Source organism: Lates calcarifer, linkage group LG8, assembly GCF_001640805.2.
Source record: "Lates calcarifer isolate ASB-BC8 linkage group LG8, TLL_Latcal_v3, whole genome shotgun sequence".
Lineage (NCBI taxonomy): Eukaryota > Metazoa > Chordata > Actinopteri > Centropomidae > Lates > Lates calcarifer.
In genome coordinates this window covers 2948064-3020152 of record NC_066840.1, presented here as the reverse complement: position 1 = coordinate 3020152, position 72089 = coordinate 2948064, and the positions used below count along the sequence as shown (strand labels likewise).

The 72089-nt window shown below is 39.1% G+C and overlaps 1 long non-coding RNA gene and 3 other non-coding genes across 4 annotated transcripts; 1 reads left to right on the top strand and 3 right to left on the bottom strand.

Annotated features, from left to right (window-relative positions):
• Nucleotides 1–14548: 14548 nt before the first annotated feature.
• LOC108901428 (uncharacterized) lies at nucleotides 14549–25313 on the bottom strand. Its single transcript, XR_001963903.2, has 2 exons — nucleotides 25160–25313; nucleotides 14549–14718 (listed from the first exon to the last, which is right to left on the bottom strand). It is a non-coding gene; the product is annotated as an uncharacterized LOC108901428 (long non-coding RNA).
• A 7999-nt stretch (nucleotides 25314–33312) lies between these two features.
• On the bottom strand, nucleotides 33313–33395 carry trnal-uag (transfer RNA leucine (anticodon UAG)). Its single transcript has one exon. It is a non-coding gene; the product is annotated as a tRNA-Leu (tRNA).
• A 942-nt stretch (nucleotides 33396–34337) lies between these two features.
• trnal-uag (transfer RNA leucine (anticodon UAG)) lies at nucleotides 34338–34419 on the bottom strand. The gene has a single exon. It is a non-coding gene; the product is annotated as a tRNA-Leu (tRNA).
• An 18972-nt stretch (nucleotides 34420–53391) lies between these two features.
• On the top strand, nucleotides 53392–53473 carry trnal-uag (transfer RNA leucine (anticodon UAG)). Its single transcript has one exon. It is a non-coding gene; the product is annotated as a tRNA-Leu (tRNA).
• The last annotated feature ends 18616 nt before the right edge of the window (nucleotides 53474–72089 follow it).

Sequence of the window (72089 nt, the reverse complement as noted above, 5' to 3'; positions counted from 1 at the left end):
TTGTTTCTGTCTGACTTCTGAATTGGTGCTTTAATATTAAGTCAATTAGAACAAGTTTAATCCTGAAGCTTGGTTGTCTCAGCAAATCTGCTGGAATGAGTGAGGCCAGGCAGAAACTCTGCATAATTTACAGAAGCTTCAACCCAGGAAACCTGACCTTATTTTCATGATGCCTTCAAATGCAGTGATAAATCACTAAAGCAGCTGTAGTAGAGTTTAAGGTCTCTGCTTTACACTAATTGACGGTAGGAGACTGATGAACACTCTGTGTATGGAGTCCTCATTTGACAAAATGCAGTACAAGGTTATCAGACATATCAAAAATACACTCTATTTACTTTATTAGGAACATCTGTACACCTGCTAATGCATGCAATTATCCAATCAGCCAATCAAATGGCAGCAGAGCAATGCATAAAACCATGCAGATACAGGTCAGGAGCTTCAGGTAATGTTCAAACATCAGAATCGAGATAAAATGTGATCTCAGTGACTTTGACCATGGCATGATTGTTGCCAGACGGGCTGATCTCCTGTGATTTACACACACAACAGTCTTTTATTACAATGGTGTGAAAACAAAAAAAACATTCAACGAGCAGCAGTTCAACACCTTGTTGATGAGAGAGGCCAAGGGTTGGATCAGACAGAAGGGCCACAGTAACCTAGATATATTCCTCACAACTGAAGTGGACAGAAAACCAATCTCAGAATACACAACACGTCCAACCTTGAGGCAGGTGGGCTACATAAGTAGAGCACCGTGCTGGGTTCCACTCCTGTCAGTTCAGTGGCCTCCCCAGTCACCAGATCTGAATCCAGTAACACACCTTTGGGATGTGGTAAAACAGGAGAGTCACAGCATGAAACTGACAACTGCAACTGACAAATCTGCAAAAATGATGTGATGCAGTCGTGTCAACATGGACCAGAATCTCAAAGGAATTTTTCCAACGTCTTGTGGAATCAATGCCACGAAGTACTGAGGCTGTTTTGAGAGGCCCTACTCAGTATTACTATGTTGTTCCTAATGAGGAGTGCATAACTGAATACATTCAAAAAAATCTATATCACAGGATCTTTTCATGTTTCAACTCCTTGGTTTTCCTTTTTTTGATTTGTTTTTTGGACTTAGCACAAACATAGTCATTTATCTATTCCCTGTTTACCCCCATGCAACCACATTTCTATTTTTTTTAATGCTAAAATAATGTGAAAGGCGTGACCATGTATACCCAGAGCAGGGACTGGTCCAGGGTCTGATTTAGACATAGTTGAACATAGTGTTAATTTCTCCAACTTTGTTTGTCATTATGCCAAGTTGTCACACTGACTTTGACAACAATATAATCATTTTAAATTCAACATTCAGTATAGCATGCTGTAAGTCTGTAATGACTTGAACAACGTACATATTACAGTGAGAGCCTCGTGACACTTGTGCAAGACTTGAACAATTTCATGCTGCATATTTTGAAAAATGTAAAGCAACTAGTAACTTGTTTCCGCTGTGATGGAATGCACAAGCATGCCTATTAGCACTGCATGCTAATCCATCCCATAATTAAGGCTCAACCTTGCCGTAAACGTGGCAGCGATACAGTGTTTACTTGACACCCCCCCCGATAAGGCTGATTAGAGCCCATTTTCCAATCTGAATATATTGACTGGGTCAATGTTTAAAAGGCACAAGTGATTAAACACGGCTTCCTGATCTTTAAACACACACACACACACTCATCAAAATGCACACAATAGTTATGCAGCTGGAACTAGGATAGATAGATAGATAGATAGATAGATAGATAGATAGATAGATAGATAGACTCAAGATGAAATCACCACATTAACACATGCACACACACAAATCATTACACTCTGGATTAATGAAGCTACTTGCACTGCTCAGGATGTTTTCATATGCAAATCCTGCTGAGTAGTAAGAGCCCCAATAAAGTTCCCAGCTGTTCCCACCTAGATCTGGATGGGTTTGTTTACTACAGACTGTGTGTCTGTGTCTGTGTGTGTGTGTGTGTTTGTGTGACTGTGTGCTGAAAGGCTTTATACCTCTGTCTCCGTTAACAGGTGTTTTGTTAACAACCTACACTACCATGGGCTGTTAGCGGTGTCGATAATGACATGCACACACACCGAAAATCACACACAGAGTTAGTCTTAAACAGCTTGATAATTACTGTTCAAGCTTATACATGTACACAGGAATAAATGCCTGCACACGCACACAAACACACACACACACACACACACACACTGCAGAGGCTGCAGAGGAATTAAATGGTTGAATGATTGAAGTTCAGGTGTTTGGGGATGTACTTTGTATGTTTGAGCACTGCATGTACTTACCTCACCAGGCCAGACTGATGTCCATTGAGTCACACTAACATGCACACACACACACACACACACACACACATATACACACGCACATGCACACTGGTGATTTATACAACGATCAGAAGTAACTGCAGAGTAAAATCCATCTTCTACATAATGAGTTAGGGAGATTATCATTACATCATTACAACACTCAACTCACTTTCTGCTCACTCAAACAGTTTGAACACCCCTTAATGAGACGGGACTAAAAAGAAAGCGAAAAGAACAACTTAACAAAAAGAAAAGAGAAAGACACTGAGAGGGGTAATTAGCCACCTGCAGATACAGAAACTCACACACACTTATACATACACACACACACACACAGAGGCACCTGTGCAATCACTGAAGTCACGAGTCATTCCTGAATACGTTTTCATTCTAATTACTAAGCTACTTAATGAGGAGCTGAATCAGTCATACTTTACATTTTCTGCACACTGGCGGCCCCAAATGGCCACGAGAGACAAGTCTGAATTTTGAAGATTAAATTCATGATAAACCCTTTACGGCCATTTCAGGAAACTGAACAGGCCTTTTTGTTTTAAACTTTTTGTCCCTTCTTCTATAAAGTAACCTGACGTCAAAATGACAATAATTCTCCAGAGAGACAGGCTGGTACAGCCTCACATCCTGGTTTAGTCATCAGAGGTTTTAAAGTTTGATGTGAGTATCGACAAGATAAATTGGCTTCACTCTATGATCACTGTCACTACAGCCTGCCATTCACTAACAGTAAATAAAGGCTATTGCAGAAACCCTTTGTAGCAATATTTCTGTTCGTGAGGTGTCCTTGATCAAGACAGCGATTTTGTTTAAATCCAGTATGGTGCTCTGCAGCCTGACCTCTGACCTCCCTGTGAGGGGATCCAGGGAAAAGATGAGGCCCCTCAGAGGGATCAGTGGCTGAATCCAAATGTATCCCCTTCTAGGCTTGTGGACTGGGCCCTCAGCCACAGTAAAAGGTGTTCAAGTGCTTGAAATGAACTACCAAATATACATATTAATAGCTGTTCTGAACAGCTGCACTCAAAGACAAGGGGAGAGGCTGGTTGACATAGAGAGGGACAGCACACCATAATCATTCATATGGGGAGCAGCTCATACTTCCAGGCAGTCTTTCCTTGAAGGCTGAAGCGTTGCACTCAGCTGTACAAACAGTGAGTGAAGTGGCTGTGCTCGTTTTAGAAAGTTACAAAAATTATTGTATGCGGCCCAACCAATCTGACACGCAGTTAGGTTGAAGCACAATGAAACACCTTAACCACAGCGTGTAAGAAGTGCTCATTGTCATCATGTCAAATCAAAGTGAGGAGATAATATGTACAGATGGGACTTCCAGTTTTAGTTGTTGTCATCAATACAACCAAGGCAGAGATCTTGACACTGTAATCCATCTCAGGGTATTATTCTGAATGGGTCTGAATGGTACCATCCCAACACAGCAGCAGCAAAATCCATGTTTGAACCCTAAGGTTCAAGCTATTTATGTGCGCAGACTCAGATATAGCACTAATTCAGATGTAAGTCATATACAAACAAATGGAAACACTCAGAACCATGCACGCAGATAATCACATTGCCATGAAATTGTTCCATCATTGCCCACTATTATATATGCACTTTGTATCACTGCATGCACACACACTAAAGGAACTGATGACAGCCACTGGTATAACATAGCAGAACAGATGACTTGCACCATGAGTTCAATCTTACTAAATGAACTCATTTCTTAAATTATCCTACACAGATACAGATGAGACCACCACATACCAGGGGAATGGTGTTAAATACAGTGCATGGGAATCCTCTGTTGTGATTGCTGTCTAAAGCAATCATAACCCATTTCTTTTTTCCATTTTCCAGGTCCCAATGGTGTTAGCACACATGCATTTTCGAATGGATTTTTAATTGCCTGGTTTACACAAATGTGCTTCTGTAGCAAGTTGCGCTATAATGCACATCACGTGGTCTAATTTTCACCCGTCTCTCCTTCTTTCTCAGTATCTTTTTAGTGTATAGATATGCCTGATGCAGTATTTGATTGGATTGATTTTGGAGAGTGCTACACAGTATTCTTCTGTGGGACAGTACAGAAAAAACTACAGTGGGGTCCAAAAGTCTGAGACCACTTCCCCATTCACTTGAAAGGGAAAGAGGTCTCAGACTTCTGATGTTATACCTTTTGGGTGCTACAAAATAATATCAATAATAATAATAATATCATCTTATATTATGCTACACCTACAGCACATCATACTGTGTTTTACTTACACCAAACAAACTTGAATTATTGGCGAAATTACAAAATTGCATGGAGGGAAATAAGAAAAATCAAGGTGTTCATTCAAAGGTCAAATTATATTTGGTGGTAAATGCTAACCAGCTCTCTACTAATGTCAATAATGTAATGTAAAGCCAAAGATATCAGATATCATATAAAGAGAATCTGTCAGCAGCTCAGGTGGCACGGTGGTGCAGTGGTTATACTGTTGCTTCGAATGAATGAATGTGGGACTTACTTTCTCCAGACAGAGAGAGACATGACACAATTAAATGATGATTTTGCTTAGTAACAACTGCAAGTACAAGTAAGCATTTGCTAATTGTAAAATGAAAAGGTGATGATATGTTAATGTTGTGTTCAGAAAATCATTTGTTGCAGGATTAAATGTGTAACTGACCAGATCAGATGGGTCATGTGATCTTATGGAATTGTGTATAAATAGCACATCACTTTAAAGGACATTTCCCATGTCATTTAATGCTGTTTTGATGTTAAGGTCAGGGGTCAGACAAGGAGAGAAATGACATGGCATGAAATGACAAAAAGCAAAAAACGTGCTGTGATAACTTATGGAAATTGGCGTGTTAGTCATACTCCATTTTGTGATACCAGGCTGCCTGGCCAGCACTCTGCTGCTGCCTAGGTGCAACACTGAGGGAATTTTGAACAGTAAAAGATGGTAACTTTTTAAATATTAAAATGGTGCAGTTGCTAACCAACCATGTTTTGCTGCAGATAGACTTGGGTTTGTGTGCACATTTACTGGGTGACAGCTGCCAGCTTTACACTATGGAGTGGGATATGCATTAAATAAATGCTGATACAGCTTTGTAAAAGAGAAGCCTGTTGACAGAATTGATCTGGTCCTTGATTCTATAAAGGAACAATTAGGTTGGAGGAAGGTCGGAGTGACATTTAATGCTTCAGAGAAATCATTGTTGCAGCACCACCACAAAATACAGCTTCAAAATGAGTAAATATGAATCAATACAGTTTGAACAGAAGCAAAAAATAAAGTATTTCCATATCTAAGAATATTTGATCTATTTGAATTTATTTTTTAATCCTTTGCATCCCCATCATTAGCCACTCAAGTTGTATTTAAAGTTTTACTTTCATGCTAAGAAGTACAAAATAGAGCAGGGGAGTTATGGAAGTTTTGTTCTGTTCTAATTGTGCTATGTTTAAAATTGTCACCAGACCACAGTGGTGAGCCCCTTGCAACCTAAACAACGTTCTTGTTATCTCTTCAGAGAAGTATTCTGTAAATAGATGTGATATAAATGAAAGTATAAAAGCCACTGTGTGAGAGGAAAAACAAACGTAGCACATGGGGGGCAACAACCTCACCATGGGAGACTGATCAAGTATTCTGACTCAAGTTAAGACTCTTTCCCATTCAGTAAAAGATAAGAGAGGGAGGTTTATGAAATGTTAAAGAGTTTTTTTTTCTTTTCTTTTCTTTTTTAAACAATATCAGGTATCTGCACTGAATTTAGCCAGTGCTGGTCCTTTCAGATGAAACGGTCATACATTTAAAAAAAAAATGTGAACAACAAGTTCACAAGTGTCAATTTCTGACTAAAATCACTTAAAATAAATAAATAAATAAAAGTCCTACATGGACCGGGAATTAAGAGGTTTCCACACAAGACAAGCAGGTCTGTTGTCACCAGTCCCACCAGATCTGCTCTGTAAATACACAAAATCCTGAAAATAAAACAAAAAGAAAAGAGTTGTACTGCGGGATGACGAAGAGACATGCAGATGGAAAAGGAGAAATAATTGTGGCTCTCATAAATTAAAGATGACAGAGAACAAAGGCTGTGTACTACCATGAGAGTTTCCAGAGCAGCACTAAAAAGAGCAAATGATGAAAGAAAATAAAATTACACTATCATTGATAATGACTGCCCTGTTTCTTTTAACTCACAGCTAAAGTCAGATAAGTGCAGGTCATTTTAGTCTTAGACCTGTATGAGTTTGGACTGATACAAATCCTCCAAAGGGTAAATATATTAACCGAGAATGGCTCACGTCAATGTACAATTTTCTAGTTCAATGAAAAGTTTGGGAATATGTGATTTAAGATGATTTATGACCATTATCTCTGAGGGAAACTGTAATTTCTCTTCTACAGGCATTAGATACCAGTATATTTAACAATGTTTTATTTGAAGCACTGCAGACTATTGTGAATGTGAGCATGTATCATTTTCTTTTGTCTTCTTAAATTCACCTGAAAATACATACAAACATTTTCTCCTGACGTGTTTGATGTGTCCTGATCAGATTCAGTGATTTTTTTTATATCACAAGTCAAAATATGCCTACTCTCCTACCCATGTAATAAAGAAAAAGAAAATCAACATGCCCACAAAATAAACTCTTGTGAATTTGTGTGATTCAGTGCAGACAATGGTTGGATAAAACCTGACCTCAGATGGATTAAATACTTTTCAAATCCAGAACATGTTTTGCTACACTTGATGTTTTTCTTCACCAGCTACTTTTACAAGATTTTAGATTGCAGAAATCAAACAGGGTCAACAGCCCTCTAAATACATTTTGACCCCCCTGCCCTGGCCTCTTATTAAATGCTGACCCTGTGGTTGTACCATCAGAGCATCCCAAAAGCCATTCTAATGAGGAGGTTGACACGTCCTGTTCTCAGGTTAGAGGGCATGGAGGAAGGGTCAGGCAGGGCTAAAGATCACATGACATTAGTATGCAAGTCATCTCTGCTTCAGCCCCTGTCTTTTCACTTTGTTTACTCTTTCCTTTGTATACCTCTGAACTGCTCTGTCTCTCCTTCTCCCTACTTTCCCTCCTTTTCATCTCCCTCCCGACCCAAACCCCCACCCCGTCTGACAGTCAGTGAGGTGTGCAAAGTAATTTTCGGAGGCCATTTCCACGTCCCCAGAGATGCTCTGAATTGTAGAATTTGCATTCATCGCCGCACAATAGAGAGCAACGGCTGGGAAAATCTAACTTTCTTGAAAAGATGATGAGAACAGAAGAAGATAGCCAAGTGTATTGTGGGAGATGGTGAAGTGCACTGAGAGCAGGAGATGCAAACATGTCTTTACACAGTTCAATAGAAAAGAGTTTTTCTTCCCAATTTGATAAACACGGATTTAATGACAAATTTGATCATCTCCAGACTGGCCTCACCCCTATTTCTCCATAAATCTGAAAGGAAAAACATGATGGTCCCAGGTGGATGGTTTTAAAGGCAAAGGCTGTGTAACTGGGTAATGTATTTTTTCACTTCTCTAAACTTCCCACAGTTTGCAACTCATTCCAAATCCCTTAAGAGGTGTAGAGGATGCTGTAGTCAGGGATCATAACTACTTTGACAAAGCGAACATGTACATTGTGTTTTTTGTTCAATTGTTTTTTTGTTTTTTTTCTTATATACATATATTTTTACTGGACTACACAATCCAGCCTTGGTCTCTCTAAGGCCACAGCAGGCATACAGTAAGTACCACAAGGGTGTGGAAGAACTTGAACTGTTCAGAGTGAATGACCAGGGGCTCTTGAGTCTTGTTGGATCACAAGGACTTTGGTGACGTCATCAGTACAGGTTGCAAGGGCTATGCCACTAACCAACGGCCAGGGTCCTACCCTTGCAGCAAGGCATCTCTTTCCTTAGTTAACACTGAACTATAAATATTCTGTTCTTCATACTGTATCATATCAGATGGGGAGGCAGTCAAGCACATTAGTCAATTCAAACTTAACACACAATAGGGGTGTAACAGCTGAGTGAGACCGAAACCGTGATACAACCATCCACAGTGCAAATGCTGCCACCACTGTTGAGCTCGCTTCACATTATTAATGTAAAAAAACTCATATTTTATTTCACAATTAACCCTATAACATATAGTAAATGGACTGCACTTATATAGCGCTTTTCTAGTCATAATGACCACTCAAAGTGCTTTACACTACAGATCACATTCACCCACTCACCGACACATTCATACAGCACTTGTTCTATGTATGAAGCACTCTAACACACTCACATACATTCACACACCAATGATACATCAGGGGTGATTTTGGGTTCAGTATCTTGCCCAAGGATACTTTGGCACACAGACTGGAGGAACTGGGGATCGAACCACTGACCTTCTCTTTAGTGGGGGACCCATTCTACCCCCTGAGCCACAGCAGCCACTAACACATGTAAATCACAATACTATTATTCTATATAAAGTCATGGCAGATACACATTACACCTATTTCACTGTCTTCCAACTGCGTGTGTCATGTGACTGTATCGGTCCAATGATAAAATGATCACACCTGCAGTAAAAGCTAGGATAGTTTAATCAGCACAAAATGAAAAATAGGTTTAGGCATAAAATCTACTTAGTTAGGTTTAGGAAGAGATTGTGGTTTGGGCTAAAACTGTTATAACAATAACTAATGGGTTCAAACAGGAACTAAACACAACCCTACTGTGTGGAAGTCCTGTGCTTTCTTAACCCAACCATCTATCCCAACCTCCTCTTGCACTGACCTTTTTGCTCTTTACAGTATGTCATCTACTTCATAGATGCCACTAGATGTCGCACAACATAACGTAACTGTGTGTTGTAATAAGCAGCTGCACAAACAAAGTATGAATTCGTTTTTTACTGGAGGGTAGCCTCTAGTAGGTAAAGATGACAACAAGACACTGAGTTGTGTGTTCACTGAAACTACAAACTGATGGCTTATATCAGCCATATTAGCTAGCATACTAGCTCTGCTCCAGTGTCTTTTGACAATATCTGTTTTTTTCTGCTAAGGTTAGTTGAGATGTTTGGGCTCTCACTTGTAAATGTACAATGTGTACTAATAAGCCCACTTTCTAACTGTTCACTTTAAAAACTGTTTAAACCTATGCTAGTAGAGGTGTTGTGAATAGGCCTAGTTATTTAGCAATCACCATACTGATGCAAGGGATAATCTGATGTGAATGGAAGCATGATTTATGACATGCATGGCAAGGAAAAGGGCCTTGAAGATCTGTCAGGGACAAGTATCAAAAGAGTTAGAATGGGAGGAAAGCTGAAAGGCAACTCCTCATCTGTGCAGCAAAACAGGAGAAATATACCTATCAAAGTCATCATTTGACAGATGTGAAAGGAGGTATTGAGTATATTTAGAAAAGTAGAAAGAGAGGGAGGAAGTGGGAACACCTTCAGAGACAGGTGGTATATCTTCAGTGTCCAGTGTGCTGCTTTTGAGGCCTAACTATCCCACCTTGGATGATCAGAGAGCTTGGCAAGGAGATAATGTATCATAGTTGAAGGCAGGAAATATGTTTCTGGAGGATCTCTAATAAATTTATCAAATAAGAACAGGTGGATAGGCAGATGGAAGGGGAAGTAGAAGGTAATAATAACAAGGCAAGGAGAATTCAGGATGAAAATGAGTTGGATCATTAAGCAACACTGCCCACAGCACTGTTCACACCTTGATTGGAGTAGATTAAGTTACAATGAATCCCTAGTAATAAATTAATTATGCAAAGGGATTATTCTCAAAAAGAACCACATGAGTTTATACAGTATATATTCAAATAATCAAAAGATCAGTAGTCATATGTTAAGAGATATGTATTAGCTATTAAAGAACAGTGGACTACAAATAAATGGACCAAACCAAAACTTAAGACGTTTAAGGTAATCAAATATGAATCCTGTACTGATGACACTGTATACATGTCATCTAAGAGACAAAGGGTTCGTGTGCCTATTTGAGATCTTTTATTTTGCCACTCAGTGCCGAACTGTACAAGATGTCAGTCAGGGAGAAGAAAAACTGGAGTTGTTCAGTGTGTCATCTCAGTGATACAGAGAATGAGTTCCATTTTGTTTCCTCTTGTCCTTTTTACTGGGGACTGCACAACACAGTCAACATAGTTGTGCTTTTGTAAAAATGGACTGAGACTGAGTTGGCTCTTCACATATCAATACTTTTCTTTCATCTACTCTTCATCTGACCTTTCTCACTTTCTTTTGGTTTTGTTTATGTGTTACATGAAAAAGTACATTAAACAGTATATTTTTTTTCTAAATAAGCTAACTTATGTGGATGCAATTACACAGCAACATTAACATAATTTATGAAATATACCTGTATATTTTCCCGTACACACCATAGTTTTACTCCCCAGTGGCTGTAATGCTTGTACAGAGTTTTAATACACACACACACACACACATACTGTCAATATAAGGGTGATTTATCACAGGTGAAGACAGGAAATAGACCCTCACAGATCAATCACAGACTTCTCAAAAAGAGTCAGGCTTAAAGATTGGCCTTGTCACAAAGTGATACATAGACTGTGTCAGTGTGTGTGTGTGTGTGTGTGTGTGTTTGTGTGCAAGCGTACATCTTTGAGCAAGTGTGCGTTTGAAAATGTGTGAGCATGTTTATGTCTATGCCATGCTTTTGTGTGTTTGTCACTGTGAGTGTTTCACACCTTATACAGTAGGGAGACTGCCCTCCTGTAAAAATGAGCTCATAGGTCATCTGTGGAAGCAGCATGTTATGACCCATAGGTGCGTTCTGTTGTTAGATGACCTCTGTAGCAATTTAATGGGAGAAAAGGAGGAAGGTGATGTAGTATAAAAAGTGACTAAGTGTGTGATAGGAGGAGGGAGGATTGGGGTGGATGAATGGACCAGGATGCTGCCACTGTAGGGGTGTCATTTCAGGAGACACTCCTATAGGTTGGATCAGAGGGTATGGACAAATAAACCATATATTAATTCAGGTTGGAGGACTTATTGTAGTATGGGAGGAGCAATTCAGTCTTTGTGTGTGTGTGTGGGTGGTGTGAGTTTGCCTGGAACAGGAAATGTATAAATCTTTATGATCACACTAATATCAACCTATAGAAATAATTTCCCTCGAAAAAAGACCCTAATAGTTCTAAATGTCATGTACACACACACACACACACACACACGCACACACACACACACAGGCATTCTGAAACATGAAAACCTATTCTGTGTTGATTTCACCTCTTTATATGCAAATGTCGAGGGCCTCGTGTGTGATAATAAATGAAACTGTTTGAGTGGTAAAGCTTTTCTTATAAAGAATCTCATTTAATCATATTCTTATCTTTCTCTCTCTCTGTTACCCAAGCATAAATCCTATTCTTTGCTAAACCTGTATAAAGGAGACTGCTTTCATTTATAACTGCTTTGAAAAACCACTGAATGTTTTCTGTATTGTATGCTAAAGCTTTATTGAAGCTTGATTTTTTTGTGTGTGTGTGTGTGTCTGTGTCCGGGGGGTGGACTGTGCAATTTAGAACTAATTAAAGGGAAAATAGAGACAAAGTTCTCTGACAAGTGGGTTTAAGCGGTTGTTGACATCCGGAGGCATTTCTTTAATAAGAACATCCTAATTTAAACCAAGTAAGTATTGTATTAATACATTATCTCTGACTTTATTCTGCATATGTTGGATCGTATGCATGCCTGTGAACAAATCTTTCTGCACGTTGAGCTGACCTGCTGTGTACTGACTGTCAGTTAAACCTGTAATTTCTTGGAATTAATTAAGGATACGTTAACACAGTTATGTTCACATTCAGAGTTTCTCACCAAAATTTTATTGTGTGTGTACAGTATTTGAGGGCTGACAAATTGTATTTCCAGCCCCATAATATATTAGCAAAGCCAATATTTTAGAATATGTTGAACTCTGCATGGTTAATGCCTGTGCTTGCTAGACTTTTTCCATGCCATTGCTTTTTCTTAGTGTACTACCACCACCAGCTGCTGACCAGCGGAAAAGTATGAGATCATTGGCAAGACTTAAGTGCTAAATGCTCCACTAGTCTCACCATCTTGTCTCTTGCCCCGTTTACAAACAGATCATGCTATAGTGCTATAAAGAACATCTTGATCATGCTGCCTTTTCTTCATTACACTGAACCAAACAAAGCCGGTGTACAGTGTGTAATTTCAGAGCATGCCAGTACAGTGGAATCAGACTTATGATGTGTAACTTACAGTCAATGTGTAAAATTGGCATCGGACAGTGTCTGTCCTGCCATGGTTACTCTCCCTTTTGCTCAGATGGTGATTTAGCCATGTGACTACTTCTAATGCTGGTTTAAAGGTGGGACAACAATGACCCCGCTCCTTTCTGCCTTTGTACCATTTATACAGATTAGCGAGGCAGATTAACGGCACAACATTCACACCTTGAACAGGCTGTGTAAAAGGGACTTCTAATATCCATTTTCAACCAGTATGGAATGGGTCCCATTCTGGTTTGCACACCTAATTTTGAACCATTTCAGCATTTCCACTAAAATTAAATTGGTTTGGAAACCAAAAAGTTGATTCCCAGCTGGAACCAAAAACATCTGGTTTCAAGTTTGAACCATGATAACATTGGTGGGATGCTCATATTCTACAGGTTGGAAAGCAAGTACGAAGAAAACAACAATGGGGATGGCATGAGAGAAACTGGAAGAAAAGCATGCAGGGGTCTGTCAACAAATATCTGTAATAACAGTATAAATGCTTGTGGGTAATCAGTGGGATCCACCACCTTGCTACTACTGTTTAGTACTGTTGTGCATTATGCAACACTCTCCGTCAGTAATACATCCTTGATTACAGTGGATGTGAGTGCCAAATGGTTGTCTCTATGTTAGCCCAGTGGTAGACTGACAGACTGGCAATTTGTCCAGGGTGTATGCTGCCTCTCGACAAGCGTCCGCTGGCATTGGCTCCAGCCCCCCATGACCATCAAAGGATAAGTGGATGAAAAGATGGATGGATGATAACAGTGTGTCTACTCAAAATTGGTTGAAAAACAAGTTGTTTCACTGGATAGTGTTAAGGTTCCAAGAAGAAAAGGGTTATAATATATTCCTAGCCAGAATCAAACTGTTAACTTAAGATGCCATGTACCTTAGACTGCTGTGTTATCAAGGCACCATGGAAAATAAAAGTCCTCAAAAGACCTTCCATCCATTCTTATCCTCCTTGTTGCCATTTAAGAGACAGCCACTTAATCAAAGTTCAACCTTCAGTCTTTAGATTCTTGAATACTTACATACATACATACTAAATTCACTTCACACTGGATTTTCCTTGTAAAGTTCAAGTTAAGTCTCCCTTCTTTCAGAGTGTCACAGTTTTTTAATCTCAGAGAGTGATTAAAGGTCTTGGCCTTAGCTTGCATCATCAGTTATAGGATTCGGGGCAGTGAACAGACCCTTTCCAGGAGATGCAGAGTGAACTGACAAGTGAAATATATAATGTATAATACAAATGTATCATATGTCAAATGCTTAGAATTAAAGGTGATAAACTGGCAAGGTGTTCAACTGAAGAAAGAGTTCACCTCAGAGTGAAAATTCTGTAATTATCTGTAACTCACACCAAAGTTGAAACTCCTGGTCAAGTTTGCACCAAAAACACAGCGAGACAGATACTACAGCTCTAACCCAGCTTTCTTTTAAAGAGTGTAGAGACTTCCTGTTTATATTTCCAAAATAGACATAAAAACTACTGCAGCTGTCCTGTTTGTTGCCTTGCCATGTTTGTTTCTAGAAGTTACAATGCATCAACACCAGAATAACACTTTCCTCTTCCTAAAATAATAACACATAGTACTGAATAGTAAACACCTTTTTGGACTTTCCACAAATAATTGGATATTATTAGATAAATGTGATTAAAAGTTCATGTCCTTTTTGTCTTGTTAACCACCGGACTCATTAAAGGGATAAGATCACAGTAAAGTTAAACTTGAGATGAAATGCAGTATTAGTCTCATTATTTACAAAAATCATGACCATCATTTTTCACACATACACAGTTTTTATTTTATTTATTTATCTTAATACAGAGCATCCAATGTGAGTGAGAGAAATCAGACCAGACATTTTTTAGCAGTCTACACAGGGATCTGTATATCAATGTATGACATGTTAAACTTCTCGTCTCCTCTTCTCCAGGGTTGTAACTATGTGCAGAAGATGCATTCTGAACAGATATGAAAACCATTCAGAATTAGATTAGTAGAATTCTTTTTCTTCAGTGTCACTGTAATCCAGGTGATTGTTAACTTTACATTGTGAACAGGAGCAGCTAGTGGCCAAAGCACCAGGTGCTTATGGTGAAATTCAATCCTCAAACATTTAGTGTCATTCATATCCTATAACTTCACATCAGTTTTCAAAAGACTACTCAATCAGCACAGTCTCTTATACCTCATGTTCTGATACTGAAGTGTGGAACACAACATTACAGAAGAAGGTAAGTGAGGAGCTTAAGTGAGATGCATGGTGATGGGCCAAGGGAGCTTTTCAAGGATTTGTCAATAGCTTTCCAATTTTTTTAAACATGACATTTAAGACATAATGTTTTCTTTTTTTTTTTAATTTGGACCTCCTCTCACTGCATGCACATTCCTTTTTATGAAAACATATAGAATACAGCCCCATGAGCCTATAGCTTTCTCATTTTTCATTATAGACATTTCAGTTCAACTTTACAGTCATCTGGGCCTCCTACCATTACACACACAACTTCCACTTTTATAGAAAATCAATATGAAACAATGATATTCTGGCTTTATTTATTTGGACTCAGTTTATGCATACTTTATTTCTTTTAAAGTGAGGTTCAAATGTATTTTATTATTACCTTAATTTACGCAGGTATGTGGTTAAAATATTATATTATTTTCATGGCAGCTAAACATACAGATGTATGTATAGTATACATAATATAACCTTTCCAATTCATCACCTAAAAATTCAGTCCTGCCACACATACACACACACAGATGATTCTGTAATGACCCCTACCATGTGCATACACAAACAGATGCATAATCAGACTCAGACACTCTCACTCTCACTCACACTCACACACACACACACACACACACACAGTTTTCAAAGAGAAAAAAGGCAATACAATGTTATGTCTTTTCCCTAAACCCTGAGCTCCAATCTGATTAGAGGGAGGATCAAAGAGAAGCAGTCAGGTTTCTCTGCACAGGGTCTGGCTCTAATTCGCCTGAGGAGGCTCTGAGCTGAAGAAACAATCATATTTATTCTACTCACTCAGGTTCCATCTCTCTCTCTCTCTCCTTCACCTTCGTTGATACCTCACTTTAACCATTTCTGTATTCCTGTACAGGTGTTCCTTTATATATTTTCTTTCCCCTCATCAACATCTCCCTCCCATTTTTCTTCTGCCTGTTTGTCACGATTTCTTTTAAAAAGTCCCTGTCTATCCTTCTGTTTTATACCTGAAAGTCCTTGCCTCTCTCTCCCTCATTTTCCTCTCTCTGCAACCCCTGCGTGTGTCTCTCTCAAACTCAGCCTCTCAGATCTTCTTAAGCTTCAACAATGGTAAACAATTCTTTTGTTGCCTGAGCCAATTAAACAGCTTAAAGTTCCATTCTCCTCTGTGGCGCACTGACAGCTTTCCCTTTGTGTATTCTACAAATCTCAGACAGCTATCTGCTTCAATGGGAGATAGGTATCTCTCTATAAGCTGGCCTCATTTATTAAAACATATCAGGAATTAAATATCTGTTTGTTCTCATTTTACTAAGGTTGATTTTGCAATAGACATTAACACATTACATCTCAATAAAGGTACACTGATGGCTTTGTTATACCAATTATATTCACCTGCTTCCTATGCGTCTCTGCACTGAATCTCAAAAAATGTTTTGACTGCAGCTTTAAGCCTCTGTCAGCACTATGATTACCTGATTTAAAGAGTTTGAGTTCCATTTTTGGCTGGACTGCAACAGTGAGGCCAGGCCTGAAAACGCGAATGTTGCCAATTGAGTGAGTGATTGTGTTACACCACTGGTCAGCCGAATGCCACATGACTGAGTGATTAAGTTACGGGTGCTGAAGTGATGAAGTTAACACTGATAAAGGCTGGCCAGTGGTGGAGTTTCCCCACTGGTCATTGCTCTTTCACAAAATGAATTGGCCCAAAGGTGGGTGTTTTGCAGTGTTGGCTGCTTACTATCTTTTTTGTAACTTTTCAGACCCCTTTAGTGATGTTTATTAAAAAAAAGCACCTAGCAACAAATTTATTGACTTCTTGGACACACCTTAGCTACTTTCCATAGAGGAGTTGCCACTGTTATCCTACAAGTGTGAGGTTGGTCTAATTAAATTGACTCCACAGCAGCTGACAGATGTGAATGAGCTTCTAACTTTCTCTCTGATCATTTTACAAGTAAATAAAGCCAAAATTACAGCACAGCTGTTGTGCTTAACTCATGTGTCAGATTATTTTGTCAGACAATGTCACATAGAATCAGTACTTTAGCAGAACAGAGCAGAAGCTTGGAAATGGCTTGGAAGTGACTGCTGGTTAAGTCTTAATGAGTCTTGTTTCAGTCATGATTTTGTACTTGTTCCATTGTCTGACAACAGATAAAGAAAAACATGTCAATAAGAGCAGCTTATTTAGCTAATTTGGCCTGTATTAAAATACTATATATGTGAGCACAGAGAGGAGGAGAGGAGCAAACAGATAAAAGGCGGTCTACTATATATTAGGTTTTGACCTTCATGTATACAGACAGTTCTCTGACAGTTATCCAATGTAACTGGAAACAGATCATCACCTGATTGTAACAGACAGTCCTCTCAACCTGCAGAACAGCTAGCTTATAAATTTGACCTGCTCATCATTATGAATATTTTTTCTCTTAAATTTGAAAGAGTAAATACAGAAAACTAAGAAAACACGTGCATAAATTCACATGCACATTAGGATGTATTGATCTTGTAAAGAGCTGCCCTTATTCAAAACTGGACAGTTAACAGTGCAATGTCCTCAGATAAGCACAAATCTCTGAGGATTCACAAATCTAAAACTGCGACAGAAGCACAAACAGAAATCAGAATCAAACTAATATTAATTTTACTGACAGTATGTAGGGCTCCAACTTTTAGAAATAGAAACTGTTGAGTCACAGGACAAGTAGTGTGTGCTAATTACTCGCTTACAGCTGCTCTAGTTATCAGTCAACTCAATTTAAACCTAAGTTGTAGCAAAACTACAAAAAAAAAAAAAAAAAAAAAAAAAAACATCAAATCCTAAAACTGATACTACTGAACCTGAAGAAAATACTCATGGACAAATAGAGTCCAGGAGTAGCAGCTGCACTGTGCTCACCAGGCCTCATTAACTCTGAGGGAAGTTCCCTGCTGCAGGGCTGGTGCTGTTGAATTACCACAAGGGTCCGGTTCTGCTCGATGTTTCTTGAAAGGAAGTTTTTCCTTGCCACAGTCGCCTAGTGCTGCTCATGGTGGGAACTGTTGGGTCTCTGTCTGTAAATTTTATAAGATAAAGAGTACAGTCTAGACCTGCTCTATATGTACAGTGCCTTGATATAACTTCTCTTGTGAATTGGCGATATACTTGCAAAGGGGGCAGAGCAGTACATACTACAGTTATACATGAGCTCAAACTGAGGGCAGAAAACGTAGACGTACATTCTAGACAGTCTGTTGTCCAAATGCTCAAATAATTCTATATAAAGACAGCAGTTCTTTATACCAAGTGTAATAGCCTAATTATAATAATATTAATAATAAAATACAAAATGAGTCATATAACAATACCACAGTGCCTAGAGGGATTTTGTCGCCCAGATGGCTTGGGAGTGCATGAAGAAATGAAAAAGTTGGAGAAAGTTGCTAAAGAAAAGTTCATGTTGGCAGTTTTACTGCTCTGTTGCCACCAGAACAGCATGGTGAAAATAAGTGACTGGTGGATGGATGAATGGGTGATTTGAACATACCTGCTAAAAATTACCTAAAACTGCATCATAAAGTCTCTCCAAAGTCTGCAGGCAGAAGGAATTAGGACTAATACCTACAGGCTAACAGGCTAAGAGGCTAACAAGCGCCGAGTCTACTGTGACTGTGGCATATGAGCCACTCTGAGTCCTGAAGCTCCCAAGTAGTCTGTGCAGGAAGTGTAGAGGGCTGTGAGTATATGTGACAGCTGGTCAAGTTAAGTATACATGTTTGTATGGGTCTGTGGCACTGAATAGTCTCAGGGGCGAACAATACACAGCTACAGTAAGCTAAGAGGAGAAAACACGTGTCAGTCAGTCACCACCTGCTCTGATTTTAATGCTTTCATTTGTATGGCTGGCAATTAGTTTGGTAACATAAGAGCTGAGAGGGCTGGGGAGGGCTAGAGCTCTTTTCATGTCAGACTTTGGAGCGCAGCATATGGCTGTTTCCTTGAGGCAGTACATACCAAAGTAAACCTGAGTAGTAGAAAAGAATAGTTTCTTGTTCCATGTTTGGCGAGAACTGTTCCCCCCTCTTCCTTCATATCTAGAATTCAGGTACAGGTACTGTTTAATCATACAGGTACTGTCTGAGGTACTGAATGACCATTTTGGGAAAAAAAGAGAATTCTACAAAAGTTCTTACATTTTTTTTAGTACAGGCAGGTCTAGATGAAATTTGTGTGAACAACCATTCCATGACTGAAGTTTAATGTCATACACATACAGGGAGGTCAGAGGTCACGGTCAGCATTAGTTATATATACTGCATGCTGTTGTGGGAAAACCCATTTGTCCTATAGGCTCAGAGACTACTGATTACATACAAATAAGAATCAAAACTACATAAATACTTAAATCCAGTGCTATTTGTCCAAACTACACTTTCTGTTACTTCTACAGAAGCAGTGCCACTGCTTCTAGTTATTCTCTGGATAGTAATGGACTTGTTGCTCTTAATTTATAGATAAAAAGAGAGACAGACAGAGTTATTTTTCTCAATAATGCATCAAGGCTCAAAGTGATGCTGTAATAAGTTACAGTGGCTGATGTAACCTTGGCTCTCCAATGAGTTAGAGATGAGCTGACACCAGCTTAAAATATATTAAAAGGAATCTAAAGTTTCAGGGCTAATTTATTCTAATGGTTTGATGTGATACTTTCACAGAGGTAGATGTCTTGATAATGTCACCCAGAGTTAAATTTCAGCTGCTTAGCTAACAATGAGCTGGAAGATGAAGTGTTGAAAACATCCAGTGTGGTTGTGTATGGACACGCCTTCTGTTACATCTGTGGCAGAACCTTGAAAATGATCTGGCTTTAAAAACTCAGCATCTCTGTAACTAATTCAATGCAATCAATTTCCAGTGCTATTGCTTTGCAAATCATAAGTATGGGTCAAGTCTTGACTAGAGTTCTGAGTCAAGTCCTGAGCCCAGACAAACAGGTCCTGTCTCACTGAAAAGCAACAAGTCCTCAGTCAAGTCCAAAGTAAATATGATGATGATCACTTTAAAATTTTAAAATATTAATATCATAATATCAGTTAATAAACACTGTTTATTAACTTCTTCTGAGCTCATACTGTATTCCAAACACATTCAGAAACATTAACAGTATTAACTGACCAAACTAAGTGACTGATTTTGTAAGTGGAGCCAGGTGAAATCAAATTAGGAAGTAGGGTCACTGTGTCACCCCATTGGTGGTGGCTATGCTTTGTAGGGTGTAATTAATTATTCATTTAATATTTCATACAGCCTAAATGTTGCATAGTCAGCTTTTATTCAGAGACTCTAATGTCCTGTTATGTAAGAATTGGTCCCTCATGGACAGTTTAAACATGCATGTCACACTGAAGGACTTTTTTTTTTTTTTTGGATTTGACAGCTTGGCTAACACAGCCACATCAAGCAGGTATGACAACACAAGACATAGCATGCCAGCTTATATTACCTCCAACTCCAACAGCAGGAAGGCCATCTCAGCCATTCTCTTTTTCCCTTCTATAATCATAATAATAATATATATAATAATAATTCATTTTATTTGTAAAGCACTTTACATTTGAGAGCGAATCTCAAAGTGCTCTTCTCAGCTCCCTCCATCAACAACTTATTCAGCTTCTTCACTTCTGGCATGATGTCCATACTGAGTTAGCTTCTTCTTATACCTAGTGAAGACCCATAGTTGGTGATGTGTGATGTAGTGCCCAAAGTGTTTCGCACTACACTGCAAGAGTTTGTGACCTCTCAACCCAAGTTACATAGAGCGAGAACAGACATTCAGAGCGCTGAGTGGAAGTGAAAGAGGCACCATCCTCCATATTACAAGTCAGTGTACTATCCAAATTATTCTGAAGCTGTTACTTTAAGGTAAAATAGTTGCATAATGTTGCTTTAAGTTATAATTTCATTGCTATTATACTCTCATCAGGCAAAATGGTGTAATTTTTTAAGTAGTAGATCCTTATGGAAACTGTTGGGGGAACAATATTGTGTTAATGCAGCAATAAATAAAAGCTAATTAGCTAAACATTACAACTGATATGAATATCAGATATTGCCAAATAATATTGTTAGGACTTAATAATGAGACAGTTTTGTTCACAGAATTTTCAACCAAGATTTCACCACTGAATTATGTGGGATTTTTTTTGAAGACTGACAGTATTAAATATGATGATCAGAACTTTAATATCATCATTAGTGTCCCCAAGTATTAAGTTGTATCTGCAACATAATTGGCCTGTGTGTGATAAACAAACACTCACAGATGGTGGACTGCCACCAGGAGAAGATTAATGGGCTGTCTATTTAAACTCACATTTAATTTTCTCTTTTTTCTTTCTTTCTTTCTTTCTTTCCCTTCCTCCACACTCTCCTCTCCTCATGTCTCCTGCTCTCCCCTCTTCTCATCAGCATTCTCTCTATGATGTGCAGGGAAAAAAAAAAGGTGTGAAGCAGTTCTCTATTAACCTTTGCTGAAGTGGCAGGAAGTATCTCACTCACTCTCACTGACAAACGCATGCATAATGACTTATATACACACACACACACAAACAAAATTAAGTAGATGCGTGCACTGTCCAATCTTGTTGTGTCATTAAATAACATCATGTTTCAGCTCACACGTACTGGCTCACACACAAAACTGACAGCGCCAGAGGAGGAGAGAGCAGGTCGGAGTGTGCAGTGTAGACAGAGTGACAGAGTAGATTGAGAGCAAAGAGTTGGGAGGCTGTTTGAACTGAGAGGAGGGCAAATACAGGGAGGAGATAATGTAGAGAATGAGAGAAAATAAGCAGAAGAGGGAGAGGATGAAAGGAAAAGAAACAGGGGGTGTAGGAAAAAGGGGGAGAGAGGTGAGGGTGAGAGGAAGCAGAGAAGAGAAGGAGAGGGGAAAGGAAGAACGAGCAAGAAACTGAAAGGAAAAGAAGAAAGGTGAAAGGATGGAGGAAGAAGGAGAAGAGGTTGGGGGGAAAAGAGTGAAGAGAATTAGGGAGAGGAAGAAAAACTGAGAAGAAAGGATTTTAGAAGAGAAAGGGGACGAGAAAAGGAAGAGATCAAGGAGCAAAAGATGAGAACAAGTGAGGAGAGACAGGGAAGGAGAGGAGAAAGGAAAACAGACAATGAGAGATTAACAAGATTAATGCTAAAAAACAGATGGAGGACTGCAGTCAGGAGGAAGAGAGGGAAGTGAAAAAGGGGAAGACGCAAGGAAGGAAAGAAGAATGAGAATGCAGTGAGCAGGTGGAAAGAAAAGCAAGGAAAGAAAGAGTGTGTGTGAGGACAAGTGCGAACAGGATGGGAAGACAACTGAAAAAAAGAAAGAACACTGGGGCCAGTTTCGTCACAGGACCCCTGAGAACAGAGATAAAAGCCAGTTAGCGGCTGGCTGCAGATTAAATCTGTCACTGTCACCTCGCTTCGGCTGTCTCAACTTTGACTGTGACAGGGAAGGAACTGCATCCCGCTTACGAGAGGGTTTCATCATCTCCAACATGGAGGTTGGTGGAGATCATCAAACACGTTTCTCTTCACCAAACACAGTGACACCATATTTCTCACAGACATGATTGGGTTGCTACTCCCTCTGGGATGAGAGGCGCCGCCGCATGTCTTCATGTAACACGCTGTGTCACGGCCTGGTCTGGCTCTTCACCACTCCTGCTTTTGTTTTATCTCTTTCTATTTTGAGTTCATGGTCTTTCCCTCCAAACTTACTTGTTTCTCTTTTTTTTAAATGAAGGTATAAGAGGACTAGTGAAGAGGAGGGGAGAGTAAACCTTAATATCAGGATTTCATAGTTCAGACTGAACGCAAAGCAAAGCATGTTTATTCATGACAAACAGCCACTGCACCAACAACACACAGCTTGTAGCTATCTAACAACACACTCTGGGGCTCATGCAAGAACCAGCATATTTGTCATTCACCAATTTTCATTCTCCAATTCCCTCATACAGCTGCCACAGGGTCTTCATACAGGTCATTGTTCACTATCATCATCCAGCAGTGTAACATCACTTACTGCAGGCTATGATATTCCCTTGTCTTGTTTCTCCCTGAGCATCACAGCTGCCACTCATATTAGTCATTTTCATGCCTTCAGGTTATCTGCCTGTCCACCCCATACTTGTGGACACGATCTCTCAGACACGCCTTGAGGAAATGTCTTCACAATTTTTCACCCACAAACATCCACTTCAACTCAGAGATGGACTAGTTTGAATTTGGTGGTCAAAGGTGACTAACTATAGCTGAATAATTTCTCATAATTTGTGGATGAATTCACGACAAGTCCAATGATGGAGCAATGACAAAGGTCAACTCCACTGTGGCATCACAAAACCACTTACTGACCATTATCCAGCAGCATAACTCAGGATCAGAGACTGACCATTACTATTTTCAAACTTTTTCAGGTCCTCTAACATGACTTGACACTGCTGAATTTGTTACATTTTTGTCTGATGTTCATAGTTTGCGGATTTCAAAAGCGGGATTCTTTCGAGGACTCTTTTCAGTCTTTTTTATTTTTTTAAATGAAATATGTTCAAAGCAGAGCATATGGTACAACTGAAGTACAACACAAATGATCAAGATTTTCAATAAATCCCAGTTATGGAGTATATAAGAATTTTCATTACACCTTACTAATGTGTTTATCATAATGACAAAGAAGGTCCTGTAACCTTAACTGAGCACTTTAACCCACACCATGATCTTTCCCTAATCCTAACCAGCTCAGCGTTGTGCTCGAACTTCACCCAACATTAACCATAGAATTGTCACATCATATTCCAACAGTGATTTGTGCCTTTGTGTGATTTTAAAAAGGCACAGACAAGTGATGTCATCCTGTTTAGATCAGAAACTACTTGTAGGTGTCATATTTTGCCATATTAAGTCATAGGACTTGTTGGGTTTGTCCCAGTATCCAGATTAATGTTCTTCAGCACAAACTACTGCAACAACCCCCACCCCCCACCCCCACCATCCACCGACCCACACACACACACACACACACACACACACACGCACACACACCAAATCTGTAGGTATTTTTTACTCCATTTCTGAAAAAGAGACACCTGAGATCGTTTGATTGCTGCTGTTAACCTGAGTGTCTGGCCTATATCTGGTGTTTATCACCAAACCTGTATGACACTGATAACGATGCAGAGAGGAAACAGTGGTGGTTTTATAGTCTCATTTACCTTCTCCAATAAGGGCTTTATGCGCACTTAAAATGAGATGCAAATGTGTCAGGAAATGGCACTGCTCTTAGTAACTCAAAGTAAAGTGTTAGTGCCTTTACTTTTGTCAATATATTTTTCTCCCCATTGCTACAACAGTTAAATATGCCCATAGGAATCATTAGTTTCATCTCTGGTAGTAACACAGCAAACCATTTTTGAGTCCAGTGCTGCAACAATTTGGCTTGCTGGGTTTGTGATGTATAATATTTTCAGGGGATGGTTGGTCTAATTACTAGTTCCTAGCCTAATCCAATCAAACTATGTTTGTACCTCATCCAACTGACACACTGAAATAGGCACAGAATTGCCACAAACACTAGTTAAGCAACTTTTTTTGGACAAAAAAAAATGCTGCAGTAGTTTCAGACATCACATTTGTCCCTTGTGCTATTGCAGTTAGTGGAAAACATCATGACAAAATCTTGCCAGTACACTGCAGTGAAATGTGTCTGTTTCTCCACTGATTGTGCCTAGTGCAAGGAACAGCCACATGGATTATAAACACACAAGATAAAGCAGCAAACATACATTTTTAAGTCACAATATAACATTATAACCATCACAACAAAGAGAAAAATCTAAAATACTAAAATATAAAGAAGCTAAATTATAGAGAACACAGTGTGATAAAATGTGTAATGAAATATGTATGCCTGCATACAGTATACAAAGATGTACAGCACTTGTGGCAGGTGCTGGTGGCATTAGGGTAGCAGTAATGGTCTACTCAGTATGCAAGGAAGTGCAAGTATTTCCCCTGTCTTCACTTAAGGGCCCACCATGCAGGCCCTAGGCCTCATTAAGAATTCTAATGGCCCGAGTTAAAAAAAAGGAAAAAAAAAAGCTCCTCCTGCTCCTCAGGCTGCACTTACCTGACCATAGTTGAGGGAAGAGGACATTGTTAAGATGGCTGGGGTCATTTGTCTTGGGTCTAAATGTCCAGCAGGTTAGAGGTGCATTCAGCTGACTGTACCATCTTCTACAGGGTCTTGCACTTCTGCCTGAAGCTACTCCCAAACCAGACGGTGATTTTCCTGCAAAGATAATTTTAATGGTGTGTGTGTGTAGAGGTTCCTTAAAGTTAGTTATGTGCCATAAGTTCCTCACATGATACAAGCACTTCTTCACCCAAGTGTCTGTGTGCATGAGCCTTCCTGCCCAGGCTGAGTAGGGAGCTTTTGCAAACATGAATCCAGCTTTGACAGGAGCTTTTTAACACAGATAACAGGAGGTAGATGTGACGTGGACTTGCACAGAAGCAGTGTGAATGTGGCCATGGTTTGAATCAGGGAAGATAGTATGACAGAGGTTAAGGAAGCTGTAAGAGTGGATTTGGATTAAACACAGAGATGAGGATTTTAACTCTTAAACTGGCAAAGGAGCACAGCATAAAATCATATATATATATATATATATATATATATATGAAGCAGGACCATTCTAGCATTTTTCTGCCTAAATGATTTAGTAACTTAACTCAGTAAAACAATAAAATTAAGAAATGCAATCTTAAATACCTTTTTTGTTGCTCAGTGGACACCCAATCAAAGCTGATTCACCTGGAGCACAAGAAAATGATTGTCTATTACATGAAACTCAAGTATAATACAGGGCAAAAACAATGCAACCTGTAGTGGCTTCTCTCCACAGTATTCTTTTGTTTGGGCATGTGGTCCTTATGGGTCTGTTTTATTGCCAAGTACTTCCAGGTGAAAGGGCAGACAGAGAGGGAAAGAAAAGGGGTGGGGCTAGGTACCTATGGACAAGGGTGCATTCAAGAGCAGCTGAGGCTCTATCACAGGAGGAAAGGATTTGCTTCCTCCATCTGCACCTCTGGTCATCTGCGTAAGGAGGTCTATTTCAAAGTTGCTGAAGGCAACTGCTGACAGGCTGGATGCTTTAAATTCACAAGGAACTTTAGCAGGCAGTCCACAGTCCAGTTCAGCCACCATGTCACAGAAGATGCCTCAAATGCTCATTCCCTGCAGCCACCGTTGTTGATCTCAATGACATTTGTCACCACTATATCCATGTATTAGCTACATCTTTGATCTTAATTCCACCTTGCTGTCTTAGAGTATAAATAGTTGCAGCTGCTATCCACACATTTACATGCAGCTTAGTATTCAGCTGTTTCCTCTGTGACCATGTTTGACTTTGTTGTTATGCCTCCCACCTACCTAACATCTAATAAGTGATGAAAAGGCTACTGGCAGCTGACTAAAGATTTATACCGTTATCATCACCTTAGTTTGAGTCTTTCTGAGTTAATGAAGGGACTGTTTCCTACTTACAATAGAGTTTCATCATCTGCAACATAGAACATAGTGTTTCCCCAGTCTGCTTCCTTAAGAACAGAGTTTATTAGGAGTGACAAAGACAGGGAGGGAGAGGGAAGAGGGAGAGGGATGATTGTTAACTACAGGATTATGGGTAGTAAAAAGTGTAGAGGTGTATATTCTACACAAGTCTGCAACTTCATTGTTAATCCTCTGTAGGAATGTATGACTATGTATACAGTCTATGTATCCTAGTGTTTGGCCATGCATCCCTGGCAGAGCTTATCATTGTTGGTCTGCCCCTGTCAGCTCTTATCCAGTGGTTATATGATTGTTTTGTTGTGTGTGTCTTTTTAATTGACTAGTATACAGGATGATGGCTGTGGAAACAGAACTACAACACAAACATAATAAGCACAGGTCTAGACAATGTGGGCAGATTGGGACGGTTGCTAGCAGTGACAAGACAATTTGGACCAAGGACAAACATGATGAATCCACCCTCAGAGAACATTTTATTCATGTCTTTTCCAACTGCCCCTCATATCTCTATATTCTGCAGGAGAATTTAAGCATGTTTCAAGTACGTGTGGTGAAATTTTAATCATTGAACTTGATCATTAACCAGTAAACCAGGTCAGATTTGATGTTTCTCTTGAAGTTACCTTCACACATTTGCTGCTGATTCAGGGGGGTGGCATCCAAAATAAAATGGGAATGGATTAAATAATAATTATTTTTGGTGTTAACAACACAAGCATTTATTTAGCTTTTAAGTAAGATAGCTGTTTGTTTACACGATCTCTTGTCAATGACTAATCCCAGAACTGTTGAGTGTTTTCCTCCTCTCCTCCTCATCTCCACACTGAAAACTGCTTGCACACACTTAACCTTTCTGTAGCTGCAAGTAGATGTAGCTATGATGAGGACAATTGCAAACCATGCCTTTGGCTCTCAGTTCTTTGGGTCTGTAAGTAAAAGTGATCAGCTGTATCAGAAGACATGAATCTAAATGACATTGCTTTGAAAAATAAAGAATAAGAAGAACTAATTACTAATTACTAAAATGACAAATAAATTGAATTTCCACTAAAAATGTTCACTTACCTTCATTCTCTTCAAAGTGCAGCGCTTATCCACTGCTCTGTCTGGACAGTATTGTTCCATAAACTTAACCAGGCTCATATTGGTTCACTATCTCCTTTCTCTTGCAAATGGTTGGGATACACAGGGCTTACTGCTCACTAGGCTCTAAAAAATAATTTTTATTTTATTTTTTGGCAAACCATAAATGATTTATTACAACCCAACCTCCAAAAGGGGTAAGTAATAATATCCTAGTATTATAGAATTCCAAAATTATGATAAATGAGAATAAAACAACCCACCTCCTGAATAATACACTCCATGGATACTTTCATAATGGCAACTCTCACACTCAGAGTTTTAAGAAGCTGTCAGGAGAGAGATTGCATTTGGCCAAGTATTTGTCAGCTTTTGCCAGTGGTTTAAATCCAAGTGATCATCCTCTGTGGCTAATGGATCCAATATTACTCCATCAATTTTGATTTGTCTCAACAAAAGTTGTACTGGACACATGGGTGAATGAGGACCTTATGCTATACTGTATGCTTGGCTGCAGAAAGAAACAGGGTTCAGTTCAGTTCAGTTCAGTTCATCTAACATTGCCAGTTATACCAGTGTTTCCACAGGGATGACTGGCATCAGTCAACACTAAAACAATGATTTGACAGGATCATAATAATGGTGTTCTGTGAGTCATTCAGTCCTGCAAAGTGGAAGCTTCCTGCAAAAAGGAATATTAAATATGTAGGAGGAACCTGCAGGATGCTGACGATTTAAAATCCCCATTGAACTCTACAAAGCTCAGCAAAAGATGAAAAGTTGAAGAGTTGTGAGGAGAAGCTTGACTGAAAGATACAAAAGCTTTATTCCCAGTGTTGTCAGCAAAAAAGCATACAGGTCAAAAGTGTAAAACTAAAGGCTAAAAAGGCTGACTGATGATTAGGAGGCAGGCTGGCTGGAATCCTCAGGCTTGACTGTTGGTGCTCACCAAGATTTACCAAAGTTAAGTGGGGTCAATCTTTTTCAACTTGCATTTGACTAATTTGTCACTCAGTATCTGCAGCTCAGGTACACTACCTTAACCCAGGCCACTCAAGTTGAGTTGTAACGCTGACTTGGAATGAAACAACACACTCAGCATACAGTTAAAATTAAAACCTTATTATGGCTAATACTAGAGCCAATGTTCTCACAAAGAAAAAATGTACAGCAGTCTCCTTTGTGAACGTCTTGTGTTATGTTGACCTATCCATCCACCTCAACCTCATCCTAATGCAGACTTTAACGCTCTTTATATTATTTCACCTGACCTACTCCTTTGCTCCCATCATAACTACTATGGCCACTAGACGTCACTTACCAACAAAACACAATTATGGGTCGTAATAAGCTGCTTGCACAGATGACCTGTAGAGTTGTCTTTTGTCTCAGCGAATCATTTTAAAGAATTTAGTGGGAATTGTTGGATATACAGTCCATTTGTAATTCCAAATAGTGTTGCATCTCATGAACCAGCCATTGCAGTGGTATAAAATATATAAATATGGTGAAACACAAAGTGTGAAACTACTGATTTCAAGGTTAAGAATGACCTGATATGCTCAGTCATTTTCCTGATTGACACCTGATTGAAATGACCTTACCTTTGTAATGAAGTCCTAACTTATTTCTTAATATGGTGCTGAAATGGGGAAAAAAAAAAAAAAAAAAAAAAAAAAAAAAACCACCACAACTGATCTTGTCCTTAAGGTGTCAGGTCTGTTGTCAGGTCATATCAAGTTGAAGAAAGGCTTGGCTGGACTTCATTTGCTGGACCACCCTGCTTTTTTTGCCTGAGACACCTGCACCTGCTGAACCAATGCAGCAGTCATTCAAATGAATCAGAAACATGCATTTTGTCATGTAGTAACTTGACTGTCTTACAAACAGGCACATAGCCATATTCTTAGGAAGCAATGTTTAAAGCATTACACACAAAGAATTAAATCTATTACTTTCATTACTTGCACTCCGCAGCTGTTTTCTATTCAGATACTTGGCTCAAAAACTCATTTAGTCCCTTCATAAATTAATGTCATGAACTTGGAATCCTTCAAATCCACTCAAACACATCATGTACTTTACTAAATGCATGGAGGTCAAATGTCAAATGGGAAATCCTTTTCTAATTCCCTAAATTGTCTCTTTTAATAGATATGTGACACACGCTGTAATGATCTCAGTTACTGGGAATCCTATTCCAAATTTATTAGCAGCCTTTATTTATGTGTGACTCCCAGCAAGTTTCCATGTGGCTGCGGGAAGATTGCTGCATCCATCTTAATGCAATATCAATTCAGTGGGCGAGGGGCTGATTTCATTTCCTTTAGGTCCTAATGTGCTTTCTTATTCTTTAATGAGCACATACCCCATTGTGGTGGGAGGGAGAGTCAAGATGATGAACACATAAAAGTGAATTTGAGTTCCCTCCTAAAACTAAATTAAGGTCATTATAAAGAGATATATTATGAGTGTGTTTAACATCTTGTATGATTTGGTTTTGCCTGGAAAACACAAATGAATAGACTCAGTCTGCATTGATTTGTTCTTCTTTTTATCATTTCCAGCAGTCATAGGACATGCATTGCTGCCTCCCACCAGTTAAAAACAACATCTTGGTCAAGAATTTGGTATTCGCAAACAGAAATGATGTACGTGTTCATTTGCATATAGACTCACATGTGGAGACGCACTCTAACACCAGGTGTGAACTGACATAAGCTGTTCACTGGTGATGAGATCACCCGTGACGCATAAATGCCAGGTATGAACAGGGCCTAAGATGCTCTCAGAGGAAGAGACAGACATTTGGAAAGTGCTCTGAGGGCATGTTACTTAACACACTGATGGGCAGGTGAAGAATTTGGGGGACAAGATGGCATGTAAGCCAAGTCACCATGGCAATGTGAAGAATACGAGAATTCACAAACAGCCTTTCAGTGGGAAATGACACCAACCCCTGCAGAAATCTGACCAACAGTAACATGAAGCACCTACAGTTTTCATTATGAAAAGCTGAAGTGATTTGTTTTCTCGGATATTTTCCCATCTCTGAAACAGATGCTCAGACTCCCCATCAGTGTGTAACAACATATTCAGATAACACACACACCAGACTGCGTGGTTTACACGGTTCAGCCCAGTTCAGTTCTATGTAATGCAAAAACAGTCACACACAAGTATGCAAGGTTTTTTTGTTAAATGCTTATACTATACGAAACTCCTTTACCTCTGACATGCAAAGGCAGTCCAAACAGACACACACACGCACACACAGAGTTAACCATCTGCAACGTAGTCATTGCTGATTTTTTTTCCTATGGAAACACTTCTAAAAGCTGCAGAAATTAGAACCTAAAGTGTATTGGGAGAAAGTTTACATTCTGTCATATCCTTTCAATTTACTTCTGTTTTGTTTTCTTGATTATGGTTATTATCACAGGCCTTTTTCACAGCAGACATTTTGACATTTCACCTCAGGAAAAGCACATGTGTAAGGGTTCTGCATTGCGTATGCTGCCTCACTGTCACACATTGTTAATGCTACTGGTAAAGATCTTTACAGTGCTACAAGTGCTACCATGGCTAGTTGGCACATATTTTAGAATGTGAGTGGGACAGTTTGACCCTGGGTTCTGACTCAGTCTATGTGATTGTGATGCCTTTATTCACTGTGTAAAAGCTCAGAAAAATCAACATCTTTCTGAAAAGAAATTATGCAGCTTTTTTGCTGCACAGTATTAGCTTTTTGTATGAAAGCGCTCATGACAAAAAATAACAGTTCAAGAAAATATATTGATGTGCAAATTAACCACATGATGTGTGATCAACAGAGAGAGGAATGCGTTGTGTAAAACACTGACAAATTGTGACAATAAAACCAACCACTTATTCACTGTTTTTTTAATTTAATTTATTTTTTTTTATTTTTTATTTTTATGTAATTAATCAAAGAGGATGGGAGTATTGGGGGACACAGAGCAGGATGCTGACTGGCTCCTCCTTATCGATTTCTCTTAAAATTATTTTTTAGTTTGTTTTTTTTTAACCAGTACAATGTGCTAGCTCACATCAGCAGACATACAAACAAACCCAAACAGTCTTACTGAAAAATAAATCTAATTCAATCCAGAGTATGAAAATAGGTGCTCAGTTGGACACTGTTGCCATCCTATTCTTTAGTTGAATGCCACAGCTGTATACTCTCAGGCTACTGCACCTCATAAGATCACATCTTTAGCTGTATAAACCCACATCCTTTGATTTTAATTTGTGGAGTGAAAACTGTTATACTGCCACTAATAAAGCATTATAACCAGGTGGTATGCTGTTTATTGTGATTAACTTTCAAACCATAGTTTATAGTAGATTGATTAAAAAAAATAATAAAATTTGCTTGGTGTAATGAATCTGGGTTGCCACCACTGTATGAAACTTAAAGTGTCACTAACATTTTGTACTTCCACTTTATAAAATCAGCATAATATGAATATAAGGATGTGTAGAGAATAAGACAAGGAAAGATGCAAGGACAAAACCAATGCACTGAAGAGTTTGGGACATTTCTGTGTCAGTTCACAAAAACACTGTAGGAATCCCAAGTTGTTTGTGAACTCTGCTCTGACCTTTTTCAGTATTTGGTGTCTGCAGACAAGCAGTGTTTCCATATGCAGAGTGATCAAACAAATCTTTTCCAAGCCTCTGTCCCTGCCCACCAAGCTGTCTGTCTGCCTGTCCTCCTGTTTGACAGTGCCTTAAGTGTCGATGCTGTTTTCCAACAGCAAGGCCAAACAGTAAGTTTTGACAGTGCAAGATCTTGAAATGTTTAGATTAACACTGTCTACACAGGAGGCTTTTCAGACAAGTTTTCTTTCCATCCATTTCACATGGATGTAGGGAGCAAACACAATTTTGTTTTACTTAATAAACCTGTGAACATAGGCCACAACCCAAAGTGATTTTTTTGGAGTCTTTTTTCTTCCATTTTACACATGAAACGACAGTAACTGTCTATTGAGCTACAAGTGGTATCAAAATGTGGGGGACAGTTTTTGGACTGGAAATGTTTTTGGAAAATGAAAATTTGGCCATTTATAAAACAGAAGAAGACTAATCTCTGGTGGTATGTTCTATTGAATGCATGCATTGCATTTTCCTAGATTTTATGATTCCACATTCTATGTCCCATTCCAGCACGCTTCCGCTGCGCCACTCTGCTCTCAGTTCTTGGGTTGACACTCATTTTCTCTGCTTTAAACATTTTTCTATATGTAAGTGCCTCTGGACTACAAACTAAATGGAGTGGACTTGCAAAGGGAAGAACCAGGTTTTCAAACTGTCTTTCTGGGTAAGTCTACAGGGAAGCAATGCACCAACATGTGAACATAGAAACAGTTGTATCTGAAAGCTTACCTCATCATGATAACTTGAGGAAGTTCATTCTTGAAAGATAGAAGAGACAAGCACTTACATGAGTCTAAGTCAGGAATTCAGCACCTTCCTGTTAAGAGACCACAACATCAAACCATTATGAATGACATCTGTTCAGACAAGCTTTCCTACTTCTCTGCTTCAAAGCCAAGACTGGGGCCAGATGTTCCAAGTACTGTAGGCTAAAGACATGGCAGTGGTGGGATTTGAACCCACGCCTCCATAGAGACTGGAGTCCTAAATCCAGCGCCTTAGACCACTCGGCCACACTACCACATATGGTGACTTCTTACCTGACTGGACCAGTGATATCTGTAAGGAAAATGATCAGATTCTAAACAGAAAGTGTACATATTGACGTTGGTGAGGATTAATGCAGCCATCGAGTGTTAAGTAAAATAAGCAGCAGTTTCTGATTTTCTCTCCAGTGACATCCTGTCATTCTGTCAGATCTTTACTATAAAGACTACAGCTTAAGCAGAGTGTCTTAAACCACTTGGCCACGTTTTAAAAGAGGTGATAGTCCTCAACTGCTTGGGGCAAAATTCTGTCAAATCTTTACTTAAAAAATGCCACAGCTATAACCAAGACAGTGTTTAAATGTGGTGAGTGTAAAGGAGTTTACCTAAAGCAAAATTACAGTCAAAGGCAGCTATGGTACCTTTATTGTCAACTGCTGAACCAACAAGGTGGAGATGGCACAGAGCACTTGCATGACTGCTTGTTTGAAAATGTACACAGTTAGCAGAGGATGGTTTCGATCCATCGACCTCTGGGTTATGGGCCCAGCACGCTTCCGCTGCGCCACTCTGCTCTTAGGTCTTGGGTTGACACTCATTTTCTCTGCTTTAAACATTTTTCTATATGTAAGTGCCTCTGGACTACAAACTAAATGGAGTGGACTTGCAAAGGGAAGAACCAGGTTTTCAAACTGTCTTTCTGGGTAAGTCTACAGGGAAGCAATGCACCAACATGTGAACATAGAAACAGTTGTATCTGAAAGCTTACATCATCATGATAACTTGAGGAAGTTCATTCTTGAAAGATAGAAGAGAGAAGCACTTACATGAATCTAAGTCAGGAATTCAGCACCTTCCTGTTAAGAGACCACAACATCAAACCATTATGAATGACATCTGTTCAGACAAGCTTTCCTACTTCTCTGCTTCAAAGCCAAGACTGGGGCCAGATGTTCCAAGTACTGTAGGTAAAGACATGGCAGTGGTGGGATTTGAACCCACGCCTCCATAGAGACTGGAGCCTAAATCCAGCGCCTTAGACCACTCGGCCACACTACCTCACCATCTGCTGCAAAGACCAGCTGTAGAAAAAATAAAACACAATCAGATTATAAGAACTCATTGTCCATAGTGATATCAACAAGGAACAGAAATAACATCCAGCTGTAAGAGATATGAATAGCAGTTTCACATTTGTCTCTGCTTTGTTGAGCTGAATTTTTGAATCTTGAAGACTCAAATATTCATCTTGGCTACCACTGATATCCAGTATATGATGTGGAAAAACATTGTCACTCCATTTTCAGTCAAAGGCTTTGCAGTGTCCAACATCAACCAACTCTTAAACATATTTAAGACTTTAAAAATACAACTGCCAATATGGATATGGTTGGGTTAGATGGAGAGGACGTAGAGACCTGCTGGTATCTGCAGTAGCAGGGGATAGTTTCATTCCATTGACCTCTACGTTATGGCAGCAGCATTTAAATCTACTGAAAAGCAATGTACCATTGTGGAAGACTTATAATTAGAAAACTTACTTTGTCATAAGGCATTGAGTGGAGATATCCTGAAAATACTGATAGACAAGCATAGCAGAAGAAAGGAGTGCTTTGCCATCCTACTCCTGGTACAGACTATTAAGATATGAATATACACATGAAATCTCTGGAGTTTTGAGGTTCCTGTCCTAGTTTTGAGATTGTGGCCAGGTATTATAATTACACAGAAACCAAGATGGCAGTGGTGGGATTTGAAACCAGGCTTCAGTTGAGACCAGAGCCTAAACCCAGCACCTCAAATGACTTGGCCTCACTGCTAAGATTCAGTTTCCAGAAAAAAATGTGAAAATTTGATTCCGTCAAAAATGATTTTTTTTTTTTTTTTAATTTAATACCTTGCAACACTGCACATAATATAGTGGCCATCTGGAGGATCAATATATTACCAGACAGAATATTAGTTAAGAAAACATCAACAGGTGGGCAGCCTGCTACCCTTCGTTTTCTGTCAACTAAAGTGAGAGGATGGTAAAACATGACAGCAAGGGAGCACACTGTGGGGGTGAGTTGTACCTGGGAAACATTTGAAAAAGAACATCCAAAAAGGTGCTTAATATTGAGGGAGATGCCAAGAGCAAAGGAAAAGGAACAAATCCAAACCTTGTCTTGTGTTTGTCAATCTGTTCATTTGCTTGAATGCCAGGATTTTTTGTTACCTAATCTGACTTGTCTGTCCTGTCCACAAATTTTATGGACAGAATGTTATTTTATCAAAATGTCTGTATCCATATGAGGTGCTCCTTTTTCAGCCACTGTGGACAGGCCCTTAACTTTTTTCCTATTAAAATGAGACATGAACAAACATGGTCCCAAAAGCTGTAAATGTGTAAACTGTAAACTTTGTCTTCAACCTAAAAGAACTGAGTAAGAGTAACTCAAAGAAACCAAACTTGCACTGATGAAACACAGAATCCATGATAGCAGTCCCTAACATCCACACTCAGTAGCTCTTGGCTTGTAAGTTCAACAGAATACAAAACACTTGAAGATGTAATCTAACTACAGACCAAGTAGAAATGAACGCATGAAATAATGTCAGTTTGACCCTTGCTGTGTTATCCCGTCACCACAGTTGACAGGGATTTAGGTGCAAGAAGGAAGAGAAAGTAAAGAAGCTTCATAGAGCAAAAGCCTGACATGAGAAATTATTTTGGCACATGTAAATAAAAAAAAAAAAAAGTGCATTTCTCCATGACTGGGAATTATCTAGCATTAAGTCAGAATCTCTCTGTCAATCTCACTCTGTGAATAATAAGACAACGTGTCATGGTTATATTGACGAGTCTGACCTGATGAGAATCCATCATGGTCTGTGAGGTTTTTTGATGTTCAACAAAAGATGTGAATGGAGCTTTTGTGTGCAGGTCCTGAGTCAAGCTGGCTTTAAACTGGCCTTCAAAATGACATGATTAAACATTTGACCCAAGCAACACATTATTTATGTTTAACATAAATATTTTTTGGAGATTTAAATTGCTGAGGTCAAACTGAATTAAAAATTAGTAAATTTTAGGATTAATGTGGAAAAAAGGCTTGTTTCTATAAAGAGAAAGATACCAAGACACACATACACACACATCAAAGATGGGTAATTGAAATTTTAATTTGTTAACATCACTTGAACCCCATGCATCCTCTTTACTCCTCTGGTGATGAATGACAGTCCACACTGACACGTGCACAGCGGCTAAAGAGTTTACTCTATACATTCTAGGGTCAGCTCTGTTTTATAATTGAATTCCATCTAGTCCATTCAATATTGCACCGCACGCAAAGTTATTCTTCACACGCTGGATGTGACACACTAATGCCCTTCAGTATTTCAATTTTGTGAAGACTCTCACTTTCAGAGGACTGAGAATGAAATGAAGTCATTCGTGGCACATCAAACCAAATTCATGTCAGACATAGTGCATGTAGCTACCTGAGCATAGTGATTTAGGTATCTGGCTCTGAAAAAGCTGCTGAAATAAAATAGCAGCAGCCAATACTGTGTGAATCCCCGAGAGCCATCATACTGATACATTCAGCTGGCTGTCAAGTGATGGGATACAGCACATATAGTATAAAACTGTTGGCTGGTGTGTGCATTGGCAAAATGAGTGCTTTTTAGGCATATTTCTAGATCTAGTATATACTGTAGTAAAGGGAGCAGATGTGAATGGCATTGTTTCACATCTAAGTGATGGATCATTGTCATTGCAATTAGTTGTACCATCTGTCCAACGTTTTCAAAATATTTGAATGTATTATCCCATTGCAATACAGTACTCTGCCGGGAAACCTCACGTCCTGGAATTCATTTGGATATTACTTGGCACTTATCCACCAAAACAGTGTTGCAAAATGGCCTCTAAACTCCCAGATCCCAATCTTAATTCATTATTATTTGCAACATTATTTGTGTTTAAGTTCATTCTTGACAATGGGAACAGTAGTTTGACCAAACAGTCTCAATTAAAGGTCCACTTACTCACCGTCCTCTTTAAAGAGGTAAAGTTGGCTCAGTTATCATGAACCAAGTATGGAACTTCAGTCTAGTGATAATAAGTGGTTGTGTATGGGGGATGTTGTAGTGTTCGCTCGAAGCACTGTACCACTCCAGTTTTTCTCCCTAGGGTGTTGTCATCTTCAGAATGTACAAACAGAGACCTTAAGGTGTTCAGTGTTTTGTGGTAATTGCTGATTCCTGTGAAATGATGATAGTGTAAATTATGACTGCCCAGTCACTTGATGGAAGTTCTACTGGGGTGCTTCTGGTGGTCCCCTTTTGATTTAGCAGAGTCCATTCTAGACATATACAGACATATGCACCTGTCTGTATATGTCTAACAATATTGTTAGCATTGCTAGCATACTTATAAGGGTTGCAATCACTGTTTGTATATTCAGATAGAATATGGCTGTAATGTAATTAACTCTAAAGTAAAACTCTACATGCCCATGAGGATGAAACTCATAAATACTAATTAAGGACCTACACTGTTGTAGGTCATGATCCATATACAGGCCAACTGTATATGTGACTTAACCCAAGTTCACACAAGTCAAAATATTCTCAATCACTGAGAGGGTAAAGCTTCTACTTTTGTTGGTGGTAGCACAGAACAGATAGCTAACAGAGAGCAGATAAAGTCTCAAACAGACTGCACAGGAGGGAGATATAAATAAAAAATGTTGAATAAAGAATAAAAGTTGTCTTTAGACTTGGGCCTTCATCAATAATTTCAAATAAGCTATTACAGTGTCATGTGTTTTTATTGTGGTGAGAAATGTACAGTATTTGTATCACTTCAAAAAAATATGACCTGGCTGGTTTGAGCCTTGCATTATAGGGAACAAGGGAGCTTTTTCAACCAAAGTCAGCAGTGAATAGGGAAGGAAAAGAGAACAGAGGAGAGCTGATGGTACAGTGAATATTGCCTCTAAAGCCTGAAACATGAATCACTTTAAAGAAGGCCCACGAGACACAAAGAAACAGCTACATTGCCAGTGTGGACACACGCATGCTCAGAGTATTGGATGAAATGGTACTCTAAAAGAAAAGAATGACTACAACAGCTCAATTCTCTTTCCTTGTTTCCTTTAATTCTCTTTTATACATTCATCGTTTCTTACCTTCAGTTCCTCCTCCTTATCCCCCCCTTATCCATCCTAGTACTGTTTTATATCCCTCTCTTCGTGTCTGTATCACTTTGCATTTAACAGACCTAATATATCCCTGAGTGGCGTACTCAGGAACACACTGACACATGGGAGGTGGGACAGATGAGAGTGAGAGGGGAGGAGGGTACCGGGGGGCCCACGGGCAGAAGAAGAGAGGAAACTGTGGTGACATTAGAGAGTATAGTAGAGTGGAAGAGAGGAGAATAGATAGACACTAATTTATCGTGACTCAATCCAACATACATTGTCTCACTGCTGTAAATACTCACCAGAGCAGCGACTGAGTATTCATCCACAGCTGGAAATAGTCCCTCCAAAATATACCATTTCCTCCTGTCTGAGTCACATTTGCTAAAAACTACAGTGCACAGCTACTTAGGAATTTATCATTTTTTAAAGATTTATGTCAGTAGGAACAAATGGGCTGAAAGCATCTGACAGACTGGGGAAGTCAGAATGTATTTTTGGGGAGAGTGTGTTGTCACCACTTCACCAGCCAACCAGGTGCTCAAATAACAAAAGACCAATCTGAAAGAAATATCTCAGCAACACTAGCCAGAAGAACGTTCTTTAATCTATCGTGTTTTGTCACAGGGCCAACTTCAGCTTGTCATACTAACACAATTACCCTTACTGTGCTTTTAAAAACTAATAAATAGCACAACACTTATTTATACAATCCAAAGCCGGAGACACATATGCAAGAAATATGAAATAAAAATGTGAGCTACAAAACAAATATTCCAAAGGTGCAGAACTTGTGTGTAGTAGTAGTAAAACTAAACAGTTAGTTATTGACATAGATGGTAAACAAAATTAAACAAAACATGTTATACGTTTGAATCTCAGAAGAAACTATTATCCCAGTCTGGGCCCAGTCAGGGAGTTTTACAGAATGTGTTCAAACACAGCTCAAATATGTAAAATATACAAGAAGGTTGAATCTTTGTGCTAGTTAGAGATAGAGCTGGCTAGATGACCTGCCTCCAAAGAATGTTGCAGCTTTCACACAGAAACTTAAAAATGTGTTTAGTTTATTTCAAACATGAAGCTGCTGATAAAGCTGAAAAACTATAAATCCTTTAGAAGAAGTATAAAACTCTAATGTAAAAAATGTTAATTCTTTCTCTTCAGAAGTTGGAAAGCATCAAAAGACGGATGGTTTGGTGCTTTTCATTTGTTGACAGTAACAAAAATAAAGAATATCACCAGCCTTATCCTTCAGTGACTGTAATTTATCAAATGCAATGTCACATTGTATCGAAACAATGGGAAGAAAAAAAAGAATGATCCATGCGGACAAAAAAATGATGATGACATGAAAAAACAGGAAATAAATTACAAAAAGGAAAATAAAGAACAGCATGGTATTTCATTTTAACTATGGTAAAATCCCTCAAACTCAGCTGTGACTGCAGTAAACTTTCTGTAGTTATGTTTACCGTCACCAAGTCTTACACAGTCAGCCAGGTGTCTGTCAGTCAGGCCAGGCAAATCTTATGCTTTGATTTCATTTCATCACCTTGCAGGTCAATCATTTTGAAGCAAATCCTTCTTTGGTATCAAACTGAACCTGTTTGAGCTGAATTTGACATCCTCCTCCGTTCCATCCAGAGCAGACAGAAATAAACCGGAGAAACTTCTCATTCTGTTCCAGCCTCTCCAACTTGGGGAAGTGCATCAGTCTCCCGTTTCTCTGTTGTGAGGTCCACAGACCCACCTTTGCCTTGACTGCACTGACAGTGCTGATCATGTGTGCCGCGTCTCTTGTTCAGCTTGGCTGTCAAGTCTGGAAGAAATCTTAAGTCTAGGAGCAGCTCTTTGTGTACTGCGATACGTGACTGCACAAAGGAGCTGATTCAATGAACTGCTGCATGCAGGAACAGGTCACCAGGGCTGGTGCTGCAGCTCTTTTGTCCATAAACAATAGTTAACAAAGTTGGAGGTCCATAACTTTGCTAGCAGGTGCTTTTGAATCAGTTACACAAGTCAGCTATTGACTAAGGTGTGAGGTCCTGTAAAACAGACTTCAATGTCATTATCAAAGCAGGACACAGTGTTTGTTTCCTCTCTGCAACCCTGATCTCATCCACAATATATTCCCACTAAACACTGCTCTGGTGATGTGCAGGTCAAACTTTGACTGTGTGTGTCTGTTTTATTGGAGCACACAGCTTTTTAGACATCCTGAGAGCATTTAAATAAATACTTCTACTAGAGATAAGATACGTATATGGGGAGACAATATAAATCAGGGCACATATTCAGCTGATAGAGATAACATTCTGGACTCAAGTTAAAGATAAAGTAAAAATCCTTTACTTTTATTCTTGTCCCCAGACTTAAAAGGGGTAAAGTGTAAGTTTCCTCTGCTGCCTAATGAGATTTCTTACTGGGAGCAGGTGGTGGTGAGGTGGTGCCAGGAGCTTCAGCCACTGTTGCGTTTACAAGAGGTTATATTATGCCCTCTGAGCATCACCACTTCCCCAGAGCGGTCTGGATGCTACAGTGAGCTGCGATTGGAAAGGGCCGGTTCTTCTGGGGCTTTGCTGTGTGGAGCATGTTCTTCCTGAGCCTGTATGGGTTCCCTCCAGGTACTCCGGCTTCCTCCCACAGTCCAAAGACATGCAGGTTAACTGGCAACTCTAAACAGCCTGTAGGTGTCAATGTGGGTGTGTATGGTTGGTTGTCTCTATATGTTGGCTCTGTGATCAAGTGGTGATCTGCCCAGGGTGTACCCTGCTTCTCACTCCGTGTCAGCTGGAATTGGTTCCAGCTCGCGACCCTTAAGGATAAGCGTTATAGATTAAGAAATTCATGGATAGATTTTATTTCTTGTTACAACAGCATTTATCAAGGCTGCAGCCGGGAAGAATAAAGCTGCATTTTTTACACTTATTTCTCATTAAGTTTCTGCATTTGCCAAGGCTAAGTTGCCTTTATTACTTCTCTTACCAGTTACCACCACCAGCAGCAGTTTTTGTTGTTTCTATTTCAGCCAAATTCCTAATATTATATCCCTATATATGTATTATAGTGTTAATTTCTCATGCTTGTTGGTGTTGCTTGTAATTGCACGTTGAATTAAGACCGTTTGGTCAAACTACAAACATTTCAGCACTGAGTGTCTGCGTTTCTCCCATTTCTATTGCACCACTAGCTCTCAGAACTTTATATCATGAGGCACACTGCCATTTGTTTTACACATAATGTTTCTTTGTTTTTTGAACCAGCAGGACATTCAGACTACAGGCTGGTTTAACATTCTACCTCACTGGGCCATTTCCCCTTCTCTCACTACTTCAGGGTATTTTTTTATGTTATCCTTTGCTACATTTTGCTGCATTAATGTGATACCTGCTACTTTTGGCTGTGTTCTTTGTGTTCACGGCCACTTTTTGCTGCATTGCTGTCTAAGAGAATCAAAGCATATCATTAAAGCTCCTGAGCATATGTGACAAGAGAGGCCTAGTATACTGGCCTCTACACTAGAAACCATAATGCTGTCTAGTGGATTATTACTGAAGAAAATACGGTACAAGCTTTGTTAAAAGCCTCTGAGACACACACAGAAACACGTGCTGATCCAACAATAAGTAAGTGAGATCCTACAAGACCCCAAAACAGACAGAGAAGGATTGGGAAGTAAGCAGAGAGGAAGGGGGAGAGAGAGGAGGTTCATTAGCCATGAAATCTGTGTTAGATTAGTACATAACAAATATGTACATGTCCTGTCAGAGAATCCCTGAGAGAGAAGGAGGAAACGGAACCAGTCAGATTACTCATAAAATCTGTGAAGAAGAGAACCACAGTAATAGTGGCTCAAAGGTAAACCATCAGGATTTTCACAGGGAGTTAGTTTTATGGAGCCTGAACAGGTGTCTGCTTGTGTTTTCAGCTGGGACACAAACACTTGAGTGACATTTTGTCCTCTGTGGCGGTAATGCTGTGCAGTCAGGCCAATACTCAATGAGAGCAGAGGGTGGTTTTCAGCAGAAACAAGTCAAGCACAAAGTTAAAAAAAAAAAAAAAAAATCATTTTGGGACATGGCCAAAGCCAGAATGACCATAATGTCCTCCAGGTCTTTTTGCTATAATTTAATAATTTCATGGCATATGGCTTTAGCGAGAAAACATTAGTGAATATGTTTGTGAGTGTGTGTGGAGTACAGTAGAGTGAAGGGAGAATGTAGCAGTGACACTGTAAATCGAATTGGAGGATAAGGATCATTTTTACAGGCCCCTGGAACAATGTGACCAGAATTGTGGCAGTGATTTAATTTCATCAGTAAATGCTGATCAAAACTTAGTACTTGGAGTCCACAGAACAGTTTGTGTGCATGTGGAGCTGTGAGGAAAGTGAGTAGGGGCACATTTGTGTAAACAGAAAAGCACCATATGAGTGTGTCTTTTTATTTTGCCTGCAAAAATACACAACCACATGCATTCAGTGTAGTCTGTGCAGTGAAAGTTAATGTAATTGTAATTTACATCTCTGTCACTGTAGGAGAAAAGTCAAAGCAACGCATTATGGCAGTTAGTGTACAGGCTTTTTATTTTTCCATCATGGTAGTTTTTGCTCCACACCATGATTGATAAGTTTTATACTCTGTATTTGGAAACAAAGCAGAAAGATGTAACATACAGTTTCTGGATGCAGCTACAAGGGTATTTATGACTTTGGAGGCATGATTAACATAAAATGTGAAAATCAGTTAATCTTTAGTAAGCTAAACATCACATTCATGTTTGTTGAAACAATGAGCTAAAATATGCTAAAACGCTCTGTGCAGCTGAAAGGAACTGCATGCGGCAAGTGAGGCAGGGATGCTACATCTTTAAGACACATCTTAAAGAACAAGGTAGACTGATGCCCTCATTTTAAACTATAGAAAAAGAAAGAGCTTAGTCAGCACCATGTTTGTGTAAACACTGAGAAAGTCATCAGACATGAATTAGATTTTTCAAATATATAGAAACTTCTTCACGCTCTGTAACAGTAAAACAGTAATGACTTTCCCCTCACTGGAAACTTTTAGAAAAGTATAGGACACCTGACAAGCAGCAGCAGCAATAGCAAATCTCACTTTTGTGAAGTTATGTTCATTTTCTGTTTAAACTGTGTCAAAAACACAATAACTCAACACCTGCAGGTAACATTTAGTAATTTATGTGTGCTTGACATTTTGAGAATATGGCATACACTGTGTGAGGAGATATTATTTTCTTCCCCTTGTGAAGTTTTTGTTGGCAGCATCATAAAGGAATTAGTTTAACGCATTCATTTTTGAGGCTGCAGTTGGTGGTGGTGGATAACTTGTCTCTTCATATTAATTTGGCTATCAGCACCCCTTGGCTTTTATGTAGCAGAGCAGAGGCACCATGCAGCAGGACCTCTGTACTATTATATTATTCTTGATGTAGTAGTATATGAAGTTGCTAAAACTTTGCTAACACTTTTTTATTACCAACAGTATATATGACAAGGCATGACTAATGCTGCCCCTTTTATTTGTTTTTAACCTTTCCCCTCTCGATCTAAATGGAGATTTCTAACCACCACCATTTACACTGCCAGTCACACCTTACCAAAAGTTTAAAAATAAACAGAATAGTTGAGGATGGAAATGCATCAAACCTGTCTTTAACCAGGCTGTTTCTGTTTCTGTTCCTAAAGTTAGTAGTTGAAGTAGAGCTTCTTTTCTGTGACATACCTGGCAGCAGATTTAAAGCTGTCTACAAGTTAAACAACAGATTTGCTTGCTGATACACTCAAAACAGATGGTTCAGCTGCCTAATGGGCTGTTCCAATCAGTATGATATATTAAACACAAACAGCTGTTGTAATGAGGTCATTAATTAAGCTAATTGATATATTAATTAGTATAGTAAATACTTTATCACATGCAGAGTGACAATATAAGCTTCATATATGGGAACATTAACAAGTTTTACCAAAAATCATTTTATCTTCATTAACATACACATTTATGCAGCATGGAGCCCCATAGTGTAAATTAGGTCATCGCCACCATGGGTCACCTGCAGTGTGAGGATGAAGCCGCTGTCATTTATTAGTCTTGACTCAAGGATTCAAGGATTCAAGGAGCTTTATTGTCATTCCAACACATGTGAACATGAGGTGAAACGAAATAGGATACTCTGGTCCCGGTGCAAGCCAATTACAGAATAAATAACTAACTAAGTATAAAATAGAATATGCAAATATAAGCTAAGAAGTAATAAATGTAGAAAATTCACAGTATAGGAAATAAAATGAAATGAAATGACACAACAACTAGTTGCGTATTCAAAAGAATCTGATGAAACACACAGACACATAGGACCAAACATCACCATGGTACTGTGGAAGCCAAAGATGCTACTATGTGATTAAGTACAATCACATACAGTATATGATTGTGGAAGTTACTGTAGGACTTAAGGGAAACGAATGGGTAAACATAGAAACAATGTTGTAAAGAGCTGTACCAATGACAAAAACTGAAAATTAATCAACAACTATTTGGACAATTTATTTTTTGAGTATTTTATTCTAACAAAGACATCAAATATCTTGTTCCAGCTACTTCCATGTTAAAAAAAATAAATGTGCTTTTCTCTTTTTATATGATTTTAAACTTGGAATTTGGACTTTTGGCCTGATAAAACAAGCAATGTGAAGGTGTCACCTTGGGCATCAGTAAATTGTGAGAGGTATTGTTCACTATTTTGTAATATTTTGGAATCAAACCATTATAATAGATTAATGGAAAAAGTAACTGACAAGTTGATCGTTCCGAGTTTTGCTGAACAATGATAAACGTGCAGGAGTGCTTTGACACATTTTAATGTGAGACTCAAGGAGAAATTCCTTTAGAGAAGTGGCAAAAATACTCATTTGTCTTCCAAAAAGAATTTAAGCAGCTGCAGGATATCCTCAGCTGAGTTAAGAAAACAAGGCTGAGAGAAAAAAGGCAAATCGCTCCATTTCATTACAAAAATCATTACTGAGCTGCAGAGAACATCCTATTGATGTTCTGTAAAACTGCATCTTAGCTAAAGTTGACCACCGCACCAATTTCTTCAAAACTTAAACCTAATCCTTAACACAGGGAGTGTTTTCAGTAAGAGCTCTCAACATTTATGCTCTTGATTCTGCAACTCATTTGCTGACTGCCCAAAGCAAACTGCAGGTTGTGCTTGTGAGTGTGGTGCCGGTGAAGGTTCAATGTTGATTCATGGATCTGCTTCATTTGATGCCTGCTCATCCAAAAGTATGTGATATTGACTGTTTGTTCCTCCTACACTGTCTGACTGGTAAATTTCCCAGATGTGTGTGACTGACTGAAAGTGTGATGTTGCTGTCTGCATTGTGATGTGGTTTTATTACCAAGTATGGGTGGAATGAACTGAATATTCTGGTGTGTGAACTGTTTGTGCGTGTTGTGTGAGATCCGGCTTAAGAGCATAGATGAATGGAAATCCTACAGGATAATAACAAAACAAAAGGTGAAAATTAACATTATGGACCGCCCTCTTACTCCTCCTTTTTGATTCAGTCATCGATCTCTTAACCAATCACTCATTCAGAGGACTCCAGCCCTCTCACTTCCTCCCTTACACCTCCCCATCCATCTCTCCATCAGTCCATTCGATCACCCTGGCTGTCCACAGGGGAGATATAAAACTTTGTGGCCTCCACTAATTCATTCAGTCTGTCCTGTCTGTCTATCCAGCCGTTCTCTCTGTCTCATCCCTGGGGATAAGTTGAAAGCAGAGAATATATTCCTCCATCATGGAGGATTTAAGAGACCATCTCAAGCTAACGAGGGGGTTTAAAACTTAGGAGGAAAAACAGAGCAGATGATGATAGAGGAGAGTTATTTAAGAGGAGAATAGCGTGCTTAAGTGCACTTCTGTGTGTGTGTGTGTGTGTGCCAGGGAGAAGGTTTGATGTATTGTTACGCACTGTGAGTTTTTAAGTGATTAGCCTCCACAGATTGATCATCACAGTAGTTCAAGCAGCCACAGATGCAGGCTTCATCATATGTTCCATGTACCACCCAGAGCACCACAGACTGCAGCCTCCAAAATGACCATGCAGCTGAATCAGCACCTCTCTAACTGAACATTATAACCTCCATGAAGGTAAGATGTGTTGCAGAGCTGTTGTATTAGACAATTCCCTAACTCCCTCTACCTCCAGCCTCCTCCAGCATTAGCATGTAGATGTGGTTTCAGGAGATTCCTCTTGGGGGGGGCTTGCGACTTCAGGGACAGGCCTGAGTCAAACCTGTTCAGATTTGTTACAGAGCACTATATTAGCAAATGTACGTAGCCAAATTAGATCATGTTTTATTTTGCAATTAACAGTTAAAACTCTGATGCAAGTGGAGATGATAAAGCTCTATTAGGCTTTGGGACAGTGGTTTGGTGGGGTAAATGCTAGCATCAGTCATATTGACATCCTCACCATGACAATGCTAATATGCAGATGAGGAGAAATTTCAATGAAAACCTCAAATGTCACCACAGAAGTGGTGGTAGAGGAGAGCTCAAGTGGTCACCAACATCAGTAGGATTCATCCTCTGGGGACCATGAAGGTCTGTACAAAATTTCAAAGCAATCCATCCATTTGTTAAGCCCAGTGTTGTTTATGTATTCATTCATTCATTCATTCATTCATTCATTCATTCATTATCTATACCGCTTATTCATTAAGGGTCGTGGGGGGGCTGGAAACTATCTCAGCTGTCATTGGGCGAGAGGCGGGGTACACCCTGTACGGATCGCCAGTACATCGCAGGGCTGACATATATAGCCAGTCACACTCACATTCACACCTATGAAGCACAATGTTGTAATCCCTAGAAATGTTAATGTGGCTAAAAGTTTACCTTTGGCTTTTAGTGTCCATTATTGCCTCAAATATTCATACAGTTTTTGAGGAACAAGAAAACTTTTTTAAAAAAATCAAATTCAGATTTTTTTCAAGACTACCTTAATCGAATACTCAAATCCCGGTGATAGGCTCAAAGTGTGACTGGAGACTGCCCATACTGTGCTTAAAGAGATTTCATTTGCACTACACTGTAAAAGATGGGGGACAAAATCCACAGTCCTGCATGTTAAAGTTCAGCTGAAGCAAATACTGAGGTCCAGTCTCAATTAGACACAGCAAGTGGCTATGTCTAAATTGAATAGAAGCCTTATATTAGCTTAGGCAGAATTTGGGCCTGGATTTGGGAATGCACTTCTGCAGGGAACATGGACTGTGGATTTTGCACTGGACAAGAGCCAGTAAAGGATCTCTAAGGCCAGTATGAATAGGAAGAACAATTACACCAATTAAAACAAATTACAATGTAAGTGGAAAATATGTGAACCTACCCTTTCAGTAACAACCTATAATTCTGTCTTGTTAAGCTTGGGTATAGTCTTTATTGTGATGAAGCTGGGATGTAATAGCAGCAGATTGTTGTAAATCTAAATATATAAATATATCAAAAACTGAAACGCTTTCTTGGTATTTATGGCTAATGATACGTGAGAGGTTCCAGAAAATATAATTCAAGCTTCCAATGTTTAATTTTAGCTTTTGCGTGTTTCCATAATTATACCACATTGATGCTTGTTTGAGGTTAATGACGCAGTGAAAATCTGGCTTAGATTTATTTTGGTGCTGGCACTTGATAATGCACGATTGTCTACAGAGACAAATGACTGGACAGGACTACAGAAAGAGAGACCAAGAGAGAGAAGAGGAAGAGATCTCACTGGGCAAGACAACAAAGTCATACAGAGGAATAATTGTGGTCAGGCCCGAGATGAGAGAAAGGAAATCAGTGCCAGTGTCTACAGATGGTAATGAATGTTTTTTTTGTGAGTCAGAGCCATTGATTCACAGTCCAGTCAGTCTTGCTCTGTGCTTTTGGTGATGGTGATTGTTTTCTACAAATCTGTTTCTGTTAAAAGCCTGAAATTTCAACTGAGGTCATGCTGTGGTCCTGCATTCAGGCCTTGGTAGATTATAGATGGTTTCAATCAGTGCTTTGCCCCACCAGCTACAGCCACAGATTAGTATCTTTTTTATGATTCCCAGATGGAAATATTTTGCCAAATTATGAGTCACTGCTGTGGTAATAAATTCTGCAAAGTGAAAACAAAGTCAATAAATGCAAAAAACACACAAACAAACAAAAAACAAAAACAGCCCAAGCAGTACACAAAGACATTCAATCAGTGATGAGGCAGGTGAAGTAATGAGTGCTCCTTGATTTTATGTTGATTTTTGGTAAATTATAATGAAGAAGAAAGTGTTTTTACAGTGAGCTAATGATTATGCAAAACAATGATTGACTTTATTATTTTCATCAAGGGTCTAAAACAATGTGGCTGAATTGAATAGAGTGAATTAAGTAGGGTTATTAATAGAAACAATTACAATATAATCAGGGGCTACCTGTTCATTTGTGCATGTCTAAACCTCAGGTATCAATACTGGTGTCAGGAGGAGAGAAGAAAGAAAGTCAGATTTAAGTGGAAAGCTAGATTTTAATGCTTAAAAGCATTAGGACAATTAGAATAATATTTGTATAAACAGTATTGAATACATATCAAAAGAGGATATTTTACAGCACAGTAACACACCAATAAGGACTACAGATGCTGAGCTGAAGTGTATGGTCTATGACAAAACCAATACAAAAGTGATAAAATATGATCAGCAACCAAACATGAAGAATTATTTACATGGCTTTTTCAAAATATTTCTCAAATAACATGGTTACTGTTGCACATATACTATGCATAACTAATTAATAAATAACAATAGGGTTACATTTATTAGAGCTATATTTATATTATAGAGTTAAATGTATGTCAGTGCCCACATGAGCAACATCCATACAAATTTACTGTACTGATATTGTGATAGAGAGTTAAGACAATTTACACAAACAAAATTTACTGTCATGTGTAAAAGAGTGCTAGTTTGAATGCACTTCTATGTTGATTTCATTAAATGACACTCAGTAATGTCAGTCTGTTTAACAAGACTTTGCTAATATCAGTTAGCCACTAAAAGCAACCAACTAAACCAACTAAAGCTGTAGCTGTAAAACCCATGTGGTTGGATTGAGCAACTGTATATTTTCTTGGTCATGAATTAAACTTTCGAAAACTTATTCAGACGTTCTTAGGAGCAGCGAAACTAGCACAGGAAAAAAAAAACAGCCACATGGAATGTAGATTAATTTAGCAACAGTTCATATGTAAATGAGAACAAAAAATAGAGGTTTACTGGTGCTACAGTAGATGTGGGTAAGTGCTCGTTAGAACATCAACTTTTTGGGAGAGGTACGGATGGAATAACTCAGTTTTTCAGGATGTATTAGGTGAAATCACCCCATGGTTCCTGTTAAGCACAGAAGAACACTGGGTGAAGGGTGATGTCAGTGTATTGTCAGTGTAAACTGTAGGTCATAACCATTAATCCCCACCTCACATCTGCCAATCTTTACTGCTTAAAGAGAGCTTGACAGATAGAGAACAGAGGTCAGACAAGAGTAAATGCAGTAATTCAGCAACAATGTTCATTGCTCTTTTCTGCATTAACCGTTTGAAATGGACAACCTTTTCAGGCACGCAGCAGCTTTGAGATAAACAATGCGGTGTTTTCCCCATATACAGCACTTCTTATGGTGAGATAGAGAAGCCCATGAAAGTGCATTAGGACCACTCACCTTTGGAACCAATATTAACGATATTGTTTTTGACTAGGATGGTCACTGCTTTATATTCAAGGAAATATTCCACTTCAGCGTTTTAAATCACAGCTCTTTGACAATGACTAATTTCCTCCCTGGAGTGCCCTTTGCAAGCTCCTCTCAGCCCATATGGAGTTTAACAGAGCAATGCGAGCTGAGCTTTAGAGGAAGTGGAAAAGTTATTATTCCTCTCCCAACAACTGCAGATGAAAATCTGTCTCACAAGTGAGACTCAAAATTTAAGGTCACAGAGATCAGACCTCCTCCTTTCTCTTATGAGAGATGGACTCTCTACGGTCTAAAGCGTAGGTTTGGACATAGCTGCAGAAGTTATACAAAACTTAGTTTAAGAAAGAAAAAATGACTTTGATCCATTGGTTTTTGAAAACACTTATCCTGTTCAAACGTGCAGGCAGCTAGAACCTATCCCAGCATTCACTGAGCGACAGCTAGAGTAGAGAAAGCATAATGGTAAGGAGTTGTCATTGAGTGCTTACCCATAGCATGTCAAATAGTTCTATGCTACCGTTAAAACGGACTTAAATTATTTTATATATACAAAGAACAGAAGTTAAAATATGTATGTTAATATACAGAGAATATTTTTTACTTGCACAGTATTTGTAAAGTAAAAATGTTCATGGTGTAAAGGCAATCATGAATGTGAGTTGTATCCCAAAACTGGACTATAAAAGTTCCACTCATCACTCACAGCTACACTAGACTACAATGAGACAATTGTTTAGACAGAGAGAACTCTGGACCTTATGCACACAAAAAAGACACTTCACTAACGATACTTTGGTTTCTTCCTTATATGCACTGTCTTCATTATAATTAGAATTTTGATAGGTGTTGACAGAAGTGTTACTATTTGTGTCTGTCTGACTTAAGGCACTCTATTAAGGCTTCAGTTTTTCAAGATGTGTGATTTCAAAGCCCACTGTTTCCAATACGTGCCATTAGAGGGCAGACTTGATTGTGTGACGCATTTAGGTAATTTGATATATATTACATTTGGATGCTGCCAACTGTTTGATCAAAAATGCAGCTGCAACATGTTTCAGTGATCCTGAACTGGATATGAGCATAGGTTAAAGGTGGATGTTTGTTTTCATGATTTAGAAATACTGCTCATCAAAGTAAAGGCAACTGTGAAACTACCGCTCGCTTAGCCCTGGACTGTGATGGAGTGTTTAGAATCTGACTGTACTGTCTTTTTGCTTTCTCTTGAGAGAGACAATGCTTTGCATATTGAGTAGTAGTATGGCTGAGTGGTCTATGGTGCTTGATTTAATCTCCAGTCTCTATCAAAGAGATGTTGTGTGCTGGCTTAACTGTGCATCCTCTGAACTGGAAGATGATGAATCCCTGAATTTCACAAGCTATTATGAGAAAGTAAGCTTTCAAATGCAAATACTTACCCTGGAAGAGATTTTTTTTATTTTATATATACAAAGAACAGAAGTTAAAATATGTATGTTAATATACAGAGAATATTTTTTACTTGCACAGTATTTGTAAAGTAAAAATGTTCATGGTGTAAAGGCAATCATGAATGTGAGTTGTATCCCAAAACTGGACTATAAAAGTTCCACTCATCACTCACAGCTACACTAGACTACAATGAGACAATTGTTTAGACAGAGAGAACTCTGGACCTTATGCACACAAAAAAGACACTTCACTAACGATACTTTGGTTTCTTCCTTATATGCACTGTCTTCATTATAATTAGAATTTTGATAGGTGTTGACAGAAGTGTTACTATTTGTGTCTGTCTGACTTAAGGCACTCTATTAAGGCTTCAGTTTTTCAAGATGTGTGATTTCAAAGCCCACTGTTTCCAATACGTGCCATTAGAGGGCAGACTTGATTGTGTGACGCATTTAGGTAATTTGATATATATTACATTTGGATGCTGCCAACTGTTTGATCAAAAATGCAGCTGCAACATGTTTCAGTGATCCTGAACTGGATATGAGCATAGGTTAAAGGTGGATGTTTGTTTTCATGATTTAGAAATACTGCTCATCAAAGTAAAGGCAACTGTGAAACTACCGCTCGCTTAGCCCTGGACTGTGATGGAGTGTTTAGAATCTGACTGTACTGTCTTTTTGCTTTCTCTTGAGAGAGACAATGCTTTGCATATTGAGTAGTAGTATGGCTGAGTGGTCTATGGTGCTTGATTTAATCTCCAGTCTCTATCAAAGAGATGTTGTGTGCTGGCTTAACTGTGCATCCTCTGAACTGGAAGATGATGAATCCCTGAATTTCACAAGCTATTATGAGAAAGTAAGCTTTCAAATGCAAATACTTACCCTGGAAGAGATTTTTCCAATCTGGTCCCTTTTAAGCAAGTCAACATGATTCTGCATAAGCTCCCAAATAACAGAATATAGGTGCTTCCACCCAGAAGGAAAACTGTGAATAGAGTGGTGCAGTAGAAGCATGCTGTGCCATAACACGTCTGCTAATTGCATATTTTGTCGAGCATGGAGTCCTGTGGGGGCTCTATTTTTTAAAGTTAAGATCTGACAGAACCTTGATCCAAGCAATTGAGGGCCAATATCTATCTAGCATGGTCAAGTGGTTTAAGACACCCTGTTTAAACTCTAATGGATTTGGATTTGAATCCAACTGCTACCAATCAGACATTTGTCTTTAACTGTTTTGCCAACATTGGCAAGTGCAAATGCAGTGTACTTTAAAAGTCTTTACTATATTTAAGAATTGGTTGATGTTGGACACTGCAAAGCCTTTGACTGAAAAGGGAGTGACAACAGTTTCAGTTCCAGATCATATACTGGATATCAGTTGTACCCAAAGTGAATATTTGAGTCTTCAAGATTCAAAAATTCAGCTCAACAAATCAGAGACAACTGTGAAACTGCTACTTGTGTCACTTAGCACTGGATGGTACCTCTGTTCCTTTCTGATATTGCTATGGACAATGAGTGCTTAGAGTCTGTTTTTTGTCTTGTCTTTCAGAAACAACACTAGTCCAAGCAAATGACAACTCAGAACATGAGGTAGTGTGGCCGAGTGGTCTAAGGCGCTGGATTTAGGTTCCAGTCTCTATGGAGGCGTGGGTTCGAATCCCACCACTGCCATCTTCATCTCCATCTAGTCTTTAAATCTTTGGATTCTGGACAGTTGGAAACTACTCTGAGCAAATATCATTCAAAAGTCAATTAAAAAAAAAAAGAAACGTCTTGGATAATGCCTTAAATGTGTGTTCTGTTAAGTGAAAGGTGATAAATTCTTGACTTTCACTCTAGTCTCCCTAAATGCTTTCCCTCTCTGTTTTCACAGTAATCTTGCTTAAATTACCATGATGAGGTAAACTTTCAGATACACGTTGGCGCATTACTTCCCTGGAGATTTACTTACTTTACTCAAAACCATCCTTTGCTAGTTGTTAACCTTGTTAGCTGACACGCTGCCTTCACCATATCATTTCTGCACACACTGACAAGTATGTAGACAAATGTCACCTCTTCCTTCTGATTTTGCTGCTGTTCTGGACACCATGGTTTCAAAGAAACTCCTTTAGTTATTCTCCCTCCTGTATTTAAAGACTGTTTTCATGATAGATGCAAGGCTTTTTTTCTGTAAAGATTTAACATATCCGTGACTCCAGCAGTTAAAGGTTAACCATCCATTTTTAAAGTGAAGTTGTCATGGACAAAGTAAGCTTTCAGATGCAAACATTTCCACTTTGGCACAATGTTTCCTAGCGACCTTAGAAAGAGTTTCCCTGTCTGATCCTCCTTTTTTTATGTCCACTTTATTTAGTGTATATTACATGCCAGTAGAATTGTTGAATCACCACTGCAGCCCCTGTAATAGAAACTGGGAGCAGGGTGGGGCAGCAAAAATGTGTTGGATCCCTTACACAGAGGTCATTGGACCACACAATGAGCCAATGAGGAAGTAACAGAGGTTTTCTTAGAAACCAAGTATTATGTTTATGCTTATATGAGAGGGCAGCGTGACCTCTGACATCAGCATCCAATTTGATCTTATTATAATTCCTAGCTGCTCATGCTGACGTTTGCAGTACCTCCTGTTTACACAGCCTGTTAGCAAAGACAGCTCCATGTCTTTTTTCCCACTAACTGCAGGAAAATGAGTTAATCCCCTCCAGTAGTGAGTGAGTTATAAATTGCCAGTTTAGACTCTTTATTTTAGCTGCTATGCTCTATTGGACAAGACTAAGTTATCATTTCTTTACCTAGAACAAATCTCACACTACATTTTAAAGACATTAATGAAATAGATTATTAAGCTCATTCATCTAATTCTATACTACAGTTTTTTAGACCCATTTGTCGCTTTAGGCAAATATAAATTCAGTGCAGTTAAAACTAAAATGGAGGGTAAACAGATGATACTAAGGTTTTCATTTTGGGTTCAATTTGGTCCTGTAAGCACATCAGATATGAAATGTAGCACATTCTGTGGATGTCAGGAGTAGAATGAGTGCAGATCAGCTGGCTTAAAACATCTGTGAACCTCTTTTTTCGCTGTGTATCTTAAATCAGTCCATCGGGGACTTTCATTTAGAGGAGTCATGTTGGAAAAACAGCACTTTGCCCTGTGGTTGATCACTTGGAAAGTGGCTGAGAAAATTGGTCTGATCTAAAGATTGCTCTGGAATTGGAGGGTAACAGTCATACGGTGGCTATTTTAGTTTCTACCATGTGACACTTTCAGACAAATCTTTAGTTGTACATTACAGACATCCTGTCTGCAGCCTCTATATTTTATTCCTTGGACTAAGTTCACCTATTTTTTCTTCTCTCTCTGCTCTAAAGATACTATTAGCTGTTGGTACAGGTGTCCTTGTATTTTCTGCTTTGCGATGGCTTGACAGCATTATATTCTCTTTGTTATGCAGTTCAGATACAGAGCACAGCCTGGCCAATGTGAGTGTGGGAGTGATTCACACACACCACTCAAAATTTTAAGGGCTTTTTGATTATGGAGGGATTCCTCAGAGGGTTAGTCAGTGATGATCAGCATGTTTTTATGTTTATTTACGTCTCTGCTGACACATCTCGGGGTAAAATTTAGTGCTTTGTTTGCACTACAAAACACAAAGCAGTTTTATATCATGCATTTACAAGGTGTATCTTTACTGTATGTCTTCATGGTGTTGAGTTATTGCACATCAGACATTAAAACCATTTTTCTTTCATACTTGAATTGGATGGATGTTATTACCACACATTATTGTGTCTATCCGTTCTGTACAGTTTCACTGCAGCTCTGAAGTTTGTTGATTTGTGTAAATGTCACTACAATTTTTTATCTCACCTGAATCAAATAGCTCTAATCTGTTTGTGTGTCAATGAAAGGAACCAAACAACTCCACTCCTCCTAGATACAAAGAGTAGCTGTAAAAAGTGTTTTTTTTCCCTTAAAAACTGATGAATAATAACAGCTGGGGTCAGATTTACACAAGCTGAAAATTAAATAATGTAAATCTGTCTGTTTTATTTGTCTGTGTTGTGCCTTTCATATACTGAAGAACCCAGAGGAACTGTAGAAGGTTGACCATTGGAATGACAATATGTGTGTGTGTGTGTGTGTGTGGACGAACAGCAGCCAAATTTGTGGAATCATCTTAAAGAATGTGTTTCCTTTGCTGGGATGGAAACATTGCTTTAGTTTGTGAGTGTCTGCATGGTTAGGTGTGTTTGAGTGTGTGCGTGTGTGTATATTCCATCATATAAACCATTTTTGTGTGTGCGTTTCTGTATGCATGCCTGTAGATTGTAGTTCTCCATCAGATAGTCTGCTTGCACACACACTGATAAAGATTCTTGTGTTTACTGCACATGTGTGTACAGGTTTATAACTGCGTGTTATGGGTCAGACCTTAGTGTGTGAGACTGATGACTGTATAAAGATATGGAAAGAAAGGCGAACCTTTGTAACCCAAATAACTGCTGCATCCATCAAGTGGCCTCTTGTATACGTGTAGAGTCAGACACTCTGTGGCTGGGACATTGTAAAACAAAAAATAAATACACTTACAGGTGTTTGTCTGCAGGATTGTGTATCTACCTGCAGTTAGTATAGGCATGTTTTTTTTTTTTTCAGTTCCACTGTAAGCAATTTTCAGCTCCTCAGTCAAGGATGAGACACAAAATAAAAAGAAAATCTATTTTTGTGAGGTCTGAAAATTGGTTTGTATGAGATATTATTCAGTAAAATCGTCACAAACACCTACATTTACACCGAACAGCCACAACAAAAACCAACGACAGATGAAGCAAATAACATTGATCATTTCGTAACAATACAATGTTCTGCTGGGAAACCTTGGGTCCTGACATTTATCCGGATGTTATTTTGACATGTACCACCCACCTAAGCATTGATGAATCGTTATACTGACTACTACTAACTCACCTGTCTGAGGGGTTGGTTGGTTTCCTCCTCCCCATTCTTTCATCATTCATGTAACTGAGTGATTAGTAAACTGGAATAGAGAAGCCTGAAGTCAAAGGCAACTGGAGACGAGTCAAACAGCTTCTGTGCATGGTGCTACAACAAAAGCATCCCCTGCAGCTTAAAAGCCATTTTCCCCATAGACTCTTTAACTTTTCACAGGACACTTTGAACTACAGTAAAGGTCGGTAGCAGCTCTTTGTGTTTTTTCAACCAGGTTTCAATAAAAGGTTAAGAGAGCTCCAAAACATAATTTTTATGTTTGTGACACCATCCCAATGTAAAGTCTACAGGTCCAGCAGGGCTGAGGTTGGGCTGGGGAGCAAAGGACTAATGCATATGTACAGTTTGATTAAGTTGGGATTACAGGTCGAATGATGCACAATGACCCAAAAAACTTTTTTTCCCATACACAAACATTACATAGAAACTGCTGTAAGGTGTTAAAAACATTTTTTCAAGGCATCACAAACACTCCAGAATAACTTTTTGTATTATCACATTTTGAGACATGAGCGAGTGAGTCCAATGAAAATAAAAAGTCTTGAAGAGCCAAATCAGTAAATTATTCACCAGACTGGATTAACGAAAGAGGAACTGGAGCTGGTGGTGAATTTTGCTGGGATTTATTTTTGTGCCTGAAATTTTAATTCTACCTGATCCTATTTTTCAAGGCAACATTATCTTACCAGAACAAATTGAATGTTCTTCTTATATTTGTGTGTGTATGTGTGTGTGTGCACAAAGAGAGAGAAAGTGGGCTCAAGAGAGAAAGTGTATGTATAATTCCTGATTCAGGTTTATTGTGTATTTTGAGCCTCATTTGTTGTTACAGCAACAACCGGTCTGTCTGGAGTCCATATGAGTGGATACTGTGGAAACTACAAGCTCCTACATCTAAACTACCTACATCATATGATATACGGCAATAATCTCCACCCATTAATTAAAGTTAATTTAATTAATGCCTTTATATTTTTACTGCCCTGAGTTTTGCCTCTCAGACAGAAAAAAGGGCTGCTCTGCTTCACTGCTGAAGGTTGTTGGAGCTGTGTATAGCCTGAAATGAATTCCTGCAGGAACTCATCAGGGCTGAATAAAATGTACCATCTACTGTGTTCTTGGGTTAATATTTTTATTTACTGCTAATATTCTTCTATTAAGACAAGGTAAAAAAAAAATGGACAGCTGTTCTCATTTACATGTTTTTCTGTTGTCAGACAATGGAACAAGTATACAACTGTGACTGAAACAGAGTTCATTAAGACTACATTAACCAGCAGTCACTTCCAAGCCATTTCCAAGCTCTGCTCTGCTAAAATCCAGTTTTTAATAGCCACAAAATCAACAGATACGAGTTAAAGACAACAGTGTTGCTGTGATCTTGGCTTTATTTACCTGTACTACCTATAATGTGTATGACCACTGGACTGAGTGCGGTATATGGGAGGGTGAGTCTTCTGTACTTGTCCGGGACACATGTACAAGCCGACCAACTAGACCAGTCTGGATTTTTGCATTCTGCTTCACTATGACGTGTAGTTACAGGCTGTTGCGTAGGCTACATAGAACTACAATGTTGATCCTATGTAGATGTACAAAATGACCTTAAGGCTAACCCCAATGTTGTGGTTCAACCAAAAAGATGGAACAACATCAGTCAAAGAACAAGACAGTAGAGCCACTGTGCTTTGACAACATTATCTGCCTTAATTATCAGGTGCCTATAGAGAAAACCAAAAAATATTTTTGCTAAACTGATTTTCTGTATATAAATACAGGAAATACATAGCAGCCATGCTAAAGAGCCATGGCAGAGACTACTGCCCTCCACCCTGTTCCCATTGCTTTCCGAAAACAAACACACATTTTTTTCTCTATCTACACAAAGCTGGACTCTCCATCTCTTTTCTCTCCTTCCATCCCTGTGGTATCTTTCGGCTAAAAACAAACCCAGGTTTGTAAACATGAGCGATGTTGCCCCTCAGGATGTCTGGGACTTGTAGTTCAAACTGTTTTCTTACAGTTACCAGTTGCTGCCATGTGGAGCTGCTAATGAGCTTAAATGCAAAGTCTTTCTAGTTTTAAATCCAGAAAAAGAGGCTTCACACACTGGCAAATGTTCTCATCTCATACTCAGAAAAATCTATACATCATCAGCATGAGTGTAGACTCTACATTATCTGTTCATCTGAAGGTCGTTTGAGTAGGTGTTCATGCCTGTGTGTGTGCGTGTGTGTGTGTGCCTGAGGCCTCTGCAATTGGCATTCCAGTCCACATGAAGCCATTCTGTCTCACTGATTGAGCCTGTTGTCTAAATGAGGAGCAGTTAATTACCTCCTCACAGCAGCTTTGTTCACCATGCAGCCTACCCACCAAGACCACAGAACAGAACGCAACACGACACCTCTGGTTAACAAATTAGACAGAGAGGCAAACCGAGGCAGGGAGACGGGAGACTCTGGAACAACCACACAGTGTAAGGAAACAAATGAGAGAAAGGAAAGGGGGGAGAGAGGAGGGAGGATTAAAGAATAGGATGCCGTTACCTAGCAAAGAAAAGCTGGGGATAGAAAAGAGGATGAAAACACAGAGATGATGTGAAAGAAGAAGAAAGGCAGCCACAGGAAGCCGGTGACTAAATGAGAGGCCAAAACAAGGTGGAGAGAAGTCAAAACAGATGACAAAGAGAGGTTAAATCGAATGAGAGGGAGATGCTCACACAAATGGGAGATGGAGGGGGAAATAGAGAAGAGAGAAGAAGAGAAGAAACTAAACCGACACCAAAACCACAGGAAGCTGCTTTAACAAATGGGACTGTGCCGCAGCCTACCAGCTCTGTGCTGTGATACGGCCCATTTTTCATTAACGCTGTGATTTATCAACACAGTGCTGAGAGTATCGTAGCAGGGGCTTTTGATTAAGGCCATTAGATATTAGACATTAGCCGTGAGATTACTCACACTGCTGGGGTGTGTTTGATTTTTTTTCTGCCAGGGCTTGCCCAGGGGCAGCGTCTGTACCCTGCTGACTGCTCTCTTTGACGCAGCCCTTGACAATGATGGGGTCTCCCTAGTGGCTCCGCAGGTGAAGGTGCATGCCATGGGTTAAATACACTGTGCTGTGTTTGACCTTTGTCATGCCTTCTCTACTTTTTCTCCCTCTGCTCCTTTCTATCTTATCTATCACTGGCTGTCGACTTCCCTCTGCTTTTAATATGCTCAGAGGTCTGCAGGGGTTCTTTTAATATAATGCTGTGTGAATACATGTAGGTTTTACTTATGTTTTAATATTTGAATTAGAAGGTAAATGAAAACTTAAAGCTGCACCAATTTATATTTCCATGTAAACAATGAATCAACTGACTGTGTAAAATATGAAAGGGATAGCTTAGAATGATGAACCCACTGCAAATTAAAGTCCCTCTAGGCAAGTTTCACTGTTCAGCAGCCATCTTGGCAACACCCTCGGACAGTTATTTTAGTTTAACAACACCAAGCTCTTATCTAAATGAATGTGGAGAACGCTATTACTCTGCTTTCAATGGTCACCAGGACATGAATCTGCATGTACATAAACACCGGTCAAGTCTGATGGAAAAAAAAAAAAATGGGAAAAAAACAAAACACTGAAGACGGTGAAGTTTGGTGACCTTGCCCAGAAGTAAAGTTTAAAACGTCTTTTTTCCACGAGTTATACTTCTACTATGCACATGCAAGGTTTCACGACACCAACCTCTTTCATGACTTTGCTGGATTGGTAAACAGGCAACTGTCTGCTAACATCTAATTTTAAGGTGATATTTAAATACAGTGTTTTCAGCTTGTCCTGCAGTCCCCCAAAGAAGCTGGATTTGAAAATGTCTGACTTTAGCACCACCTAGTGGTCATATTAGAGAAAGACATTGTGTCTATGCACTGCCACCCACCCAGAGAATGAATGAATTTTGTTGCTGAAACCAAAACAGACCTCATTTGTAAAGAAAACAAAAGTTGAAACGTATCATGTGTAATAGCAAACCCACAAGAAATTATCGCTGAACTCTTCAGGTCCTGTCAGCTGTACATTTAACATTTTGTAGTTCATTGTTTTGGTTTTACGACCCGAAACTTTGCTGTTGTGGTTCACTCACTGTTCTCATTAATCTTGTTTCTAAACTTGATAGAAGCTGAAGAGCAAGATCTTATATGTCAGGAGTTGGGGAAAGCAAAACACAGCTAAAGAGGACAGTGATTATGCTTCATATCTGTTGAATGTTTGAATAGGTACATGTTTGCCATATCAACTTTATAAAGTGATAATACTGAATGTCGGTGTTCTGTTTATCATTTGCTGGGCTGCAGGGTTTAAAAATTCTACATGTGGTAAACAGAGACTTTATCACAGCTCCAGAAGGAACTGAATGCTGTTTGTTGTGAGTCTTGAAGTGATACACTTCAAATGATTATATGTCTGAAATTAAACACTGGCCTAACTAAAGCTGCAGCAGACCACAACATAATTTTGTTGAATAGACTGATAAACTCTTGTATGTCTGGAGAATTTCACCCAGTGCTCTTACCATTTCTGTTCTGACTGGTGTTCACTTAATGAATCACTAAATCTACGATGCTGATTGCGTTTTGAGACTTTTACTTGAACAGATCCCTTCTTATTTTGACGTTTATAAAATGACCAGGGATATTTGTGATTTTCTTTTGTGATTTGTTTTCCATTTCTGAGCTCTACCTAACTGTAACAGCTGTGGAAGAAAAGAAATGCAGAGAAATACCCAGGAGACGATGAAAAGTTCAAAAAGGCAATGTCTTCACTGGATGGAAAGGTGGACAACAACACACGCCAGAACAGGCAAACAACAACAGGCAGGGAGTGGGCAAAAATCCAAAAGTCAAAAAACAAGGCAGAATCACAAACCATGGTGTGTAACATGAGGAGAATGCTAGAAAGTGATGAACACAAAAAGTACAACAAAGACAATCTGGCGAGAAACGGGGGAGAATATATACACAGGGTTGACTGACAGGAACACCAGGGGCAAGCAAGTGATTGCAGGTAGGTGAGGATGATCAAGGGCGGGAGACACACAAACTAAAATGACAGGGCTTTTCAAAATAAAGCAGTAAACAGAAACATTTAACAGGATGATACACAGATATAATTGTGCATCTATATTATCTGAAAATAAAGCAGACATGCAACTCATCAGCTTCTACTACTGTGCCACTCTGCATCTCTCTCAGTGCTGGCAGTATGCTTTCAGAAAGCCATACAGGCTGATGACATGGATTTCTATCATTATCACAATATTTGAAAATACTGTTAGAATTCCCAATTAATTTTGAATTATTGAACTGTGCTACCTGCTGCAACAGAGGAAACAGAGACCTCAGAGAATATGAGTGCAGCACTTGAGGAAGGACAAATGTCATTTCATTGGCAAAAGGCTGTGAGGAAGAAAGTCTATTTGGCTTTGGCGACATTTTATTTTGAAAAATATAATTCAATTTTTCTCTATTTGTTTACACCTGCCTCAGTCTAAATGAGTTGACAAGATGCCTGTTTGGGTCTTCCAGCTTACTCGAGCACCTTTGCTCTTGACTTTGAAAAGAAAATTGATATGTACCAGCTGTGGTTTGACACCTGTTTTCTGCTTAGTGAGTAATAATTACTGCACTCAGCAATTTTCTTTCTTCTTTGAATTGTAAAAGTGAATGCAAACAACAAATTTACTTCACTAAATTTGTGATTTATTTAAGCAAGCTGCAAACAACAATGTGACCCACTAATACCGAACAAGAAAATTCTTTATTAGTCCCACAGCAGGGAAATTTGCAAAAAGATAGAGAAAGCATGGACTCAATGTTTGACACCAGCAGTTAGCAGAGGATGGTTTCGATCCATCGACCTCTGGGTTATGGGCCCAGCACGCTTCCGCTGCGCCACTCTGCTCTTGTGAAAGCAACATGGCTAACGTGTTAGCAAACAGTTTCCTATTTACACATCTAGAAGACATTTGTCTTTATTTGGGGTCAAGTTTCTGTCCATGTGAAAATATGTACATCTAGCATTCACTCCCTTTTTAGTTCTGATTTCGGTCCCCGCCAGATCCTGAGGGAAATATCTAACTTTATAACTGCTCCAGCATGTTGCTAACTTTCTTTGTTTGCTGTTTATTGTTGGGGATAGTCATTTGATCCATTTGTAATATAAAAAATATTGGTTAGTGCAGATTTAATTTCAAGTAATTCTTGGCACACAGGTTCATCACTGCAGCTAATGGCTGGCTTTTTTGTATGTGCAGAGCCTCCTGCCAGTCCTCAAACCCTTCCTACCAAGCTCCACCAATGAAATGCGTCTGGTTAGGTTTAGATGATAGATGAAGTTTAGCATCTTTTGGTTTATGGTCTGCCAAATCACACCGAACAAAGCCCGGACTGTAAACAACCGAAGAGGAAGCGTTGCCTAAGACAAATCGAAGGAGAAAAGTTCATTTTTATTCTTGCTCTTGCTCCTCTGCCATGAATTATATGACAAACAGAGGCGTTCAGGATGCTCCCTAATGCCACACTCGAGGACAATGCAAAATGCCTGCCACCGTAGACTCCTTTGGCTGCATCGCACTGCCTCCCTTGAACTCCTTCCAACAATTCTGTGTCTTTGTAGTCTTGACACAATGAATCATATAAATGTTGATATGGGCTCACATCATAATTCAGCCTGTCCTCAACATTGATGGTGTTTGTATACAGAAAAAGACTGATGAATGGACGGCTATAGAAGTGTGAAAAATAAATAAAGGGAACTTGAGAGAGCAGTTCAAACCCTGCACACACCTGGCCAATCAAAGTTACAAAAGCTTTTACAACTCTGACTCTTGTATGAGAGGGGGCTCTAAGTGCTATTTAGTAATCAAACATGCATGTTTTTTAATAGGATATCAACACACACCAGCGGTGCAAGACATCCAGAAGCTACAATATATGATGCACCCAGTGTGTGTTCCAGTTGAGAGAGCTTAAATAGATGTACCTCAGAGAGCATATATGAGCTTACCACACTGTCTAATTCAGTTTGATCCCCATCTAAACACCCTGAGTTGTTCCTGCATAGTAGCTTGCTGCCATCTGTGTGTGAAGGGGTGAATGAGAGGCCAAAACGGTTTTGATAAGTGCTACACAAATGCAGCCATTAACTATTTGAAATTATGCTTTTTGGTACATGAAATTATTGCACACAAATCATTGTGTCGGCTGGTTGAAAGGCCACTTATCTAAATGATGTGGCCTTTGACTGTGACAACTCGGGGGAATTGTTTGCTATCTTGATGCCATGATTCACTGACTTTTATCTTTAAACCTACTGTGCTCACCCACTGACAGGTTGAGACCCTCTGTAACACATAAAAACAATGGCTGCCATTATCTACATCAGTTGTGTGTGTTCACAAGCTCTAGATTCACCCACATAAATAGTACATGCACCGATCCATGTGAGTTCATGACCCTCCAGTGGATCAGAAGGCCACCATACCACCTGTTTATTGCAATGGATACTCAGCCTGCTTCCACACAGATAAAACAAAGCAGCTTTTATTTTGCTTACTGATCAGACCAGGGCAGATATATCTCAATTCCTTCATCAGCATGATGAGTGGGTTTGATAACCACTATCTTCTCAAGAGGCGGACAGAGCTGTTGCCATAACGATAACCCTGCAATAAACAGAATTATGATGCTCAAACTCCAGCCAACGCTGTCACGCAAACCTGGCAAGACTACGAGTTGGCCAGTGCGCTGTGGTTATCAGAGGGGAGGCTATTAGTGAACATCTCTCACCCACTTCACTTTTTTTTCTTCCTCTGAATTCCTAATACTCTTGATTTCTCTACACAACCAGTTGGTGTGATTTTTTTTTCCCTTCTCTGACAAACAGCCTCTTCTGTTCTCTCTCCCTCCCTGCTCCCCATTGCCTCTGCCTCTAATTCAATTACTCCTTTGTCTTATCTGCCTCTTCACTGCTCTCTCCTGCTAATCTGATTATAAAGGAGAGCTGGCAATTAAAACACAGATATGAGAGAGATCTATCCTTCATGCTCGCTGCCTTAATAAGATACAGCTTCATGCCTCTCATGCAGCTAAAGATCAATTAGGTGGCACACTCTAGTGAGAGCACGGTCTCCTTGTGGCGTGTACAACATGTCAGCCTCTCCAGGATTTGACTGCCTGTTTGGATTCTGCATGTCCGCAATAGAAGTTTTTAAATTGGCAAGCAAATATATTACATTTGTTTATCATCACTTAATGTCTATAGAAAAATTCTAAATGAGAATTTGCTTTTGTTCATTATAAGGATGACATATCTGCTGTAATACTAGCAGCATGTTGTTCGCTCACTCACATTACCAGATAACTGCATGTTGTTGAACCTCAACAGCCAAAAGTGAACCAATAACACATATGTGCCTGTGTCTTTCTCATCTGTTTCTGCCTGTGTTCCTCTCTGACTCACTGTGTGACTGCAGTTCTCTAACACAGCCAACTAATTTAATTTTGTAATAACAAATAATTGTAGTGATTTGAAAACAGATGACTTTGTCTGATGGTGATATTCTATCTTGGTTATTAATTTAGAGCAATAAAACTGAGTCATGCTGTCTCTTACTCTGGTGAATTAGCCATTGGCCTAACAATTGGAGTGAAGGACAATGTCCATAGCATGATGACATTCAAAAAGACTCAATGCAGATGCTTGTGTAACTGATGTGTGCGTCCTTTATGTAGTTTAATAAGTGTATACAATCAAAAATGATTTTATTATAATAACACAAGGCAGGCATGATGTACTAAGCAGGCATTTTCTGGAATCACACACACTATAGTATTAGACGTTTATTTGTGCCTGTATCCTGACTGTGGTGTGCTAAACTGGAGCTGGCTACTCAAAGAAAATTGTCATGATATTGTTCATCCTTGTTACCTTATTTTTCCTAATGATAATTACAGCTCTAGGGATAGAAGGTATTGTACAGTCTACTGTACAGATTCTTAAACCCTAGATAAAATGACCATGTTTAACCAAAAACCATAACCATGTGACTCCACTGACAAAAACTAATTTTACCTTGCAGAACATGGGAGTTGCTACATTACTGCTTGCTTTGTTTGTGTTAATTTATGACTTTCAGAGGTGGAATAAGTATTCAGATCCTTTACATAAGTAAAAGTTCCACACAATAACAAAGAAACCAACTGTTCTGCAAGGTAAAATATATAGCAACGTTTCTGGTCATACAGTAAAGAATCTTACTCTTTAATGAAAAGGTTTATCGCTGTAGGAATCAGATCCATAATGATATCAGAGACACACAAACAGACCTCATGAATTTAAGTCTGATGTTCACTCTTCTTTTAGCTCCATTTTGGTTTCCACCAACTCCTGAGAGAAATGTCTGGTTCTTTAACTGCTAAATACTCCACCATGTTCTCTCTTCTGTTACAGACTAGCTGGGCAGGTAGTGTACAGGTGGTTTTAGAGTTTTTATGCTGAATCTGAGGTTGATCAAAGCAGTGAGACCGATCTAAAACAGGAAGATTCGCTCTAAAACCAAAACAATGAGCTGAAAAACACTTAAATGCTCCACAGAGCTGAGGAGAACTGAAGACCTGGGTGATGATTATTTGTGAATTTGTCAATGCAAACAAAACCTTTCACATTACATGTGGTCATTTGATCCATTGTATGAAAATACTGATTATAGCAGATTTAAAGAGATGTATTCACAGTGTACATTATAAAAAAGTAGGCTTTTATTGACAAGTTATTCTTGAATTGGTAACTATGACGATTCAGGATTCAGGTCTTTGTAACATCATGTCAGGAGCTCTAGCTGTAGGAGCTCTAGGAGCTCTTAGACCTATTGGTGCAGTAGCCTGTTAGCTGTCTATCAGATATGTTTTTTCACAGTTGATATTTACTCATCTGGCATGGCTGGCTCTGTGTGTGTATGAATGTGGAGGTGTGCTCGTCTGTGTACATGTTTGTGATATTTACTCATTTGGCTGGCTGTCCCCTCATATTTATGCGTGAGTGCCATCGCACATGTGCGCGCTCTCTCATGTGTGATATTTGCTCAACTGGTCATGCATTTCCTGTGTGTTTGTGTGAGTGTGTGGAGTTCAAGTTTGCTTTGTGGTTCATCGCCTCCTCTAAGAGTGCACAGTGTTTGTTTCTATACTCTGAACACATGAATACTTTTGACATCATACAAGTACACCACCAGTCCCTACATACAGTACTATACATGTTGTGTCATGTACGTCCTCAAACTCTCTGGAGCCTCTTTTCTCTTTTTTTACCTCTCGGTTTATGATTCATAAGACCTATCTGAAATCGGTGCACGTTACAATAAATGATTACGTTGTTAAGACAGGTTGTTCGATGTGATTCCTCACTAAAGCAGTTTGCTTCCCTGAAATCTTCAGCAGTTTAATACAGACACTGGATCTCATAATGCCACCTTACTAAGATTGTACGTTTATTTTTTGATTCATGTTTGATATTTCAGTATATTTCAGGTTTGTCATAGGTTCAAGGGAACTAGAAACTTGTCACACATTGTTGATTTTTGCCATAAATATAAACTGCTGAGAGGGAAGACACATCAGCCTCCTTCTGGGAATATGGCATCACAAGTGTTAATACAAATGAAAAATATTGCTAAGAAACATTCAGTAACATCTACGTGATTCACAGTTTAAGGATGTCAGAAGAACTGGACACCAATGAGGAGGGATGGAGGTGAAAAAGGGGAGGGACAGGGCTGTAGGACAGGTATGCGAGAGGTCAGGAGGGAGAAGACTCAGCATGTTGGATGTTTCTCAGTGTTGTGTTATCCAAGCCTTTTTTCGAGCCCCAAGTGATATATACGTAATGGAGAGACAGCAGAGGTAGGGGTGGGAAATATGGCCAAAAAATAAGATCTAGATTTTTTTTCAAGCATGGGTGCAATTTATGATTTTCTTTCCCCCTGCAAAATGCAGAAACACAGACTCATGATTTTAACGTCATTTTTGAGCCTGGAGAGAATAAGAAGACACTAACACCACTTTAAAAGATGTCATCAGAATGCATATTTTAAAATATGCATCCCTTACAGCTCTGGACTGTCAGAGCCATATGCTTTATGCATGGACATCCAGTTTACGCGTTGGTTTACAGCTATCTCACTACTTTGTGACTTTAAAAAACCTTTTGGTGCACATTGTAGTAATTAGATTTTCATGATGTAGACATTTTACACATTGTGCAATAAAAAATGAATTAATCAAATTCATTTGACATATTGCCCAAACCAAAGAGGGGTATGCATGGAATTAAATATAACAGAGGATAGAGGATGGATTGGTGTGGATAGAGATGGGCAGGAGCAAAGAGGGGTTTGAGGGTGGAGTGAGAAAACTGAAACAAACAGAGGAAGATGATTAACCAGGTACAGGCTTGATACGTGATTGCAGGTATGGATGAGGGTGTGGCCCCTCTCCCAAACATACATGTGACAGTAACCAGCTAATGTCATTAACAGCGCTCTGATGTGTTTCAGAAATAGATCATATTGGTCATTTGTAAAAGGTTCTATATGAAGGTATTTTAGTTTAAAACTATCAAAACTAACAAAAATTATCAACAGAATGTGAAGAAATAACAGTTTTGAATTTCTGTTAAAGATGTCTACATATAGTTTTACTGTTGCAGAGATACCTTACGTTATCATGCTAACCAGCATACAAGACCCTGGTTGTGTTAATATGAGAATATATGCCATATCTCTACACAGTAGAACACATACAGACCAGCATGTGGCTTTGATTAGAACATGCCAATCAATGATGGATTTGCAAGACATCTCTAACCTGAGGTTTACTTTTCATTTTTAAGATAAAACTATTACAAGACAAAGTAACATCAGGGATCAAAATTAACAACATCCCAGCATCCCAAAGCTGATAAAACATTGATTTGGAACACACTAAATAACATTTGGGACCCGTTCTGGATGATTAAACTGAGTGATACACAAATGATACAAATGAGTAATGCATCCAAACCATCAGGCACAGACATTTGGTGAGATGATTTTTATGACACCTTTTTTTTTCCTGCCAATCAAACGAAGAGGAAAAACTTGATCACCCTTCTAGCGTCATCAGAACTTTGGTAAAACTTCACTGAAGCGTGTCTTGATTAAGGATGCAGAAAACATTTGGTGAAAAGTGTGAGAGCAGGTGTAAAAGGAAAATTGGCACAGTGAAAAAAAAATCTTCTGTTAGGTCTGAATGTGTGCTAGGAAACATTTTAGTAGAAGAGTGGGTGAGGCAGGCAGAGAGGAGAGAGAGAGGGGGACAGAGCAATACGTGATAAAGACATGGGGAGCTGGAGATCATTGCTCCTTAAGTGTATTCACACCCTAAGTATCAAGCCATCTGCTATGCAAATGCAACCTTCTCATTTACAAGAATAAGTAGTAGACACACGCAGATGTTTAATTCATGCTAAACTAATGACTGCAAATGAGGCTAAACTCCGAAAGAAAACATTAACCTGTTGAGAACATCAAAATAAGCATGAAACAGATGCTCTGGACCAGTGATGACTTCTTTACTTGACTGTCTGAATTTCTGAGTGTCTCTCTCTCTCCTGTAATGAAAATGAAAGCAGAGCAGTAAAAACAAGGCTCATTTTCAATATATGTACACTTCCACATAGCACACATCATTGGCCTATACGCAACAGTTGACTTGCGCTTCTCTGAAACCACAGAATCAAAACATATATGCACAGGGATACAGAGTTGGTATGCAGCCACAGGTGTTGTGTAGAATGACTATAATTTTGCCATTCATGTTTTTGTAGTGTTTTGTTTATATTTGATTGCTTCCTCTAATTTCTGTGTTCATGTTTTTATTGCATGCTTGATTGTGTTGTAGCTGTATTTGCATGAATGAGGTAATTTCTTGTCATTGGCCATTAGACTGCATTAAACAAGCTAATCACTTGCACATTTCTGAGATTTCCTACTGTCATCGACCAGCCAGTCTTTACCCAGTCCCTGTGAAATGTGCAGAACTAATGGTCCAGTGGAGTGGCTGGGAGGAAGGATCCCAACAAACCCTGAAGTTTGGAGGAAAACAAGAGACAACATGGCAGCGGAGCAGCACGGCACAGAGTGACACAGGAACCTGGAGCAAGCTGACCAGAAGAAGCAGGGGGAAAAAAGAGGGACTGCAGCCACAGTGTGAGCGTCAGCCAGCCACCTGCGGAGAAAAGAATCCAGAGTGCTACGGTTGCAACACAGAGTCGGCTGGCGGAGTGGGAGGCTCTGCCTGAATGCGAGTAGCTTTGTGTCTGTAGGCGGGTGAGTGGGCTACAGCTTAGTGGAACTTGTCACTGGCAGATTGCTCTTGTCTCCAGGCTGTGTTCAGTGGCCGGGTGGACGGCGATGGAAGAGAGGAGAGCGGCCCCAGGAGGGCGAGTCAAAGAGACTCTGCTAAAGGATATTAAAGGTCAGATTGAGGACATTTTCAAGTACCCAGTGTTTAATACATTTTAACTTGGGTTTTGTGTTGTTGTTATTAAACAATATTGGTCTCATTTTTTATTGTGTAAAAAATAATTCTTTTAACTATTTCTATGTGGATATCTGGAGTCCTGGATACTGAAGGCTATTTTGCCCCCTTGCCAAAATGTGTAAGTTTTATCTATTTTTCAATCAAGCAAATTATTTATTTGTTTTAATCTCTTAATAATTCCATTTTCCTATCATTTCGCTATAGGTCTTGGTCCCAAAAACCCCTTATTGTTGGCCAAGGAGCTAATAGAGCACAGTTTTCTACACTAAATGTTGCTCTGGTCAAACACAGACCTTACAGGTGCTACACCTTTTGCACAGTATATTATGCTGCTTTATTCTCACAGAAAATAAGGAGCAGATACCAGTGGAATATCAGGGTGCAGGGCATACATCAAAGATATGATGCTTCTTCCATCACAACACTGGATTTGTGTGACAGTAATTTCAAAGAATAACTTTTTTAAATGCACAAAATAACTGTTTGTTTAGATTTTGTTTAGTTTAGTTGCTGTAGCTTGTAACATGCTCAAACTCAAAATATAGAATGAATGATGTGACCTGAATAAATCGTGACTGTGTGACAAACAAAATGTTATACAGGACAAAACATATGACAAGTATTCTATGATATGATTATGAGCTCAGAATCTTTCATCTTCTTTAGGGCAGAGCCCTGATATGAGTAAGTAAATTCTGAGATCATTCAGCAGCTGATGGAATTTGTCAATGGACCCTCACTGACTACATAGCTACAAAGTAAAAAATTGCCTTAATGAAGGTTACTGAGGAGCCTCAATGGGGCCTTGTGGTTTGGACGGTCTGAAATAGATAGCCCACTGATGGGTTCATGGACTGAGTTCTCCAGCTTTTAAGTATATTATGAAAAAAAAACCTTAATGAAATTAATGATTCAAAGTCAAGTCTAACTTCTGACACTATGTTAGTCATCCAACCAGGACAGCAAGGAAAATGGAGCAACAATTTGCACAAAGTTCAATGATGCCACTTTGTGTAAAGCAGCATAACATTCAGCCAATTAGAAGCCTGTTTGATCCAGAGCCATTATATGGGTTTGATTGGACTGGCTCAGGATCAGAAATGTGCTGCTGCTCCTCAGACTCTCAGCCAGCAGCTGTCTATAGCTGCTGTTAGCAGCTGGTGTTGAATAAAGGAAGGACTGCTAGAGTGAATCATCCAGTCTTGGCCCCAGTATATTATACTGCTGCATTCTGGTCTCCAATTCTTCTGTGTGGTCATAATCTCTATTGCCTCATTTGATCTATTAACCTTTTCAAATGACCTTTACACTTAAACCCCCAATGGTGTTGTAACCTTATCGCAGTGGAAAAAAAATATTTAATTTTACATCAGTGGAGTGGCACTACATATCCCTGGGTCACTGGGCTCTGATTCCTCCAAAGTGGTTATGCCCAGGCTAAAGAAATGATCAGCAGGGGCTTACCAAGTCCCTCTATTTGATGACAAGCATCCACGTTGACCTCTCCATTTCTGTGGCAATAAAGAAATAACATGCATTATTGCACTTTACTACTTAATGACCCTGCACAGCTACACGTTTCCAGTTATTTCAGCTAATTGGACCTCTGCTCAGGTTGAAGGCAGTTGGAGCTGTGCTTCGG